General features: G+C 33.8%; 3 protein-coding genes and 1 pseudogene across 5 annotated transcripts; 2 read left to right on the top strand and 2 right to left on the bottom strand.

The window, feature by feature from the left end:
- The first annotated feature begins 9,668 nt into the window (after nucleotides 1-9,668).
- Nucleotides 9,669-11,744, top strand: LOC120086746 (putative UPF0481 protein At3g02645). Its single transcript, XM_039043533.1, is given in 2 exon segments — nucleotides 9,669-10,457; nucleotides 10,460-11,744. Coding segments are annotated over 2 exon segments (1,731 nt in total). The 5' UTR covers nucleotides 9,669-9,745; the 3' UTR covers nucleotides 11,479-11,744.
- Nucleotides 11,745-16,783: 5,039 nt separating this feature from the next.
- Nucleotides 16,784-28,835, top strand: LOC120084529 (annotated as a pseudogene).
- LOC120085988 (amino acid transporter AVT6E) lies at nucleotides 28,788-30,964 on the bottom strand. Its single transcript, XM_039042358.1, has one exon. The coding sequence runs from the start codon at nucleotides 30,658-30,660 to the stop codon at nucleotides 29,185-29,187; it is 1,476 nt and encodes a 491-aa protein (XP_038898286.1). The 5' UTR covers nucleotides 30,661-30,964; the 3' UTR covers nucleotides 28,788-29,184.
- Nucleotides 30,965-37,336: 6,372 nt separating this feature from the next.
- LOC120085488 (F-box/LRR-repeat protein 14) lies at nucleotides 37,337-45,976 on the bottom strand. 3 transcript variants are annotated; one of them, XM_039041476.1, is made up of 16 exons: nucleotides 45,808-45,975; nucleotides 44,833-45,132; nucleotides 44,595-44,723; nucleotides 44,272-44,479; nucleotides 44,013-44,159; nucleotides 42,943-43,017; nucleotides 42,498-42,569; nucleotides 42,086-42,157; nucleotides 41,768-41,839; nucleotides 41,566-41,637; nucleotides 40,955-41,026; nucleotides 40,036-40,107; nucleotides 39,306-39,449; nucleotides 39,145-39,216; nucleotides 38,578-38,724; nucleotides 37,337-37,956 (listed from the first exon to the last, which is right to left on the bottom strand). In XM_039041476.1, the coding sequence occupies exons 2-16, from the start codon at nucleotides 45,028-45,030 to the stop codon at nucleotides 37,772-37,774; spliced, it is 1,737 nt and encodes a 578-aa protein (XP_038897404.1). In that variant the 5' UTR covers nucleotides 45,031-45,132; nucleotides 45,808-45,975; the 3' UTR covers nucleotides 37,337-37,771. The 3 variants fall into 3 exon arrangements, with proteins under 3 accessions (XP_038897404.1, XP_038897405.1, XP_038897406.1); XM_039041477.1 differs by lacking the exon at nucleotides 40,955-41,026; XM_039041478.1 differs by lacking the exons at nucleotides 37,337-37,956; nucleotides 38,578-38,724 and adding an exon at nucleotides 38,731-38,903 and having other exon boundaries at nucleotides 45,808-45,976.
- Nucleotides 45,977-72,089: the final 26,113 nt, after the last annotated feature.

Here is a 72,089-nt window from a genome sequence, read left to right as displayed (position 1 = left end):
AATGTCCTTACTGATTAGTTAGATGCCCATTAGATTTTGTGTTTCCTTCGGGATTCACCAGTTTATGTTTTCTTCGGGATTCACCAGTTTGTGTTTTCTTCGGGATTCACCAGTTTGTGTCTCTTTCGGGATTCACCAGTTTGTGTCTCCTTCGGGATTCACTAGAGGTAGTGGGCATACTTAACTACAGTAGGATAGGACTCAGTCTCCTTCTTGTTTCATGTGCATATGTATCCTATGAGAACTAGAGTAGTTTATATATTTCACCAGAGGTAGGTATTTAGAGGACATAGATGCCTAGCCTGACCCCAGTGGTGAGATTACTTACTGAGTATTTTATACTCATTCTTTCTCATGTTGTTGTTTCAGGTGAGTAGGGACGCGCCGACAAATGACAAGCGGAATCCGTGATCGAGCCACTAGGACCAGTTTTTATACTTCCGACTTAGATTTCCTTCATGTTCTTGCTAAACTTTCAGTTTTGTTGTTTGAAACTTATTATTAAGAATTGTTTTTCATACTTATTTATTAACCTTTATGATTTATGGGTACCCTATTATTGTTTTTAATATTTGCATTTACTAAAAGACTTTTGAACTCCCCTTATCTATTTAGCATTTATTTCATCATCAAAGAGTGTCGTTTTAAGTTCCATGCATGTATGTATTTTAGTAACGACCTAACTTAAGTCCTAGGGGGTTGGGTCGTTACAATGGATCTCACGGTGTGAACTCTTAGGGACGTGAGAACTAAAAACGATATATCATATATATTGTTAATCTCCCACTGAAGTGTTCTAAGATTTTGGGTATACGTTTACTTAGGTATATTTCGGCTAATAAACGCCCTAAGTCTATGTTAGTTATCCAAATATAACACTTATATTTTGGATTAACCTACGATGTCTAGGTGATAAAATCATTTTATCACCTCACAGTGCTCACACAAGCTCATAAAATCAGTTAACAACGCTCAATTATTCGACCATAATCCCCGGATAGGAGGTGTTATGTAAACCGTCAACTTAAATATCTCTAGTCTTAGATAGGATTACATACTGGTTGAATTTGTAACCGTATTTTATAAGATAACAACCTATTTTAATTATTAAAACAAGTTGTTAACCTAAATGAGCATGCAACTTATCTTTATTATGGATTTTAATGTCTAATTCAATTTTATAACAACTTATAAAACAATAGACATGCTTTCCATCCATAACATTGTTCAAAGTCATTCAAACTTTAATATAACATGTATATTAAACTTTAGAAATCCTAAACATGCAAACTATATATTATAACCCTTTATAACATATATTAATGCATATAACATGCTTCCTATGGGGAGATTTTAAATCTTTATGGCATACAAAATACATATTTAATTTAAATATAACATACATTATATGCATAAATATTTAAACAACACTAATATGGTTCAACTTAGGCATCCTAAGAAAGCAAATTTAATTAAATATTACAAATAATAATTAAAACAGCTCCAATTTGAACCTTGACCGCTTGATCTGACCCGAACCAAACCCGAACCACCCGAATCGGCTCTCCAAGGCTCCAAATGAGGCTGAACCAGACCAGAGAGGGCTAAACCGGACTAGAAAAGAACTAAATCGGTTGATCTGGATTTACTTGCACGAACCGACTCACGAACGTTCGCGTCTTTTTAGGCTGGGATGAATAGCATTGCAACGTTGTCGAATTGGCTTCACTCGCACGAACTGGCTGATGAATGTGCACGTCTTTCTGGGCTAGGATGACCAACATTTCAATGCTCTGGGGTAGCATTGCAACGTTACCTGGCAGTAGCTTTGAATCCAGTTTTCTACTGCTGACTTTGCTTGCTACGAACTTCGATTATAGCCTAATTTAAATCTATTGACTCCAAAAAAATTATAAACTCTAGAGCACACATATAAGCTCATCAAACAAGAGCCAATTACAAATTTACCAACATAATCAAAGAGAAATCTAATGCCAAAGTTGAATTTCAACCATATCAATCAACCAAACATACATCTATAGAAATTCACCCATCAAACTCAAACTAACGTTAATTGAGTGCTTAAATCATGCTTTGATACCAATCGATGGAGTAAATAAGCATGCAGCGGAAGAAATTAGACTAAATAAACACTTTAATTACACTTAATTTGAGTTTAAAAGCATACATAAAAACTGTTTTCAAGAAAAAAGGGTTTCAAAAGACAATACCTTAGTAGATCTCTTCAACCATATCAATCAACCAAACATACATCTATCTCCCTATATGGTGTCAACCCTAGGGTCTCTAACATTAACCACACTAGCCAAAAGGCCCCAAGCACCCTGACTAACCATCCTCCTAGATTTCAAAGCTGAGACTACCTTAAGTGAAGCCTCAATCTTAGCTCCTTTAAACTTAAAGCTAGCTTCTACAGGTGGACTAAACACAACTTCTTTACGAAAACAATCTATGATGGCATGGTTGGCAACCAACCAAACCATACCTAAAATCACATCAAAATCTGTCATATCAAGGGCTAACAAAGTCACATATAAAATATGCTCTGTTATTACAAGTTATTGCTCCTTGTGTCACATGAATAACATCTCTAGAAGGAGTAGAATCTGACAATATCTAATGCACCGGCTCTAATTCTATACTAGCATGATTCACAAACACATACGATATGAACGAATGGGTCGAACCCAAGTCAAATAATACATAAGCATAATGCCCAAAATGGTAAGTGTACCTGTCACCACTAAATCTGACTTATCTGCCTCATGCTGAGTCATAGCATAAACTCGGCCCTGTTGTTGTTGTCGACTTGAACTCCTCTACTGAGAGTTCGAGAGCTGACTCTTACCATAACTAGAACTACCACTAGGCCATCAGTCGACCATATGTCCTACTTGCTTACATCTAAAGCAGGTCCTTATTCTAATTAGACATCATCTCCAATGACGCTCCCCACACAATTTGCACATAGGCCTATCCCTTTAAACTCCTCCTGAATTAGCAGCTTGTTGTTTGATGTGCCCTAGTGGTCTGTCTGTATTCTGAACCTTCTGCTGAGGCTCCGGTGCTTTTTTATCAGCTTTCCTCTTTTGAGTTCTATTATCAAGGACTTTAGGAACTCTAGCCCCGATGGACAACCTACTCGTGCTGTCGCACGGAACGTTGTTACATAGGTGGTAGGCTTAAATACTTGCACAATGCTTCGCACCCCATCTCGAAGCCCCTGAACCAATCTTTCAACTCTCTTCGTTTTAGTGGACACCAGATCGGAGGCGAAGCAAGACAGCTTGTTAAACTTCTTCTCATATTCTTCCACTATCATAGTTCTCTACTTTAGGTTCATAAACTCGACCTGTTTGTTATACCTCACGTGGGCAGAGAAGTATTTCTCATAGAATCGTTCTTTGAATTGGTCCTATGTTTCCTGGCCCCCAATAGCTTCTATCATCCTCCCTGCTGAGTGCCACCAATGCTTGGCATTATCGATGAGTACAAAGGTGGCATACTGCAATTTCTGCTCTTCTGGGCACTTCATATACTAAAAAATCCCTTCTACAGTAGACAACCATAACTCTACTTTAGTGGGGTCCTTTAAGGACTCGTTAAATATCAGGAGACCATATTTCTTGAAGTCTCGTAAATATCTGGCCTCTAGAGAAGGACCTGCCATAGCCTATTTTGGTGCCCGGTCTTGATTCTGAACTTGTGGTATCGGGGTTGGCGGGGGAGGCATCCATTGCAACTGTACATGTTGAGCTTTCTGCTCCGCCATAATGTCTTTTAGTTGTCATACCACAACCGTCATAACGAAATTTCCAATTGCTACAGTCATGGCAATGTACTTGATCGGGATCTCTAAGGGTTTTAGTTCTTGCAGGGGCACGGTCGTCTTTCGGGTCCCACTTCTTAATCTAACTCTTTGCCATGATGACTCAGAGAGGTCCATCGACGGTGAGAGGTCCTCATGTGCAGGTGAGTCCTACTCTTCTACGACATTCTTTCCTTGACCGGCCCTTGATCTCGTTCATAGTTCCATCTTCTAAAAGCCACATAATCAGCTTTATCAAAAGCTATAACCAGAAACTTGTCGAGTGCATCCATAATTTAGGTAACATTTGGTACATAAAATTCTAAGAATTTTTATTTAAAGGACATACCTGGTGATGACGAAGAATCTGTTTAGGGCCAATGGGACAATCTGGACTCACCTAGTAAGTCAGTCTACAGAACCTAAAACTTAGGCTCTGATACCAACTGTGACAACCCAAATTTCTATTGTACTTCTAGGATGCTACTACAATCATGCTTAGGCTTGACAATAAATTCCTTGAATAAAAATCTAACAAAAGAAATAAAACTAATAGTTCACTATATAAAATTCTCAAATAAAAATCTTGAAACACTGTTCGGGGTACCCCTAACCCAAATTTAGAATAAATATCAATTAAATAAGTTAAAAAATGAATAAATGAAATAACCATAAATTTTAAAATGCTAAACTCCTAAACCAGGCCCTATCAAAAGAAACCTAAATGTGAAAGTGATGACAGGTCCCAATGGTCGGGTCACGAATCCCTCCTGTCATTCTTCGATCTATCTTTACCTTTACCTGAAAAACACGAAGACATAAGGATGAATATATAAGTGACCCACCACTGGGCCTACTAGGTAAACTGTTAGTCTTCCTATCGATACTCAAGTGCACAAAACCCAGCATAGGCATAGGCATAGGCATAAGCATAAGGGGCAAACCCGAAGGCACGCATTCATAGGTTGTGACCCTAGAGGGACACGGTTATAAACATAGTGGTGATCCCAAGAGAGCACCGTACATATGCATAAGATGTAAGCTTGAAGGCTCACAACGTGCAATGTGCATAGCTCGGTAAGAATGCTAACAACCACTATCAGTCTAACATAGGCATAAGCATACATTCATAGTCATAAATCATGCTTAAGATTTCCAAACAGTCTCTAAATTCATCCATCAATCAAACATGCATCTATACATAATATCAAGATTTCAATGGTATAAACATAAGCTTCCACAATTCCAACTGGCCAACAAGCATGTCATAATATTCCAAGCGAACATAGAGACCAATACTTAACACATACTTGGGTTCGAAGGCGAACCGACAGTAGGTAACTTACCTCAATAATCTAGCGTAAGTAATTTAATCTCCCTTTTTAGCTTAAGACCGTAAGTCAACCCTATTGCTTAAACCAAAAATCAATTGAACCCATTAGGCTTAAATCCAAACATAAAATTATCTTAAACTTCCTTAAATCATCTACCCAATACGTAGTGTGACCCCCAAATACTTCTAAATGTCAAACAAAAAACCTTACCTTATGTGGCATTTAACTTTAAGGATCAAAACCCAAATTCCAACAACCAACATGGTTACCAAGAGATTTTCAAGGTCTTACTACTCACCCAAGTTTCTCTGAGTAACCTTAACTGCTCAACAGCAAGCCTACAATCTCCAAAACCCGAATCTAACGACAATCTCAAGGATTAAGCCATATGTTTATTGGGAAACAATCAAAGACAGATCTAAAAGTGCCCGAAATATTACCCCAAATGGCCAAATCTGATGAAAACTGACAACAATCTGACGACAGAAAGGCTGTAATCGACTACGTGGGCAGCCCGACAGTGGACAACAACTGAAGAAAAAAAAAAGATATGCAGTTGGAGTCGAGCGTGCACGAATAGAGGAGGGAAACACAAAAAGATAGAGGCGGCTCGGACGAACAGACAGCTCGACCGAACGAACCAACAGCTACGAACTATGAACTAGACCCGAATGACAATGTTGCTAGATTGGTCGAAGAAGAGGAGCACTGGCAAGGAATGACAACGAGGGCAAATGCGAGAAAAAGGAGAGAGGCCGGAGGAGAGGGGTGGGAGGTCTGCGTGCATGGTTGAAGGGTAAGAAGAAGAAAAAAAAAAATTTATTTTATTATTTGTTTTCCTTTGCATGCAAAACGAGATCAATTTATCCCTAACTTATAATCAATTACTCCCCAAAACAAACCCTAACCTTTCCCCCCCCCCCCCCCCCCCCCCCCCCCCCCCCCATTATTTCCTTATTAAATTAAAATAACCCAAAAAAAAATACACTAAATTCCAAATCTCCAAACCACTTATTGCATATTTTTAAACCCAAAATAAAATTAAAAAAAAAAGAATCTTCTAACAACAAATTCCTTAATTAACCCAAGATAAAACAAATTGAGTTTACCTTAAAATTTTGGAATGTCACACCCTATCTTACCAGGATCATCTTGGCTATATTCTCGAAGGACTTGGTGACAAATAATTCGTTTGTCACTTTCATTCAGAGTCGAATTGATCGCTCATCAATTGCTGGCGTTCGAAGCCTTCTTATTGCATATGACTCTCAGCTTGAAAAACATAAAGAAACAGATCAACTTAACCTCATTCAGGCCAATGTTGCTAACCTCTTTGTTCATTCCCCAAATCAACATCCACCATGGCAATAAGATAGCAAGTCCTTTGTTCGATCTCCTACACCTCAAATGGGATCTTCCTCTCTAGGTATTTTTCCCAAATCTCTTTCATTTTCCTTTAGTCCCATGGATCCTGGTTCTGCTCACCCATCACCTCGAAACCAAAAATGGCCAACCAATCAATCCTACACACCTTCGAATCATTCTCAATGTCAGATTTGCAATAAACTTGGCCACACTGCCCTGTCCTGCTATAGCCTTGATAATCCAAGGTACCGAACCTCAAATTCCCCTCAAGCTCACTTTGCTCAAACCTCCCCTGCTCCTAACCAACTCTTGACCTACATCAATCCCTCCCCTGCTCCAAAAACTACTCATCTAGACAAAGGTTGGTACATGGATTCAGAAGCTACCCATTATGACTCCTGACCTATCCAACATTCAGAATTCCTCTCCATACTATGGTGGTGAACAAGTTGTGATTGGAAATGGTAAGTATTTTCCTATTTTTCATGTTGGCTCCTTTGAATTTTTGTCTCCTATTTAAAAAAATTTTATTCATCTTAATTTTGTTCTTTATACACCCTCTCTTTCTTATAATCTCATTAGTATTAGTAGATTATGTTATGATAATCATGCTTACGTTGAATTCTATTATGATTCCTTTGTTGTGAAGGACCTTCGAACTCATAATGCTCTTCTTCAGGGAAGACTTGATGGTGATCTTTACAAATTGTCTCTCCCTTCCATTGCCACTTCTATACCACATTTTCACATCCGACCTACTGCCTTTCTTTCAACTTTCACAGGTATTTCTTTATTTGCACCGTCATTTAGGATATCCATCAATTCACATATCAAATCTATTTTGTCGAAAGGTAAATTGAAGTTTAAAAATAATGATGTCCTTCAATTTTGCAAGTCTTTGTCAAATGACCAAGAGTTATCATTTACCTTTCCCTACTTTTGTTTCTCGTGTCTCCTCTCCCTTTGAACTCGTTTATTCTTATGTATGGGGTCCTTCCCTTGTGAATTGAATCAATGGAGACAAGTATTTTCTCTTGATTTTTTATGCTTTCTCTCATTTCATATGGATCTACATACTTAAAACTAAATTTGAAGTTCTGTCTTCCTTTACTCACTTTCATGCCACGATTTCAAATCAATTCTCTACCACTATTAATTCTCTTCACCCCCCTCCCCTTTCTAACAAAGTATGAAATTCTTCATAGAATATCTTGTCTCTGCACTCCATAACAAAATGGCAATGTTGAAAGAAAAAATATCTCAATCTTTTGTTCTTTATAAATTTTGGTCCTTTGCATTTCAAACCATTGTTTATCTTATCATGGCACACCTACACTCACTATTGAAACCAAGTCTCCTTATGAAGCTCTTTATGACAAACTTCCTGACTATAATCTCCTTAAGGTTTTTGGTTGTACATATTTTCCTTTCCGTCGTCCCTTCCTTTAATAACAATAAACTTCAATTTTGATCTCATGAGTGTGTCTTCTTAGGATATACCTCTATTGACAAATAATATCTCTACCTTCACACTCAATCTGGTTGTACTTATGTCTCTAGGCATGTTATTTTCAATGAAATTTATTTTCCTTTTGCTACCCCTACCTCTTCCCCTCAGCCTTCGTTTCTCCCTCTTCCTTCTGTTGTCTCATTTCCTATTATTCTCAACACCCTTCCTTCTGCCCTCCTTCAAGTTCGGGTCCTACCATCACCTTTCACAAGGATGTTCACCACCATTCTCCATCAACCTCTTCTTCCATTTCCATCACCCTTGACACTCATAATCCAACCTCCAATCATCAACCTTTCCCCAATCCGCAACCAACCCTCAGTCTTGACACTCACAACCATGTCTCTAACGATCAACATTCCCTTTCACCCTCAGTATCCTCCTCTCCCTCCTCCCCCGCCTCCCTTCTGCCCCAACTTTCCCTCTCTTCATCACCTTCTTCTGCCTCTCCTTCCTCATCATCCAATCCACCTAGTCCTTCTGTCTCACCCCAAAACCCATCCATTCCCTCCCTTACGACTAATGCTCATCCTATGATTACACGATCTAAGATGGACATTTTCAAACCAAAGGCTTGGCTATCTGTCGCTACTAATTTGGACAAGTCTGAACCTTGATCCTATAAGGAAACTCTATTGCATCCAAAATGGCATCGTGTGATGTTTGATGAATACGAGGCTCTTCTTTGAAATCGAACTTGATTTTTAGTGCCTTTACTTCCTAATAGAAAACTCATTGGGAGTAAGTGGTGTTCTGACTTAAACTTAAGTAATCAAGTGAGGTTGATCGGTTTAAGGCTAGATTAGTTTCCCAAGGGTTTAGCTAAGAATATGGTGTTGATTATTTTGAAACCTTCAGTCCGGTTGTCAAGCCTACTACAATCCGTATTGTTTTGACTATTGCTTTGTCTAACAATTGGGTTATTAGACAACTTGATGTTCACAATGCATTTTTAAATGGGGATATCTCTGAAGAGGTGTATATCAAACAACCAACTGGTTTTAAATCAACAATATCCTAACTATGTGATTCTCCTCCATAAGGCACTTCATGGTCTCAAACAGAGCCCTTGTGTCAAATAGTGTCACCAAACAATTTCTTGAATAATTTGAAGAATTCTATCTTTTGTGTAGGACAACACTTATAAAAAACGTGTGATTCCTTGATTATGTGTTGGGGAAATTGTTTCCATTGGCATATGAAAGGGAAGTAGGTTATTGTCTCTTTTATTGATGAAGACAAAGAAACAAAAGACGATATAGCATGCATGATAAATATGTGAAATATATATTTTTTGTTATAACTTTCCTTACTTCAGCCTGAAAATTATTGAGCTTCCACATCCAAGTCGTTGGTTATCAGTAGCTTCTCTTTTTTCTCTACCGTCATTTCTGTCTTTTTATGACCTTTAATTGTTGTATGGGCTTAAAAAACCAGTACATTAAACCACGTTTTTTATGTTATTTCTTTCCCCTGCCTGAGCACACGAAAACTTCGTTGTCAAAATTCTAAGATGGTGGTAGGACTGTGTCTAACGTTTGGTTAAAAATCACTGAAGGATAGTTTCACAACACATTAGCCTTGACGAAAGTGAAATGAATTATTCATTAGTGATGATATTGATGGTTTGTAAGCTTATAAAACATCCAACATTCTAATTGCCCGGTACCAATTCATTGCAGAAATATTACTATCCCAGTACTCACCATGAGTTTCTCCAGCAAATCACGATTACATTCTCTTCCTGCTGGAAATTCTTGGGGATTAAACTCAGGCTTTGAGGAAAGATGGGTCAGTCAAATTCGTCAATCCTTTGATGAAGAAGAGCATGAGGAAGACATAGGAAATCCAGCATGCATATGCACTGTCCCTAAGTCTCTTATGGCCCATCCTGATTCCTATACTCCACAGGAAGTTGCAATTGGTCCATACCATCACTGGCGCCAAGAGCTGTATGTGATGGAGAGGTACAAGATTGCTGCAGCCAAAAAAGCTCAAAAACAGCTCCAAAGCCTCAAGTTTCACCATCTCGTTGAGAAATTGACCAAGTACGAGCGAAAGACCCGGGCGTACTACCACAAATACCTCAATTTCAACAGTGAAACATTTGCTTGGATGATGGCCATCGACGTCTCCTTCCTGCTGGAGGTCCTCCGAGTATATACCGTCAGTGAAGAAAAGAGTGTCTCAAGGGTTTCCTCAAAGTTGTCATGTTTGGTAATGGTAGATTATGAGGGAAGGATGTCAGCACATAATGCCATTCTGAGAGACATATTAATGCTTGAGAATCAGATACCTCTATTTCTTTTGAGAAAGATGTTGGAACTTCAATCTTCAGCTCTGGAACCAGCAGATCAGTTGTTGCTTTCTATGTTGCTGGGACTGTATGAAGATCTTTCTCCTTTCAAGGTGACAGAAGATTGGTGGAACTTCAAGTGTCAGTCTCGGAATGCTTTCATTTGGTTGATTTTCTGTACAGAATGATTACTCCAAAGTTGACTGACCCATTGGAGATATTGGAAAATAATCAAAATCAAAAGGAACCCGTCAAAGAAAATGTTGAAAACGCAAACGCCTTTAAGCACTTTTGCTGCTCCTTAAGTAGACTGGGAAGTGAAATTTGGAAGATTCTCTCAAAGTTTAACAAAGGTCCGGTACATTTATTTAGAAGAATAGTTTGTTCTAGACCCTTACAAGTGATCTTCAAACTGCCATGGACAATCATCTCTAAACTTCCTGGAATTGTGATTCTGATGAAGCCTCTCGAACACCTATTTTCACTGGGAAAAGGTGAAGAAGAAAATGATCTAGAAAAGGGGAGTTCAAGGAAAGTTGGGAAAGTTAAACTTCCTTTGTTGGAGGAAATAGCAATTCCTTCAGTGTCCGAGCTGACAAAATCGGGTGTTTGTTTCTCACCCATCGATGGAGGCGTCTCAGCTGTGGCCTTCAACTCAAAGGCAGCGATATTATACCTTACTACCATTAATCTCGATGTGAACTCTGAAGTAGTATTGAGAAACTTAGCAGCATATGAAGCTTCAAAACCATCAGGGCCTTTGGTTTTCACCCGTTTCATTGAACTAGTGAACGGCATCATCGATTCTGAGGAGGACGTGAGATTGCTGAAGGAAAAAGGAATCATTCTTAACCATTTGAATAGTGATGCAGAAGTCGCCGAGCTCTGGAACGGGATGAGCAAATCCATCAAGTTGACGAAAGTGCCATTCTTGGATAAGGTAATTGAAGATGTAAATAAGCATTACAGTAGTAGATGGAAGGTTAAAGCTGCAAAATTGCTACAAAAGTATGTGTTTGGTTCATGGCCACTGCTTGCACTTCTGGCTACCATTTTGCTCTTGGCCATGACTGCATTGCAAGCATTTTCCTCAGTTTATAGCTGCTCTCGGTTCTTCAATCATTTCAACACAGACGAGACCTAGCTTGCTGCCTTTCCTTATTAATCCTTAAGCAATAGGTAGTATTGTTAGCACTAATAATTAACTGTATAGCAATATTATAAAAAAATTATAAATATAACCAAATCTATTTGTGATAGATTTATTGTTGATGTCCTATTAGTGATATAGTCTATTATTGATGGACTTCTGGATTTAAATTTTGGTATATCTGCATCTTTTTATTTTTTGTTTACTTATTTTTGTATTGTGCTACATATGTTAATACTTTGGATCTTTGTCATATTTGTAACTATTCCTTTTCTTTTTTGGATTGTTGGACGTCAAATAAGAGAAAAAGAATTGTCTAATTTGTAGAGAGTATTGTTTGTTTGATGCTATCGATATCATTGACTTATATTACATCGATAATAATTCAATTTTGAGTTTAGATTCTATGGTTTGGTATTGATATGATGTATATCTCATAAAAGCAAGATTGGTTTAGATGTTTCAATATCCTATTTTGCAATTTTTTAATTAAAAAATTTATAATATAAGACCAAATTAATATTAAATGTAATGCAACCAAAGTTTTTTTTTTTTTTTTCCTTTTGCTTAATAGGTCCAAAAACTCTCTCTGAATGTCCATTTTCATGCTCTCCTTTTCACATTAACAGGCAGGAAGCTTTACTTTCAAGTAATAAAATTAGAGGGTGAAATTTCTAAGGTATAGTTGAATAAAATTAGATTAAAAATATACAAACTATTCATAAACTGTGGCAGGTTTAACTTTGCCCCTCTCTCTCTCCCTCTCTATTATTAACTTTGAAATTTGTTCCAAAAACATTAGAGAGTTAATTAAAATAAGATATAAATAATTTGACGAATAATATATTTAAATTAGAAGGTATATATGATATCATTTAAAATATCATTTACATAAATTGGTGTAGTAGAAAACGACGATGTTATGTACGATTATATGGAAGAGTAAAAGTTGTTGCATTTGTTTCATATCAAATGGTATTACTAAATAAAAAATACTCATGAACTTCGGTATCACCTAGGTTGTGTGCGATTGACTAGTTTTAAGTTCATTCAAGTGCAATGAGATCAAGGTTCTTGAAGCCATGACTACTTGCGAGAGTCTTGTCAGTATTCATTCTATCAATGTGGCTGATAGTTAGGTCGAGTCTAACTACTTGAAACTGGTCCAACTTCTTAATAATATTTTTTTTGGAACTATCTGAGATTTTCTTTTCATCAAGGAAGCTAGGTTGATTGTGCTCAAATTGAATTTTGTTTCTTTCTCCTATGTGATATAGCTAACGATTAACACATTGATTGAGCATGATTCGTCTCTTCTTCTATTTTTACTTTGAATGATTTGCGTTTCTTGTTTCTAAATATGTTGTTTTGTAGTTTTTTTTTTTAAAGAAAAATTCAATTACTCAACTTGTAATTATATTTAGTTTCTTTTTATTTTTTTTATCTTCCTCACCTACAAGTTGCAACCTTTGGTGCTGTCTTCTTCCCCATAAATTTTATTATGTGATAGATAAAATCATAGGATCATAATTGTAAAGAATAGGACAAAAAGGAAGGGGCTTTTGCTTTTTAGTTTTGTCAAGGAATAATAATTTTTAGCCTATGGGATATCTATTATGTCCATTTTAAGAGTTTCTCTTCACCTTTCTTCATCTCAAAGTATTTCTTTGCATATTTAATCTATTACATTTTAGTTGAAAATATGTGTTCTAATCAACTAGTTAAATTAAGTTAAAAAAAATATGAAAATAAAAACATAATCGATTGATTGATTTAACCTATAAAACTAAAAGATAATTGATTAAGAATTCCTCTAGATCTCTCTTTACCTAAGTATTTCTTTACATTCCGTAACATTTTTAGCATCTTTAATTTCCCTTCAATACATAAATTCATATATATATATATAATATAGTTGAAAATATATGTTTTAATTAAAAGGTTAAATTAAGTTCAAGAAAAATATGAAACTAAAAAGATAGTTTCATATCGTTGGTGGTCAGAGTATTGAATATATTGTATATTAGAATTATTTAATATTATGTTATTTAATTTATATTTATTGTTTACTTCCTATATGTACAAATTTATTGGGTCTTTTAGTATTTGTAATATTTAAAGTTGCTTTCAACCTAAATGTTTAGAGTACTATGCGTTGGGAGAATGATACATATAGCAAATTTTTTACACATCAACTAGAAATAGTATATAATATACAAATTCAAATGTAAGTTAGATAAATTAACAAAGCTTTAGATATGGAAATAATCAAAGATTTAAAAGAAAAAAAAAATCTCAAAACCTTTAGATAACCAAACATAGTTGAGGCACATTTCTGATAATCCTTGTCCTGAAGATAATTATTCGCTCTACACAAGCTATAAGTAGACTACATCAATTGTTTCAACAAGATACAACAACCAACTCTGGTAAAACTTCAACCTCAAACTACTCAAATCTGACAGAACTCTTGGATATTTGCTTTCAACTCAACTCAAGATCAAAATATAAAATAAATACAGAATTTGAAACATTTGTCAAATTTAATTTAATTGAGTTGTTACTTGACAAAAATCAAACATAACTTATTCGAATTGATGACGTTCGAAATTTAACTGTCATAAATTTGAAAATGTAACATCATCTTAATTTGAAGTTTCAATTCAAATTAAAAATTTCTAACAATGAATTTAATCTATACAATTAAATTCATTTATATATTTTAAATACTCACGAAAATCACTTTTTATATGAAAAACCCAACCAACCTCTATTACTTTTCTCTGTCTATTCTCTATTTTGTATCATTTGGTTGGTTTTCTTTTGGTAGACGGTTGTTTCCGTTATCAGTGTTTTGGTTTGTGATTTGTTTTCACTTCCTTTTCATTGCCACGTCATTCGAACGCCCATGCATATCTATTTTTCTTTTTTAAAATAAAATAAAATAAAATAAATGTCCATTAGAATGTACAAGGATTTTTTTATTACTCTTTTTTTATATTTCTTTATATCATGTTTAATTTTTTATTCTTAAATCAATTGGCGTAATATATTTTATTTATACATATCTATCGAATTTATATATATATATATATATATATATTCTAAATCCTTCTAGAATTGTATAATATTTGAGGTTGAAATCTCTACTCTCTCAAATAAAATAAAATACATGTATCATCTTTCTTTTATAAAGTTAATTTAATCATCGTTTGAATTCTTCAAAAAAAAAATGAACAAAAGAAAAATTACAAAAAACGCTTCCTAACTATTTCAAACTTTCAACTTTCAACTTAATCTGCAATCAAGTTTTTAATTATGAAAAACTAAGAGCGTGTTTGATTTAATTTAACAAGTTATTTTAGAAAAAAATTGAAGTATTTAACAACTACTCAAAATAAATTTTGAAACATTTTTAAAAGATATTTTAAACTTTTTTTTTATTAAAAATAGTTTAAATAAAAATGATTTTTTTAAAAATATTTTCTTCTTTAGTCAATCCAAATAAGCCTTAAGACATTGACTACTCCTAAAGTTACTGTCAAAATCTTTGAAGTATATAGGAGGGATATAAATTAACATTTTTTTGTTTAATTGTATAAGATTTATCAAATTTTTGTTTTCATTTATGTTGTGCTGCCACCTGATTTTTTAAAAAAAAATGAAAAAAAAAATTGTAAATTCATTTGTTTAATTGTAACAATTATTTATTTATTTATTTATTTACAAAGATATTGAATTAATGAGTGGAATTGGAGAACCGAACTTCTAAAGTTTATAGTACAAATACTTTAGCAATTGTAACCATTCCTATAGTCATAAATTAATGTTATGAGCATATAGTTTATTCATTTATTATTTTTTAAAAGAAATATTTTTAATTTTTAGTCAAATATTAAAAAATAAATACAATACTTCTAATTTACAAAATAGATTGAACATGTTGTCTAAAAAAAAGATTCAACCTGAATTATATAATTTAGTATTAATCTCGAAAAATTCAATCGTCAAATTTTTACGTTTTGCTTCCACTGTAATGTCTTTTACATTGGGCGTTCCAAATTCAAAACCAAGGGCAGTACAGCGACACTATGGGCAAGTATTCGAAAGACCAAAAAGCCCCTGGAACATTACCCACACATCACGCAAGAAGATAAGGACACATTAGGAAATATAAAACAAAGTTGAATTACCTAAAATACCCCTCAACTTTGTTCTTAGTCAAGAAAATATCCATATATTTTAAATAATTTCAATACCACTCCTAAATTTTCATCAACTTTTCAGAGCTATCTTGTAGTTAAAATTCATTAATTTTTTTTTTTAACGGAAATTGGCACATCTATTGTCTAGCAATGACCTTGAACAAAAAATTAGATCATCAAACTATCTTAGATCATCTTCACATCGTTTCAATTTTCAATTTATGTCTAAAATTATAAAAGATTTCTAACTCTTAGGGTAGCTATGAAACATTTATTAAATTTTAGGGGTAACGCTGGTATTTTTTTAAGTATATGATATGGATATTTTGAATATCCGACTTGACAATGTCATCTTTGCTTGTCTTGATGCTTTTAATAGTGAAACTATCCCTAAAAACCAACACGGGTCCTTTCAGTATACTTTATCTTCACTCACATGTATCCTATGAAAGTTCCCATGAGGATATTCAATATAGAATTATTTCAAGCTAACCACGTGTAACTTTGGAATTCCTATGATTAAGCAATTGGAAATGAAGGTATACTTTGTTGGTATAGGTAGTAATTCTTAATTCTTTTAATCCTTTTTTAACCGTATTTTTATATCCTCAAGATCCTCTCATTCGGATGTGATCTCGATTCGTTCATGTCCCCCTCCTAAACTCGAGATGTTACGGAATATAAGCGTTTTTTTAGATTTAAATACTATTTTGACCCTTGTACTTTTTATTTTTGTTCTTGAACTTTGGAAAACTAATCATTTTAATACCTTAAAAATAAAATATAAACAAAAATGAAGGAATTAAAATGATAATTTTTTGAAAATACGATAACTAAGATGAACCAAAGTTAAAAATATAATAGTTAAAATAAATATTTTAAAAGTACCGTTACTAAAATTAATCAAAACATAGTGACGAAGTAGTTTAATTTTTTTTTTAAAAAAAATAGTCTAAAAAGATATCTTAAATTACATATTTACCCTTCAGAGGAAGCTTAACTCCGACGGAAGGAGTTTCCATAAATAAAAACGCCGAAAAAGCGATCACTCAATTCTCACATGCAGATGTCAGTTACAACTTCCCCTGTCTCCAATGGCGAACAAGACCGCTTCCTCTTCCCGCCTCTGTCTCTGCGCTCCGACCACCCATCCCGGCTCTTTCCGCTGCAGCCTCCACCGCCGTCCATCGAAGGCCTCCGACAAAATGCCGCCGCAGCCGCGTGGAAGCCAATCGAAGGCGGCGGCGACGACGGATCATCTCGTTAAGGCGTTTCTGATGCAGATCGTAAAGCCGTCGAGTCACGATCTTCAGAGACGGAGGAATTTCCAGCCTAAACCTTCTCGATTTTGCAATGTCGTCGTCGATTTGGATCATCGCTTGGCTGTTTCTTGATCGTGAATCATCGCGTATGTATGTATGTGATTGATGATTTGAAATTCTTTGTGGATCATTTCTGTTTTCCCGAGGGAATTTTGTGTGTTGTGTACAGAGGAAAGCGAAATTCGAAGCATGATTAAGCGTTTTCTGTTTTGATGTTGGATTAATTTATGGAATTGCTAGGGAAAGGTAGATGAAGATGATAAAGAACGTAATTAGTATTTTTGTTGTGTTTAGGGCTTTGAACTGAAATTGTTTTGGTATATAATTGGATTGGCGGTCTGATCTTGTAAATAATGACAGAACTATAGTTTAGCGGTAATTGAGATACAATCTCTCCATTGGAGAAGGAATTAAACTTTTTAAAAAGAAATGATCTTATTACTCAATGTGTATGAATTATTTTCAATGATTTATTAAGATAAAAAAGATTAGTTTCGATTCAAATTATATCTCTGCCATCTAAAAGTTTCTCTTGATAATTACTGGGATGTTTATAGATGGAGACGGGATGATTTTTTCCATTTGCCTCCCTGTGAAATTTTAATTCTTGTTGAAAATTTCAGAAGTTATAAGGTCTAATTGAAAATTAAGTTTACAATTAATCGATGGTTTTTCTTGTTATATTATCTCCTTTTTAAACCTTTTTTTTTTAACAACTACAATAAAAATTTTAAAACTAAATTAAAGGAGTAACTTTTAAAGAACTTTGATTTTGTTTTTGAAGCTTTTCTTAGTATTTAAATGTGCATTTTAAGGTAAGTGAAAAACTTATTGAAAAATAGTGTGGAAAACAGGCAAAGTTTTTTAAAACAGAGAATAAAAGTAAAATGATTATTAAATGTGGTTTGGTTTTTTCAAGATTAAGTTTGTAGTTACTATTTCCGCCCATAATTTTGTTATGTTTTGTTATCTGAAATAAATTTTAAAATACTACGTATCAATAATTTTTTATAACGTTGTTTGATAATCATTTTGTTTTTTAACACTACTTTCACCTCCAAATTTCTTTCTTTCTTATCTACTTTTCACTAATGATTTAAAAAATCAAGCCAAATTTTGATAACTAAAAGAAGTAGCTTTTAAAAAGTTATTTTTGTTTTTAGAATTTGACTAGGAATTCAACTATTGTACTTAAGAAAAATGAAAATTATGGTAAGAAATGTGGATGATATATGCTTAATTTTCTAAAATAAAAACAAAAAAATCAAATGGTTATTAAACGGAGCCTTAGTTTTTTAAATTTAAGTTTACACAAACTATTTTCATTTATTGGTTTTTAAGTTTTGTTGTCTACATTTCAGCAGTATTTTCAAACTTCAAGTTAAGTTTTGAAAACTAAAAAATAATTTTAAAACTTTATTTTTGTTTTCGAATTTATTTGAGAATTTAAATATGTACATATAAAATATGAAAATCATGATTAAAATAGCATAAGAAATAAGCATAATTATTAAAAACAAAAAATTGAATGGTATTGTGAACTTAAGAAGCAAACGGGAACACAAATATCAATTAAATATAATTTTGAAATAAATATAATAATATAATAAAATAAATAAATACTAAAATAAATTAAACATAATATATATAAAAAAAATAAAATAGCAAAATATAAAATAAGAAATTTCTCTAACTCCAAAACCTTGGCAAGTATGAGGTGGATTATATGGACATTAATAATGTGTAATGTAGATATATGGACGACATTTTGGGAATGCAGGGCATGACATATGGTCAATGAACACTAAGTATGAGCATCTAATGAGCATCTATTATCATAATATTTATAATATTCCCCCTTAGATGTCTTATATATATATATATATATGTAATATGTCACTTTAAAACCTTACTAGGAAAAAACCAATGGAAAAAAAATCCTAGTGGAGGAAAAAGAGTATATATTTCATATGATTTATACTCCTAAAAAATATATTTACTCTCCCTCATGTAAACACATCACTTGAGATCTCTAAGTCGCCACATTCCAATGTTGTGCACCCGTTTTTCAAATGTTGCGGTAGATAATATCTTTGTAAATAAGTCTTGTCAAGTTATCTTTCGAACAATTTTTTTTGTATAGTGATGTCACCATTTTCTTCAAAATCATGTGTAGAAAAGCTTTGATGAAATATGTTTTGTTTTATTTCTCTTAATATATCCTCCTTTAATTTAGAATATGTATGTTGTGTTGTCTTCGTCTAATATCGTTGGAAGATTTTTACTAGAAGAAAAACCACATGTTCTACGAATGTGTTGAGTCATTAATCTTAACCATAGACATTCTCGACTAGCCTCGTGAATTGCAAGAATTTCAGCATGATTTGAGGAAGTGTCTGCTATGGTTTGTTTCACCGATCGCCATGATATAGCAGTTCTTCCATGTGAATAGATAACCGGACTGAAAACTAGTTTTATGTGGATTTGATAAATATCCAGATTCTGCATAACCAACTAGATCAAAATTTGATTTATTTGAATAAAACAAACTTATATCAATTGTTCCTTGGAGATAATGGAGTATATGCTTAACTCCATTCCAATGTCTATTTGTGAAGAAAAACTATATCTTGCTAATAAATTTACTGAAATGCAATATCTGGTCTGGTATTTTTAGTATGATATATAAATGCACCAATTGCACTAAGATATGGTATTTCAGAACCAAGAAGTTCTTCATTATCATCTCGAGGTCGTAATATATCTTGTAAATTTATTGAAAATGTAATATCTAGTCTTGTATTTTTAGCATGATACATAAGTGCACCAATTGCACTAAGATATGGTATTTCAGAACCAAAAAGTTCTTCATTATCATCTCAAGGTCGGAATATATCTTTCCTCACATATAATGAACGAACTTCCATTAGAATGTTCAATGGATGTGCTTTGTCTATATAAAATATTTTCAAAAATTTTCCTGTATGAGTTGACTGATGAACAAATATCCCATATGCTGAATGCTCAATATGTAAATCAAGAAAATATTTTATTATTTTGAAATCTTTCATCCCAAATTCTTTCTTAAGATATTCTATTGCCTTTGAAAGTTCTTCATGAGTTCCAATTATATTTAAATTATCAACATATGCAATCATAATAACAAATCCTGATTGTGAGTTCTTTATAAAAATACATGGACATATTAGATTGTTTTGTTATCCTTGTTCCAATAAATATCCACTCAAGCGATTGTACCACATTCGTCCTGATTGTTTCAATTCATATAATGATCTCTGTAATGTTATTGAATACAATTCCCGAGAATTTGATTTATATGTTTCAGATACCTTAAATCTTCTGGAGTCTCATGTAAATATCATTATCAAGAGATCCATATAAATATGTTGTGACTACATCCATATCTATATCCATAAGATACATGTCCAGATTTTCATACACAGTCAGACCAATTAAATATCTTAGTGTAATTGCTTCACCACTGAGAATATGTCTCCTCATAATCAATATCAGGTCTTTGTGAAAAACCTTGTATAAGTAGTCTTGCTTTATATCTTGTGACCTCATTATTTTCATTTCTTTTCCTTAAAAATATCTATTTGTATCCCACAAGTTTAACACCGATGTTAGGACTATTGGTCCAAAAACCCTGACGTTTTGAAAGTGAGTTTAATTCTGCCTCAATTGCTTTTTCCACTGAAACCAATCTTTTCTATGTCGACATTCTTCAGCAGATTTTGGTTCAGGATCCTCACTTTCAAATATAATATCAAGAACAATACTATACGCAAAAATGTTGTCAATAACTACATGAGTTCAGTTCCATTTTTTTTCCTGTCATGACATAGTTTATTGAGATCTCATCATTATCGTTAGGTATTTTACCTTCCTCGCTAGTCATGTCATGAATTTCTTCAAGGTTATTTACATCATCAACCAAGTCTTCTTGACTATTAATTATTTTTCTTTGTCGATGAATTTTATCTTTAGAATCCATTGGTCTAGGCGTGTTCCAGACTCATTAGTGTCAACTTGTTGTGTTTAGATATCAATTTTCGATGAAACATTTGCAGCTAATATATGTGACTTAGTTACTTTCTTTGCATCTATAAATGTATCTGGTAATTTATTTTCTATATATTATAAATGAATTATCTTGTGAACTTCAAGTTCACATTGATCTATATGGGGATCTAAATGAGATAATAATGATGCATTCCATGTAATTTATTTTTTCAACTTTTTAATTCTTCCCCTTAGTGTTAAAAAAATCTCATTAAAATGACATTCAACAAATTGTGCAATAAATACATCACTCATTAGAGGTTCAAGATATTTAATAATTGATGGAAAATCATATCCAATATATAGTCCTAACCTCCTTTGAGGACTCATCTTAGTACGTTGTGGTGGAGTAATTGGAACATATACTACACATCCAAAAATTCTCAGATGCAAAATATTTGGCTCATGGCCATAAGCTAATTGTAATGGTGAGTACTTATGATAAGATACTAACCTAATGCGTATAAGTGACGTTGCATGCAAAATAGCATGTCCCCATACAGATGTAGGAAGCTTAGCTCTCATAAATAATGGTCTAGTAATTAACTGCAAACGTTTTATGAATGATTCTGCTAAACCATTTTGTTATAAACATGAGCTACAGGATGTTCAACACTTATCTCATTTGACATACAATAATTATCAAAAGTTTGGGATGTAAATTCACAAGTATGGTCTTAATTGTATAATCAGGAAATTGTGCTCTTAACTTAATTATTTGAGCAATAATCTTGCAAATGCAAGATTTCAGCTGGATAATAAGTACATCATCTGCTGGATGCGTCTATTAAACCATAAAATATCTAAATGACTCGGTGGGTTAATAGGTCCACATATATCACCATGAATTTGTCCTAAAAATGCAAGTGATTCAATCCTCACTTTTGTTGGTGATGGTCTAATTATCAATTTTCCTTGAGAGCAAGCATCACATGATAATTCATTAGATTGAAGAATCGTCTGGCTCTTCAATGGATGTCCATTTGAATTCTCAATAATTTTTCTCATCATTATAGATCCTACATGACCCAATCGATCATGATTGTAAATATGTCTGGATTCATGTACTTCAGGTTTATTGTTGCATATGCTTCAATTACTCGTATATGAGTATAATAAAATCCTGAAGACAAAGTAGACATCTCTTCCAATATACATTTTTCATATGAGACAGTAGATATAATATAAGGATACTCTATATTATTCTTTCTATCAGTCTCAATATGATAACTATTGCAGCGTATATCTTTAAAACTAAGTAGATTTCTCTTTGATTGACTAGAGAACAATGCATTGTCAATTGTAAATTTTGTTTCTCTAAGCAAACAATATTTGTTTTTCCAAATCCTTCAATCAAGTTTGTAGAACTCGATATTGTATTGACTTTTGCTTCCAGCATTGTCAGTTTGGAAAAATATTTTCTACTTGTAAGTATTTTATGTGTAGATAAATTGTCTGCCAAACATAGATCTTCTTTACCCATTTTTTAGTCACTCAACATATGAAAATGATTCGAGTTTCTTCATTAAAAGAAAATAATTATAAAAAGAAAAACAACATTTAGAATACATAAAGGCTAACATCTACTAAAAGAAGAAAAAAAAACATGGAGATGAATAAAAAAAGACATTAAATCTAGATATTTTCAAAGTCAAATGAAACACTTGATGTTCTATCAATTATGTCGATTTTCTCTTCAGGAGATTCAAAGAAGTCCTCCACATTCAAATTTATCATATGGGATGGGTCAAATATGTCATTATCCTAGTATACAAAATTTGCTTCCACATTTTTATCTTTTTCCTTTAGATCCAGCTTGAAAGAGATCAACTAAGTATTTTGACGTACGACATGTATGTGACTAATGCCCTATCATTCCGTATTGGAAGCATTTATTTTCAACACTTTTGAACTCTTATCTCATGGAGCTTTTCCTTTGTGATTATCATTTTGTGTGGTTCTTTTGAAATTTGAATGATTACAACCACCACCACGAAAATAATAATTATTTCTTCCTCTACCATGGTCACGACCTCAACCACGATTATTATTAACATTCACAACATTCACTTCAAGAAATGTTGTTGTTCCAGCTGGTCTCGATTCACGATTTTTCATCAATAACTCGTTATTTCATTTAGCCATGAGAAGACAAAATAAAATATAATATTAAAATAAATTAAACCTGATATATAAATAAACAAAATAAAATAAATTAGAAAAATATAAAATAAGAAATTTCTCTAAATTTTCCACTTTCTCAAATTTTCATGAAATTTGTTCAATGTGTGCCTTCCAAAACCCACAAAATGCCACTATTTATAAACAATTTGGCAAGTAGGGAACGCCTTGAAAAATAAGGCATGATACATGATTAATAGACACTAAACATGCTCATCTAATGGACATCTATTATCTTAATATTTATAATAAATGATTATTTATAAAATTTACTTTTAAAAAGAAAAAGTGAAATGATTATCAAAATGAAAATTTTACTTTTTTTTTTCTCAATATTATCTAGTCCATTAACTTGGGAAGGATCCCTCCGTTGATATTCGCAGACATACTATTTTTAACAATCGGATTGCTCCATTCCCTTGCATCTTTTCCTTTGAATTTTCCCCTTCCTCTTTTTTTCATTTCATATATAATTTTATTTTTAAATATAATTAATTAACTAATTGACATTCATTTAAAAAAAAATCAATATTTTCTGGAAAGAAATTTAACAAATTTAATATAATTATTTTTTTTACGAATCAATAATAATCTATTAAAATATTTACTTAATTTTTTTTACAATTAAAAATAGAGAAATTATTTCAAATGATAAATTTGTTGAAAATATTTACAAGATATATCAAAATTTTAGAACCATCAATGATAGACGCTGATAGACACTAATAGATTTCTATCAGTGTCTATCAATATCACTGATAGATACTGATAGAATCTAACAGTGGCTATCAACGTCTATTATTGATAGTTCTAAAATTTGCTATATTTTGTAAATATTTTTTGTTTATTTTTCTATATTTAAAAATAGCTCTTAAAAAGGTAATGTAATTACTTATTTATATAAATTATTAATTAATTACTTAAATATATTTAATTAGAACACTTGAATTTGAGAAATTCTTTATTGCGCCGCCTCAAGTAGCCGAAATTTTTGAAAATGGCATAGATGATCCAAAATAAAAGGCATAGATGATCCAAAATAAAAGGCACAAATGAAAAATGGATACCATTTTGAAAAACAATGAAATTTGGCCTTCTATTTATGTCATCACTGTGTAAAATTACCGCTTTAACCCTAAATGCATTATTCATCTATTTTCTTTGTTTTGCAGCATTTTTTATTTTTTTATTTTTTCCAAGTTTCTTCTTCCTTTTTCCCTTTTTTCTGTGATTCTTTTTTTTTTTTTTTTTGCGTTTTTCTTTCTGCATTTTCTTTCTTTCTTTTTCTTTTGTTCATTTTTGTTCATTTCTTCTTTTTTCCCCTTTCTTTGTGTTTCATTCCCCCCCCCCTCCCCGCCCCCTTTTTATGTTAATTTGAATCGAGAATGTAACATAGAGTATATAACATTCGAGTAGCATGTAGCTAGTATATAACATAGATCATATAACATAAAGCATAGAGCATAAAGCATAGAGCATTAAATATCGAGGATCAAGGATTGAGTATCGAATATCAAGTATCAAGAAGACTTATAAATCACAACAAGCAGATGAGTTTTAGAGTCAAATGAGTAAATTCACAAGATACTGATATAAGCAAAATGTCAATTTTCATTCAATTTTAGAAAGTACCAATTTTTCATTTGGTCCCAAAAAATAGTCATCCGTACAAAAAAAGCCAAAATATAAGACTCAAATGAAATTTGACCTCACTTTTAAAAACAAATAAAAAAGAGCTTTTGGCTTACATCATCCATTCATGAAATTACCATTTTAATAGACTTCTTCCTTCTCATTCTTCCTTCCTCGTTTTCCCTTTTTATTCTTTCTTTTTTCTTTTGTTCTTTTTACGTTCTTCCTCCGCTAGCTTCTTCTTCTTCCTCCACCCACTTCTTCTTCTTTCTCCTGCCTTCTTTTTTTCTTCTTTCTTCTACCTTTTTTTCTTCTTCTTCTGTGTGTTTTTTTCTAACTTATTCCATTCTTCTTCTTTTCTCATCTCAAATCAAAGATTGGAACTAGATCAAATAGCGAGGGAAGAAAGAAGCGAGATCCAAATAGGAGAGAAAAAAGCTAGGGTAAGATTCAAATGAGGGAAAAAATTATAAAATTAATGGGGAAGAATTCAAATGAAAGAAAAAACAAAAAAATTTATGAGAAAAAAAACTAAAGGAAAAAGTGAGAGGAAGAATTTAAATGAAGAAAAAACTTAAAAAGGAAAAAACTAAAAAATTGACTATGAAGAAGTTAAGAGGAAAAAACTAGAGGAAGAAGTAAGAGAAAAAAAAGGAGAAAATTGGAAAAAAAAATTAAAGAAAAAAATGAAGAAGAACAGCGTAAATCGCCTGATCTCGAACGCGTATTAGGATTAAAATGGTATTTTTACACGTGAAATAGAAGACCAAATTTAGAAGTGATACCAAATTTCGAGTCAACACCTAAATCAGAGACTATGCGTACAAGGAACCCGACGAGACGAAAATCGGGAGAAGTAAGTTGCTTCGTTCTCCAAATTTCTTGTGGTGAGGGTTACAACGCCGCCCGCTATGTTCGATTATACGGCCTCTTCTTTTTCACATTCGTCGTATCTCCACTCTCCCCCTCCCAACACAGGACAATCCCAAATCAATCCTTTTTCAACGCAACAAAACGATCCTTCAACTCACCTGGAACTCGATGATTTCTGGGTATGCCCAGAACGGACTTCTACGCCAAGCAAAAGCTCTTTTCGATGCTTTTCGTGGGAAGAATGTGAGAACTTGGACGATTATGCTGGCGGGGTATGCGAGACATGGGCTTATACATGAGGCTCGGATTGTTTTTGAGTCCATGCTGGAGCGCAATGTAGTTTCTTGGAATGCGTTGACTGGTAGGTATATACGAATTGGTGATTTGAGGACTGCGCGGAAACTGTTCGACGAAATGCCCGAGAGGAATGTTGTCATTCTCGAATGGTTGTTGAGGCTTGCGAGCATTTTGATCGTATGGAGGAGCGGAATTCTGTATCGTGGATGGTTATGATATCTGGGTATGTTGAGATTGGTGAGTGTCGAGAAGCTTGGCCTGTGTTTTCTTGGATGTTGAGGAATGGGGCGAGGCCTAATCAGGATACATTTGTGGTTGCTTTCTCAACGGTTACTTGGTTGGATAATTTGGTGTTGCTTGAGAGTTTGAGAACAATGGCTGTAAAGACTGGTTATGAGAATGATGTTCTTGCGGGGACAGCAATTCTTAATGCTTATACGAGGAATGGAAGTCTAGAGCCTGCATTTTGTTTTTTTTGAAACAATGCCGGAGAGGAATGAATATTCATGGACCTCCATGATCTCAGCTTTCTCTCAGTGTAATAGATTAAACGACGCCATTGCATTGTATGAGAGAACTTCTCAGAAACGTGTTGCTATTCAAACGGTGATTGTTACTGCCTTTGGTCAGAAGGGAATGATTGGTGATGCCAGGAATATGTTTGAGGAGATTGTGAATCCCAATGTTGTTGCTTGGAATGCTATGGTTGCTGCCGATGCGCACAATGGAATGCTTGAAGAAGCAAAGGATACTTTCGAGAATGCCTGTGCGGAATGCTGTTTCTTGGGCAGCCATGATCGATGAACTTGTACAAAATGGTCAAAGCATTGAAGCTTTGGAGTTGTTTGTTGAACTCCATCGATCAGGAACTGTACCAAATCATTCAAGCTTCACTAGTGCCCTCTTTGCTTGTTCAAATGTTGGATTTGTAAAGGTTGGTAGACGGATACATTCTTTCTCCATCAAAATGAGGTGTCAGTTTAATTTATTTGTGGGAAATGGACTAATATCAATGTATGCAAAATGTAATGGCATAAATGATGTTTTTCTGTTATTTAACACGATGAAAAGTAAAGATACTGTATCTTGGAACTCTCTCATCAGTGGGTTTGTGGAGAACTACATGTTGGATGATGCACAGAAGACTTTTGAAAGGATGCCAGAACGTGATGTTGTGTCTTGGACTATCATTAGTTCAGCTTAAGAACAAGCCAAGTGTGAGAATGTTGAGTTCAAATTGTTTCTTGACATTCTCTCTGGGGACAAAGCCAAACAAATCGACAATTTCCTCCCTCCTTTCTGCCTGTGCATCCCTTGCACTACCAAGCTTGGGGAACAAATTCATGCGTTGACATACAAAGTTGGGCTCAATTCTTATCTATTTGTCTGTAATGCTCCGATAACAATGTATTTCAAATGTGGCAGTCTTGAAGGCATTTCTGTGTTCGAAGAGATGATCATTCGAGTCACGGTTACTTGGAATGCAGTAATAGTTGGCTGTGCACAGAATGGACTAGGAGAAGAGGCTATTGAGATTTTCAAACAAATGGAAGCTGCAGGAATTTTTCCCTATGAAATCACAATCGTTGGTGTTCTGTGTGCCTGTAGCCATGCCGGATTAATAGATCAGGGCTAGAAGTATTTTAGTTCCATGAATCATCATGGAATTACCCTCTCAAAGCATTATACATGTATGGTTGATCTTCTTGGCAGGGCTGGAAATCTTTCTGATGCTGAAGCTCTCATCGAAACCATTCTGGTTAATCAGGATTGTGTGATATGGGAGGCATTTCTTGGTGCTTGTAGGATCCATAGTAATTTAGAACTTCCAGAAAAAGTTGCAGGAAGGCTACTTAACATGGAACTGAAAGACCTGGAACATATGTTATATTATCTAATGTCTATGCATGTAAAGGTCTCTGGGAGAAGGTTTCGGAAATCCGAACACGATGAAAAACAAGGGAGTTGCAAAAGAACCAGGAGTCACTTGGATTCAGATCAAGTGCAGGGTACACTATTTTCTTACCAATGACTATTCTTATGATGACCTTGAAGAGATTCATTTGTGCTTGAAGGCGTTGTTAAAACGTCTCATCACGGCAGGTTATGTGCCAGATACAAATTGTGTGCTTCATGATGTGGAAGAACAAAAATGAATTGAACTTATGTACCATAGTGAGCAGCTTGCCATTGCTTACGGGATCTTGCACACGTCAAACAAGATGCCAATTCGAATCATGAAGAATCTTTGGATTTGTGGAGATTGTCACACCTTCATGAAAATTCTCTCGAGTCACACAAAAGATAATCATAAGAAATGGGAATAGGTTCCACCATTTTGTTGATGGTTTATGTAGCTGCAGGGATTACTAGTGAGCTAGCTGTATAAAAGATGGAAATTCAAATTTAACTAGTGGCTTCAAACTTTTTCTTTTATATCATTCTTATAATTAACCCGGGCATTGGCAATGAGTTGGTCGACAGATTAATGGATGTTTCAACTCTATGGAACAATCCTCTGTTTTATCCATCAAGAACTCAAATAATCACACCTATGATAAAGTTTTCAAGACACAGACTGAGAACACCACCACCACATAGAGGAATCGAGCATTTTTATTTTCAATGTAACGTCCTTTCTGTACTGATAGAGATCAGTCAAGGACAAGTTATATGTTTCAAGATTGTAAACATACATTTCAAATTGTTTGATCAGAATGAGTTTGCATTGAATAAAAGTAAATTTACCTTCTAAGAGCTGATACTTTCACTTCTGCAAAATTGCAGTTGCAAAACAATATCAAAATTTTAAGTTACATAGTATTTTGTTCGAGAAAATTTTGACTCCTTCACTAATTTATCCATGCAATATTCAAATGATAGGGTACATCACTCTCTCAGTAATGGTTGCAAATCTCTCGAGCAATGCTGCAAAACAAAACTATCCTTTTCCATACCTCGAGCAATGCCATTTGTGTACGAGTTCCTGAACGATGCAGTCGTGGTAGCAAATAGAGCACCAAATAAATCTAGCTCTGGAAGATCAATTAACATGAATTGACAAGTCTTATGCAAAAATATAAACACTTAAAAAGAATGGTTACTCAGGACCGATTGCTTAAGCTGTAGATATTACCAATCAATCCAACAATACCAACAATGATAGCCAGCCCTAACATCAACCATGATAAGAGCTTTTCTGTTGCGTTCAAGCTCCCCTGCCCACTCTTCTTGCTTAGTTTTAATGCAATAACTGATGGAAATATGAATCCCAGAGAGACTGCTGTTGTTGCCCCTGTAAATTTAAAGGCCGTCCAAATGTTGGGAATCATGGTTGAACCAATATAGATCAGTGCCAATAACACAACTGTCAAGGTCAGAGACCTCTTCCTACTCTCTAAAAGTGGTGCCGACCCCTCGAATACCAAGTTATCGACAGTTTGGCGTAAAGAGAAATGGATAACTGGAAAAACAAGAACTAAATGAAGAATATATCCAATTCGAACAATGTAATTCAACGCGGAGCTGAATCGAATTCCTAGATCCCTGTCAAAATTCGTCAGCACATCGGACTCGGTATCATTTCCAAAAAGTAAATAACCAGATATGGCAGTCAAAGCATAAACCACAATACATATCACGGTTGTGATCCTCCCCACTGTATTCATCTTCTGTGGAGACCTTGTTTCAAGCTCGTTATATATAGGCGGCACGTTGAAATGACAGACATAAGCATTGGTCATTATTGGAACCACCACAAGGAGGTCTAAAATCGCCTTTTTGGATCCGAAATCAGGACTCATTCTTGGAGGCTCAATCTTTCCTTCTACAAGCTTAATCAAAGCAATAGCACAAGCAACTATAACAAAGATGACGGCGAGAGCAACCGAAGCAGCAGAAGTCAAACTCAAGGAATCAATCTTGTTTAGAGCACAAAGGGGTGCTAGAAAAACCACCAACACAACCAAAATCAAAAGCTTTCTGTGATCCCAAAATCCATGCCCCAACCACTGATCAAAAACCCCAATATGACGAACAGAACCAGACATAACATCACCCATAATAATCAAATAAACAACCAAAACACCAGCATTGTTCACAATTATACAGATTTCAGTCAGAACCTTCATAGATCTCCCAAATGCACACTGAACAACCTCTCCATACGACAAAGATTTAGAAATAACCAAAAATCTCACTAACAATTCAACACTAAATTCAGATAAAATACCAATCAAAACTATCAAAACAAACCCCAAAACAACTCCAAGAACTTTCATGGTGGCAGGTAAAGCCATAATCCCAGCTCCAATAATCGAGGTCGTGAGATTAAAAACAGCCCCTGAAATCCTCGACTCACCTCGAGGCTCCCCAGTGATAAGCGGATGGCTATCAACATCAAAATCCAAATCATTGAAGAGATCATCCTTATCATCCGTATACCCATTCAATGTTTTGGATCCAACCAAACCTTCCTCATTATGGGGATAATTTGAATGTTTTGGATCAGCCGATCTGGGGTTTTGAATATCAATCTGGGATTGCAATTCAACATATCTAGTTTTACTATCCATTTCCATTCATAGAAGTTAGGAATTTATGCAATAATACAGATCAAGAAGCAAAATAACAATGGCATTGACCAACCCCAGAAAGAAAAATAAGAACCTACTCCAAAAATAATGGAATTGAAAGTTGTTCTTCTCTCTTCTTTCTCCGATCAAAAATCAAACGGAAAAAAGAACCTAAATCTCAGGGTCAACGGTCTTACCGTCGTCTTTGTTATCGTCGTTGATTAATCAAATTTGAAGAACGAGGAAAATGGGAGTTGAATGTCGATTCCTTCTTCTTCAGGGCTTCAAAAAATAAATAAAAAAGATTCAATATTTATACAATCTGAATTAGACTGAAATCTGGGATCCATTTATTTTAGTCCATAAAGCCAATCCATTGGGCCCATCTGGGGAACGACGTGGCATTATCTTATTGGGAGTCGGTTCTTAATTAGATATGGTTCAATGATGGAATTGAGCGTACCAAATCCGACCTCATTGCTCGAGTTATGATTTAAGATTCCATTTTATTGTTTTGAGTTATTTATCATATTTTTTTTATTAGTAACTTTTTTTTTCCTGTAATAACTCAGCTTATTAAGATGAGATACACGATGTTAGCCTTTTTTTTCTAATTGTTGAAGTTCAGGTGACAATTTTTTTTTTTTTTGAGTTGGTAATAAATCAAGGTTTAGTATAGAAAATAGTTTTAAAATTTTTTAGTAGTTTCTTATTTGCTACTCTATGTTAAATTTTTCAAGTTTTCTTTAATCTGTTGAAAATTCTCGATCAAGTTTTCTTCAATGGATTAAATATTCTCGATTAAGTCGTTTCTTTAATTTTTTTTTTTAAATAAAAGAACAAAAAGTTAATGTAACTTTTATTTTAACAATTTGGACATAAACATGACACTTAAAGGTAGGGGTGTTCAAAAAACCTGACGATCCAAAAAAATCGATCAATCCATGCAGGTTGGGTTGGGTTATCCACTCATTTGGTTGGATTGGATTCAAATAAATGAAAATTTTATAGGTTGGATTGGTTCATAGGTTCACCTAATATAACTTAAATCAACCTAAACCAACTCGAATTTATTATTAACTTTAAAATATATTTTTTTATTACTTATAATACAATTATTTATACATATATTGATTTTAATTTTATTTAATTTCAATATTTTTTTAATAATGTATTCTTCAACAATTCTTAAAAGTAGTTTCTTTGCACTATAAAAAGAAAATTTTCACAATATAAATTGAAATTGAGTTATTAATCTTAATTCAATATATGAAAATAATTAAATTAGAGTTTCTTTTTAGAACAAATTTTTAAATAAAAATGACCCACCTGAACCAATCCAACCCAAATATTTCTTGGTTGGGTTGAGTTGAGTTCATTTTTTAATAAGGATTATTTAAGTTGAAAAAATTTACAACTCGAACAATTGGGTTGGGTCTAAAAAGTCTTTCAACACAACCCAACCCAACTCATGAACACCCCTACTTAGGGGTATTTGGAATGAGAAAATGAGATGAGAAATAAAAAGGAATATCGAAAATTCGAGTGGATAGTTGAGATGTGAACTCATCTTATTGTTTGGGTGGCCAACTTTATACATCACCAACATTTTATACTATGTCCACCGACAGTGCATTCGACCTTCATCACCACTGATGCAACTTCGGCGACCACCTCCGAAACCAACTTCGACGGCAACTTCGATGACCACATTCAACGGCTAACTCCGACGACCTCTGACGGTAGCTACTTCACCAACGCCGACGATCATAATTTTAAATTATGACTACTACAAATTTGAGTTTTGTTGACACGAGAGTTTTTTGTTTTGTTGACGCTCATGACAAAAAAACGTTAATGAAACCTTAATTTGAAGCTTAAAAATAACTATTAATTTTAAAAATATATAAAACATCAACAAACGTTTATATTGAAGTTGACGCATAAAATTGTCAATAAAACACCTTTGTTGACACAAAAGTACATAAGTTCCGTCAAGTGTTGAATTCTCTCTATTTTTTTATTAGTTCATAGTATATTATAGTCATTCTTTATAGTAATTTAACATTAATAAAATCACTTTTATCATGTAAGAAATCAAACAAACTTGTATGTAAAACACTTTTGAGAAAAAATTATCAAACACACGAGTATTTTTATCTTAAAAAAAAAATTTAATAAAAAATATTAAAATAAGATCAGTTCACTTGTAATTAAACAATTTGACTCGAGATCGTATTTTCGTATACAGATGAAAAAAAAAAAAAAAAAAAAAAAAAAAAATTGAAGTGCATGATCCGAGGTAAACTCTAAACCCCATTTCCCAAAACTTCCAACATATATATGTGTGCTTAAAAAACAATACAATAAAGTGCAATTTAGTTTATAAAAGACATATGTAGAATTATTGAATAAAAAAGTTTCCAAACAATAATAATCATCATAAAAATAGATTATATATATATATATAAGGATATTGAATACCTGACATATGAACTCTAACACCCCAAACACTTAAAACATGGACATATAAACCCCACACATAAAAACTTCGTAGACATATAAATTCGACTCAGCACGTCAAACAGTCTTTCGATATATTGCCCAGAAAATGTTCAATGATTTTTTTCATGAAATTTGATTTCCAAAAGAAAAAGAAAAAGAAAAATTGTTCTTTTATATTGAATATGAGTTTATTTGCTTTTAGGGCCGTTAATTTTTTGAGATATAGATAACCGGAATGTTTAGATGCTCAAAATTATAGATGTTTAAAATTACATATTTTTGATATCCTCAAATAATCATATTTGTTTTATAAGAATATTTGTGTAGATATCTGAGAAGACTTGGATAACTGTGTTTATTTCGTACGATTTCTTCTCAGGAATGTTCTAAATTTATATAATATTCTAAGGATGCTCTTATGACTAATCATTAACTTATAATAATTTAATATAATATAAACTTATATAACATATTTATTTTGTTAATTTAAATTTCTCTTTAATTTAAATTAATATATTTTATTATTTNTTATTTATTATTTTTATAGATAAAATAATATATATTAATTAAATATTTTTATAAAATAAATATTAATTTGAATTTAAATATCTTTCTAAAAAAACAAAAACAACTACAGTATAACCAAAGGATAAAATATATGGTTGAATATATTTATTTTAATTATAAAATAAAATGAAAAATGGTGATACAAGTGTATATGAAAAAAAAAAAAAAAAAAAAAGGTAAAAGGGTAAAAAGTAGATGCCCTCGAGAATTCAAAAAATCTCATGTTTCGAGAGGGTACCCAAAATCCGCCCTCTATAAGAGCTACCTAAAATGTCAGAAATCTTTAGATATCAAAACATCTTACCAGTAATATAAATAACAACCTCGTAAAAATCTTAGATTCCTACGAAACATGGTCCTTTAGAGAACTGCTATTCTATTTTTTTAAGATAAATATACTATGATCATTAAATTTAAATCTCACATTTATATGTGTTTCCATAACTTCTTGTTATTAAAGATGAAATTTTGCTTGCGGCTGCAAATGATTTTTTTGAAAATGAAAATATATTGGGCTTTCTTTAAATATTTTGTTCTGAAAAAAAAAAAAGATTTAGATTCTACCAAGTAATCATAGCATAATTCAAACTCAATAGTTAATGGTTATATTATCAAACTCTCTTTGCAAAAGCTGAATTTGTAAAGGTTAAAAAATTTAACCTTCCTAACCCACATATTGTTTTTCTAAATAATAATATTATTATGTAAAACCTCCAATTGTTTACACATATAAAAGAAATGGTAAAAAAGGAAATATGCTGAAAGAATTGGTTATAACGGGATTGATAGGGAATAATTCTGATATGGAGGAATTAGTGGAGGATGAAAACGGTTAGGAGGTCCTTGCAAAGGCCTATAAAAAGACAGCTTGAAGTCACCTGAAGGCATGTCATTTTTTGAAGATAAATAAGAACTAGAGAGCCCTTTAGGAGAGAATTCTCAGGTCTCTCGAATTATGCTGGGATTATTAGTTGTTGCTCTGTTTTCTTTGGTTTTTCATCTTTGTCTCTGAAATTCATTTTTCTTTAAGTGTTCAAGGTCTTTGTTCTTATATTTTCTGGGATTTTGATGAAACAATATCAATAGAAACAATCCTTTCATTTCATCAATTATCTTTGTCTTTGCGCTATAATTGCTGTGTACAGGACAGGGGCTTGACAAATTGATAAATTGGTATCAAAGCCCAAACAACCCTATAGTGGACAAGAGCTATGACTCAAAAACTATTGGAAGAAAGAATGGAGACAAGCGAAAAAGAGATCTCTGGGCTGAAGGAAATCCTGATGGGTTTATGCAAGAATGTTGAGAAGTTGGCTGAAGAAGTTAGGGAGAACAATACCTCGAGGAAGAAGGAGGAATCCGTGGTTGTAGAAGGAAGCAACCTCGAAAGGAAAAGCTGAGGAAGCTGAGTCTTCTCAATCCATGGGGGCGAGCAACAATGACAAAGGTAAGTATAAACGATTAGAAATTCCCTTGTTTACCAGAGAAACCCCAGAGTCCTAGGTGTATCGTGCACAACATTACTTTGAGATTCATGAGTTGTCTGATGCGGAGAAGGTGAAGGTTGTTGTGGTAAGCTTTGCTCCCAATGAAGTGGACTAGTTCAGGTGGAGTAACAACCGGAAGGCGATCACCACTTAGGAAGAGCTGAAGAAGTGACTGTTTGAACACTATAGAGCCCTCGAGGAAGGAAGCTTGGGCGCCCAACGGTTGAAAATCAGGCAAAATGGCACTTATGCTGATTATGTGAAGAAGTTTGTTACCTATTCAGCACCCCTTCCGGAGTTGCCGAAAAATGTGTTGAAGGATTTGTTCATGAACGGACTCGAACCCGCCCTATAAGAAAAAGTGATAAGTAGAAATCCTCAAACACTAGACGAATGTATGTGCAAGCACAGTTGGTAAATGATCGCAACATGGCCCTAAGAATTGCGTTGACGAATCTGGGAGTAACCGAGCCCAGCAAAAGGGATGCCTAAAGCGGAAGAAAAGAGCCCAACACAGCGGAAAAGGGTTTTATTAAAACGAACGACTCCTCCGTAATGAAACAGGTGTCTCTACCGGTGAAAAACATTCCTACAAAGAAAGACCCCCCATCTGAAAAAGCTATCTAACTTGGAATTTCGAGAAAGTTGGACAAGAGTCTTTGTTTTCGTTGCAATGAGAAATACTCCCCAGGACATCGATGTAAAATGAAGGAGAATAGGCAGTTGATGTTTTTCATAGCCAATGAAGAAGAAGAGCCTGAACGAGAGGAGACCGTGGAAGAAGAAGAAAAATCAGGGTTAAACTAGATAGAAACCATTGCGAATGCGGAGCTTGCTCTGAAACCAGTGCTTGGCTTTTCAACCAAGGGAACCATGAAGCTGAAAGGGACAATCTATGATCAGATGGTCACAGTGCCGATCGACTCAGGAGCCACACACAACTTCATCCACCAAGACACGGTAAGAAAGCTTAATCTACCTCTGAAATAAGAGACCAAGTTCGGGGTGGTTATTGGGAATGGGACTTCTATTCAAGGTAAGGGAATCTGTAAGAATGTCGAACTGAAGTTTCCGGGGCTGGAAGTCAGAGCGGACTTCTTGGCAATCGAGTTGGGCCAGATGGATGTGGTTTTGGGAATGCCTTGGCTATGCACCACTGGTTTTATGGGTATTCACTGGCCCTCACTGATCAGGTCTTTTTGGTCAGGTGATTCTCAGGTGGTACTTCGGGGAGATCCCTCCCTCATTAAAGAAGAGGTCTCTTTCAAAAGCACTATCCAAAATATGGGAGGAAGAAGATATGAGATTCCTCATTGAGTTCCAGCATCTTGAGATCGAAGGAGATCAACCAAGTAGCAAGAAGGAAAACAGATCAAGCAGCTACCCGTGATGATTCAAGCATTATTAGAGCAAAGCAGGGAAGTCTTCAACATCCCCTCAACTCTACCCTCGAAGCGTGCCATTGATCATCGAGTCCTAACCATGAAGGGACAAAATCCTATCAATGTTCGACCCTATAGATATGGACACGCACAGAGAAAGAGGAAATAGAAAAGCTGGTTAGTGAAATGCTACAAGCAAGGATCATCCAACCCAATTATTTACACATATAAAAGAAAGGGTAAAAAGGAAAATATGTTGAAAGAATTGGTTACAACCGAATTGGCAGAGAATAATTCTAATAATTCTAATATGGGAAATTAGTGGAAGATGAAAACAATTAGGAGATCCTTGCAAAGGCCTATAAAAAAGATAACTTGAGATCACGACATGCCATTTTTTGAAGATAAATAAGAGCTAGAAAACCTTTTAGGAGAATTCCCAGATCTGTGCTAGGATTATTAGTTGTTACTATGTTTTTTTCGGTTTTTCATCTTGTCTCTGAAGTTCATTTTTCTCCAAGTGTTCAAGGTCTTCGTTCTTATGTTTTCTGGGATTTGGATGAATCAATATCAATAGAAACAATCTTTTTATTTCATCAATTGTCTGTCTTTGCACTATAATTGCTGTGAACAGGACAGGGGCTTGACATATTAATATTATTATTTAAAAAATATGGGAACATAAGCACAAGAAAAACAAGATTTCCAAAGCTAATAAGACAGCAAAATTGACAAGATCACTTCTCTGTACAATCATATGATAATAAATTATAATAAGATGGAAATTCATAAAGTGGAAGAACATCCATTTCCAGTTTCGTACATGAACGGTTCATATAACCCAATAACTTAAAAACTGCATTATTCACATTCTCCACTACCTTAGCAGAGAAGGAAGATATATTTACAGAAGTTTCATAAGTTTCATCCCTTTTTTTTGTACCACTTTTTCTGCCATGGCTTGCAAGCTTCTACCATTCTTATCCAATTTTTCCAATGAACTAGATTGAAAAGAAAGCTTTTTAGACTCCACTTAAAAGCACTTGGTCTTTGAAAGCTCATGGCCTGAAATAAATCCAAAACTATGCACAATTTGATAAGAACTTGTTGCCTGGATACCATTATTTACAACTCTGCCTTTGTGGCAGGTTGGATCACAGGACATCTTCTTCACAGCTACTCAGGGCGGAAGCTCACCAGATTCGGGAGGTCGGTAGATTGAAGCTTTTTTATATCACTTGCCGAAACCCGGCAAGCCTCCAGCGTCAACTGCTTTAGATTCTTCAGAGTTTTCAGGTGCCTCAGTCCCGCAGAGGTGATTCTCGAATTTGAAATGTTTAAAGAGACCAACCCCGTTAAACCTGTGGATATACATTGGAGTAGAGACATTAGAACATGTATAGATAGATTTCAACTATCTTCCTTGAGCAGCAATACACAGATTTTGTAGATTAAATGTAGATGAAACCAATCCCTTACAAAAGAGAATGCATTGTGTTCATCAAATTTTAAGATGCAACAGACGAGATTGCACAACAAAAATAATTAAATTGAAGAAGGCGCATGAATGAAGAAGCATGGACACATGTTCGGACATGTATTCAACATGTATCGGACACTTATTAGTGTAAGAGATGTGTTAGATACTAGTTGTACAAAGTCAAAATAGAACCTTGAAACATATACAAAATAGACACATATATCACAAAAAAAAATAATAATAATTTCATACTGAAATACATCAAACTAATTTTTTAAGCATATAACTGCATAAACTCATCGACTTCAAATTTCATTCTTACTTCAAAGTGATATATATCTTAAACAATGTATGTTTTAATAAACATGTCCTTGTTGTGTCTGTGTCCTAAATTTTTAAAAAGTAACGTATCACCGTGTCCATGCCGTATCCATATCCGTGCTTCTAAGTGCATAAATAGACAACAAAGATGTGAGACTGTTTATGAATTTAGATGAGGTACCTGAAATTAGTTCCAAGGTTTTATCAGTAAGATTGCCATTTTGTGATAGATTGAGCACCATCAAGGAAGACAGGTCTTTAATGTTCCTCACACCTGCATCAGTCAGTCCTCCACCACATATTTCCAGGGACTGTAGGTTCTTGAAGTCTGGTCATAAAAAAATATGAAAAAGGGAATGAGAAGTGGATACCTTGTACATCTAAAACGTATGAGCCTGTTTGGAATGACTTCCAATCTGTTTAAAAACATTTTTTTCCAGTTAAAAAACTCATTCCACGCTGCCCCTAAATCTTGTCTTTAAATGGTAATTCATCCATAAGAACTACCTTCAATGAAGTAAAGATATAGCCTGTTAGTCAAAAGGGATGTATAAATGGCTTTTGGTTCCTCAAGGTACAAGTTCATTTTCAAACTTCTACTATCCTCGCTCATTTGAATAAGAGATTATCACATATAAAGTAATCCATTAACCAAAACTTATGAACAATTCAGGAATTTGTGATTTCCATTATCACGAAATATATTTTTCATTCACTAACAGCGCTTGTACTGTGAATATGCACATACTTCGCAAATAGTTTGTTCCGGAGTCTGTAATACGAGCTCCGAAAAGATCTAGATGAGTCAATCCTACTAAACCTGCAAAAGAGGAATATAAAAAGGCCAATCATAAAAGATGAACCCCAAGAGAATTCAAAGATCAGAGCATTTCTCTAAAGAATATGTACTAGTTAGGGAAGCAAGTCCAGTGTCTGTAACTTGGCGAGTATCCAAATTAAGCGATTTAAGAGATGAGAGTCCAGACAGCTTTTTTAAGCCAACGTCAGTCACTACGGTGAATGAGAGATTTAATTTCTCCAGATTAAGCAAACCTACAACATAACAGACTGAAGGTTGTAAAAACCAAACTTACAAGGCTTAGATGATACTAAAAAGTCAAAACAAAAGAAAGGAAAATCATCATTACTACTAAACCATTAAAATAGGCATATAACTAATTTTGAAACACAACTTGCCAAGGTAAACAACATTTTCAACATTTATAACTTGCATAGATTGATGCAGAAGACATCATATTCATGGGCTTTTATTCAATCAATTTAAATGGGAAGACATGAATATAACATTCTCTTCTACTTTTCCTTTGACATCCAAAAACCTATAATTTTTCCTTTTTGTCGATAGGATCAAACAGTACATCAGCGGTCAACTCTCTATTCTATCATTTCTCAAATTCGTAAACAGAATACAAGATGATTTTAAACTAATTAAATATTATAACGACCGTTGCATGAGATCTACTAGTTTCATTCAAATTGAAGTGGTCACATATTAAATAAGTATAAATATCCATGAATAAGGTAAACTTTTATTAGAGCTAGGAAATTAATCCCTTCTCCCAAAATGTGTGTCTTGTGTGTGCGCACGAGTGTTGCCAAGGAAGTGCTGATGTCTAACCAGATAGATGACGTAGACCATTGCTTCCAACATCAGTGTCAGACAATTCCAAACATTTCAAACGGTGGAGAGCTGAAACAAATTAAATTGGTAGAAAGTTTTAGCAATCAATTAGGAAAAAAATTACAATAGACAAAAGGAGCCATAGGACACATAAAGGACAGAACTACGACCAGATAAATGTGTGGTTAAAGGTAAGGTACAAGGCTACATGAAGTTTAAGCACACTATAAAATTACGTACAAAGCTTACAGGTTTTTGATGAGGTATTACAGTTAAATCAATGATGTAGGATGAATGCTAATCTATATAATTTAGTTATATTAGTTTAGTTGTTAATTTTAAATATATTTTTTTTAACAGGAAAAAGAACTTTCCATTGAAATGATGAAAAGAGATTAATGCTCAAGATACAAATATATAAAATTAAGACAACACACAACAAAGTGTAAGATCCATGCAGAGAACTAAAACAATCCAAATAAAATAAGAGAATATGAAACTCAAGACGAACTTACAATTAATAAACCATGGAAGAGACTAAATCATGAGCAAAGTTTATAAATGATCATTTATTACGAAGTCCGCCCAAGAAGTCTGCACCTATATTAGTGAATCTTTTAAATGAGTGATGAGTGCATGAGTATTATGCAAACAGGGACTGCTAAAAGTGACAGTTTTTATGGCAACTCTCTTTTTTCTACAAGGGGTTCTGACATAACATGTTGGTAAGATAAACTGCAAATATTGGACTGGTAGTAATAATTCCATCAGTGACCTGCAAACTTTAGGTCAGGAATTTGGATCTAAAGGGATATTAAGGAAGAGCAAACTTCAGTTGATGTAACATGGTTAAACATGAATAAAGAGTAAAAAGCAATGCAACAAAATCAAAGAGAGATGTCGTTTAAATGTAAACCTTTCAAGTTAACCAGCCCATCATCCTCAATCCTGCATGAATCCAGGTTCAAGCTCTCCAAATTTGTTAGACCTGTTTTGTTGCAGAAATAAGAAATATATATATGCGTGTTTAATTACATTTATAAAGACAGCTTCAAAGCAAAAGGACTCATATTTCAGGAGATTGTTATGCAATGTATTGGTAAATATTGTATAAGCTTTATGGACTTGGCATTTTTTAGAATCAATAACTCTCATTGAGAAAAAAAAATGAAAGAATACAAGGCATAAAAAAAACAAGCCCACCAAAACACCCCTACTAAAGGAAGGGGTTCCAACTAAGTAAAATGTTACCAAGTGAATAATTACAAAAAAAAAGTTTCGAAACTGAAGCCCAAAAGGATACATGAAACAAGGACCAAACCTCACTAGGGTCCCTATCCCTACCTCTAAACACTCTATTATTCCTCTCCCCAAACATCCCAAAGCACCGCACACACCCCAGCAAACCACAAAAAACGGCCTCTCTCTGAAGGGCGGATGGATGGGTAGATAGCTTCATTGATATTAAGGAAATACAGAATAAGGTATTAAAAGGGATTCAAAAAGAATTTCAGATAGTGAACACACCTTTCAAGTGAACCAAACATTCATCTGTAATGTCATTGAACCCCAAGTTCAATATCTTCAAAGCCCCAAGGCCTGTGAAAAAAGTAGCCATCATAAGTTCAATATTTTCACAGCATGTGCGTGTGAGAAGGAGAAAGTCAGAGGAAGAATACTAAAAAGAACAAAGGCAAGCAATTTCATGAGAGATTCTTGTAGAACTTACTAGAAAATCCCTCACTTCCATCATCAGTTATATGACATCTGCTAAGGTTCAAATATTGAAGGGCACCAAGAGCTGACCAAAAGGGCACCAAAAAGTTTAAGTATGGTATGAAGAACTGTATAAAATATAAATACGTATTGTGGTTTTTCTTCTGATTTTGAAAAGAAATTTACAGAGGAAGAATATAGTGTTTACGATTGACCTGTATTTTATTGAATAGTGTGTCGTGAATACTTGAAAAATAGACTAATTCACACAAATTTTACAAGTTAAATTACTAGCACCTCAAAAAGGATAGACAGCATCGAGAATAATAACCTGAGAGAGTGTTCAAACAAGCAGCTGTAACTGGACAACCCTCTAAGTTCAATAGCGAAAGTTTGTGAAGTCCTGTAATGCAAAGATAATATAATTCACACCATTATTTATGGTACCAAAATCAGGAAACCAAGCAAAACAAAGGTAATGGATAACTTGCTATATAAAACATTGGGGGATCAGATCAATGAATAATTTCCGTTAGGAAATAGTTAATATGCCATGATATAAATCAGAGGGAATAACATGAGATAAGAATATGTCAAAACTAAAAGAATTCAGCTAAAGCGAGTCTCCAGCTCAGTTAGCTTCCCTTCCAGCCCTCAAAAATACAGCTTGAAACTCTGCAAAAAGAAAAACGCCCTTCTATTTGGCATTTGATTGCAAATAAATAGGCAATGGTAACTCCTACCTTTCAAGTAGGCAATACCAGCATCTGTGACCTTACTGCATGAAATTTGCAATCCTTTCAAATTTGTTAGCCCTGTAGAGCAAAAGAAATAACCGTTTATAAAACAAAAATGCGTAAATGAAGAGGCTGTCAGATGATTTTAATCATAAAGCAAACACCACATTAAAAAATATATATATATTTTAAATGTCTCTATAAACTGAAAAAGAATTAACATATAAGAAAAAATAGCAATCAAACAAAAAAAAGAACATCAATATCAAGATATATTAAAAGAAGAAAACCTACGTTTAACCAAGTAGCGAAGAGGATTCATAACAAAAGCCGTTTATGCAAATCACTCAATAGTATTTTTCTTGTATGACCAAGAAATAGAACCATACACACACAAATCTACTACACGTAATAGAGAGTAAACTAGTAAATCCTGAGAGAATATAATTACCGGAGAGAGGCTTTATATCAGAATCTGTGATGCAATTACACCATTTGATATTAAGAGATTCCAACTTCGTTAATCCTGAGAAAGTGTAAATATTGAAATTAAAAGGCAGTTATTCATTTTATTTATTAAAAAAACTCACAAATTTGAAAATTGATTTCTCGACATTTTTTCAAGCTTAATTCACATTACTTCAAAACTAACACGCATAACTAAACAAAAATAGTCAAAAGCAGATCTTTTGCATATTCAAAACAGGAGGTGCAATTTTCAAATATGTTTTCAAAAAAAGATTGTACATTTTCTAAAGAAGAAATCAAGTATAAAAGAGGCCGTAAAAACATTTAGCATGCTGAACAACGAGAAGAACAGCTTACCTCAAGTAACTAAAACAGCCCCACTTCACCAACTTAGATAATATAGCACACTTAAACGTAAGCCCCCAATTAGGCATAATCAGATACAAGCAAGCCCCCAACAATATCTAAATTTATCTCTTCCACAGATAATTCAAAAAACTCAAACCAAAGGCTCGCTGCGAGGCAAGGCACTAACTTTTAGCCTCAAGAGTTGCACCTTCGTTTAATCATAAGAGACTTGCGCCTTTGTGAAAAGGCACCGAGGTTTAAAATCTCTATGCCTCATCTACTGGTTAGATAAATAATAGTGATTTGCCTCCTCAAAAATATAAAGGTTTGAGTTGTGAAATTTTGAACTATTACTACTTTATAGTAATTTTAAGAACATTGAAAATAAAAATTTATAGTATAAATCACTTATATTAATGATAATACTAGTGATGTTGAAAATGTCTTTTTAGAATTTTTGATCAAGTGAAAATTGTGGGGGTTAATTTTTTTCACACTTTTAGCAAAACTTGGTCGTACCAATTTAGGATTTGTAAAATGTTTTCTTATTCAATTTGAGGCTTATATCTTATATTGCCTTGATGCTTATGCCTCACCTCTTCCAGAGGAAAAGTCTCAAGGTCGTTTTTAGCCTTTTAAAGCATTGCAACTATTGTCAGGGTAATATTCTATCCAGAAAAGAATACTTTAAAAAGTAGAAACTACCTTGGAGATGAATAAGTCCCCCATGAATGCCAGGACATTTCTCTAAGTCCAATCTGATCAAGTTTACAAGATGAGCAAAAACATTCATCCCTTGAGCAGTAATTTCATTGTTTTTCCTAAAACTCAAACTTGTCAACCTTGAGAAGCCTGAAAGATTTGCCCATCATGGTTATATTAAAGCCAAAAAGAGTCCCTCAGAGAGATCCTCCTCTCAGTTGCACGAAAATGAGGACCAAATTGAAAATAATTCGATATATACCTCCAATATGTGCCAGCCCTCGATCTGATATATGTTCACAGAAGTTTAAATTTAAGGATTGGAGATTTGAGCAATTCCTGAGGTGCATCAATCCACCATCAGTTACATCCGAGCCAGAAAGATCCACAGAAAGTACAGAGGATCCTTGCGAGGAGATGACATCAATCCAAGCATCGTTCACCCCTGGACATTCTCCAAAATGAAGATCCTGAAAGTATATAAAAATATCCCATGAATTATATCAATTCAACTGGTTCGAAAGAAATGTTGAAAATACTAACTAGGATTGATGCCAATGGATGAAACAGTGTACTTTCAGTTACCTGGAGCGCACAATCTCGAAAAGCTTGGATCGAAATATCAGTTAGAAGCTGAGAATACACCAATTCATTAAGGATCAGCTGACTAATATCCCTTGGGAGCATACCAAAACTATCATATTGATCTATATCCTATCATCAGAAGGAAAACAAAGAAATTAGCCATGATATACAAAAACAACGACCACACGAACACCAGCAAACACTCATGCCACACAAGGAGGTACTGAAAGTTCAGTACCTTGCATATTCTCCGGATGCATAGGTCCATAAGGGAAGGGCATTTCCCTCTTTGAGGATCAATGTCTACAAAAGGTCGAGAAAATGAAGTTGTCAGCCATTTGGAACTTCCACTTTTGCAGTATTTTCCAGATGCTCCTCTAGGCGAACTATCTTCATTATCTAGCTGGTCTCTCTTCCTAGAACAAGCTCCCCCCATTGAGAAGGTATCCCGTAATCAATTTATGTCATAAAAACTTCGGCAGTACACTATTGTAACTCATGCAATAACCAAAAATTAACATATGCATGTTACTTCACCCTGCCAAAATAGAGCATAGCAGGATTAAGTTCATTAATCTCAATAACACATCTCTACATGAAAAGCATAACTATAAAGCAAATACAATACATTGCAACTTGAAGAATTATAGTAAGGCTAGTCCCCACAAAATATGCTTATGCTCATCTGATGTTTCTAAACATGATTTCTTATTGTCAACAAATAATGGATTGTTCTATAGGCAAAAGTAACAAGAGTTCCAAAATAACAAAACCAACTTCTTCAAGTCCCCATTTCTAACTGAAATTCATTAAGGGGAAAATTAAAACAAAAATATCATATGCACAATCTCACTCAGCGACAAGAGTGAAGAAGGGAAAGACTCAAAACTTAAAGAAAAAATCGATAACAAATAAACCATTCATAGATGGAAGTAAAACCCCTGATCGCACCACTTAAATTCCAAACTCCCTCGTTTTTAGAGAGAATTTTCACTTTCAACATAATATAAGGAAAAGACAAAAAAACGATCAAACGACTGAACAGCATCATCAAGCTCCTAAAAATCACTTTTCCCTTTCACCAACAATCAAAAACCCTCCAACCCACCAAAGAAAAACAAAAACTTTCTAAAGAGAAAACAAAAATGATCATCAGAAAAGGAAAAGGGAACAAAATCATCTCCAATAAAAAGGACCAGAACAATAATCATACCTCAACATGATCAGATTGAATACATTAACTGAAAAGGAAAAGAAAGAAAAAAAAAATGATTCCCAGAAGAAGAATTGATGAAAAAAATATATATATTTATGAAAAGCAGTCTTTAGCGCAAGTGGGTTTTTCTCATTTTTCTTCTTTGGGAGTAGGAAGCTACAAGAGGAAGAGTGAAGAAGGGGCGGGGAAGAAAAAAAAAAGAGCGAGGTGTCATGTACCCGAACCAAAGACCGAAGCAACCGATTTTTGACACGTGTAGTTTTGGGAGAGGCGGTGGCTCGGTGTTAGGTGTGCTTCGGTTGATGAGATAAGAAAGCCGGGGAGTGGGACCCACTTCGGAAATTAGGGACTTCTTTTTAGAGAGAAAAGAGAGATAGAGAAAAAGAAAAATTTATGGCTCTTTGGTTAGATTTTATTTTAGGTTTTCAAATTTACCGAATTAAGTTAACATATATTTGGCATATAATTCGAATTCTGCTTCTAAAAACTGTTTTCGAATCTGAAAGTAGTATTTTTATGTTTTTATTGTATCAAAAATTTAAATTTTAAATTTTAAAATATATATTTATATTAAATAATATTAAAAATATTTAGCATGTTACAAACTCAATTCAATTTTTTTAAAAAATATATATATATATATTATGTTATATATTATAGATTAAGTTAGATTCCAAATGGTTTAGGATAAAGTTAAAAGTGAGTCCATATGATTTTAAAATTTAGATTTTAGTTCTTATAATTTGATAAAACTTCACATATAATCCCTATGGTCGGTTAAATCCTTTTAAATAATCTCTACCATGAGGACTACTTGTGAAGTTTTTATCAAATCACAGGGAATAAATTCAAACTAATCACAAGCCCTAAATTTTAATTTCTAACCATAGAGACAATTTATCCTATAAATTATATATTATTACAAAATAATAATTTTACAGTTTTTTCTAATATAAAACATGTTCATAAATAAATTAATAATAGTTTATTATCAACTACTATTCAATGGGTAGCTGCAACTAGTTTGCAATTATTTAAATTATAATTTAATTTATGAATTCTGCTATTAAACACATATCTAAAAAATATGAAATACAATTTTGTTTTCATTTAATCTCTTATTTTCAAATTTCAGTTTTCAGATTCTCTCCAAAATAGACCTCTATCTTTTCTTTTCAGATTCTCTCCAAAATAGACCCTTATCTTTTCTTCTTCTTCTTTTTCGTTTCATAATTATGAAATGTCTCTCTATATAGTATTTTTTTATTTTTTGTTTATCTTAATTCCTTTTATGTTTTAAATATCTATCTAAGATTTTTATATTTTCCAAAAGAGATTGATAGGACCATTTCACCATTTCTTTTAAATATTTTATGATATATTTTAGTACATATAATTACAATGATAATAAATCGAATTTCTACCGTAAAAGGAGTTACTGTTGAGTTAAACCCACCTGATAAATATGGTTATATATATATATATAAAGTTATGTTGTGTATATTTATATGAGATTTTTGCAAAATAAACTAAAATGGTAAGTTTAAAAATCATTGAGTTTGTTCCAAAAAACAAAGTTTAAAAATTAAAGAATAAAATTAAAAATACTAAAATACATTAATTTGGGATCTAACGAATCGGTTGGGTCATGTCTCCTCCTCGTTTTGTCCTCGTGTGTGTAATAGGGGTCATTCACTATATAGCCTATTTTGTTGTTGGTTTTACAAAGTGTTGGTCTTTTTTACTCTTCCATTTCGGAAGATACTAGGTGTAACTGGACTTCCGACTTCTCGAATCGATTTCTAGATATTATTTTTGGTGTCTTGTCAGATCCTTTGTCTAATATTTTATGAATGCCTCTTCGAAAAATAATGGACAAAAACTATTGCTCTCCTAAATTGCTACTTTATTTCTTTCTCTTTTTTTTCTAATTAAACTTATATAAACTCTATACCCAAATTTCTTACTTCATACTTTTCTAAAAATCAAATAAAATTTTATAAAGTATAAATAGCTTGTTTTTAAAAATTAAATTTAAAATTTGAATGTGTTTTTAAGAAAGACTTTTTTTATTACAATAAATATAAAAATTAAGAATCCAACTTCGACATTTAGAATAGATTTTTCTATTAATTATCATCGAATTAAATTCACTTATTTATTATAAAATAAATTCACTTATTTAAAAAAAAAAAAAAACTAATAAAGCAAGATAGTTATGAAAAGATGTTTGAAAATATAGGTATTAAAATAGACTTTAAATAAAATAGGAATAAGTATTATTATTATTATTATTATTTTGCATATTAGGGGTTTGGATTTATTGGAGTGAGACTTTATCCATAACAGTGAGGGCCCACTGAGGTGGCTTCTGCAGATTGGACACGCAACGTTATTGGGTTATTTGATTAATTTACTGATTTAATTATGGTTTATCATAATCTATGGAGAAATTATAAGATAGTGGAAGATATTTTTTTAAAAAAGTTATGATCCCCTGCGGTCGAGCCTGTTGTAGAATATGTGTTTCCTTTTGTTTGTTTTGGCTTGGAATTGGGTTAATAACTGCGTCAAGTAAAGTATCTAATTTATACTTGTTTCGAATTTTTAAAACTATAAAAGAAACAATACTTTTATAATATATATATATATATAAACAACTTCAAATTATTTTATTTCATAGATTTTTTAATTTTAAAATTTATTATTTGGTTTGATGAATGCTTATTTGAAAGGATAAGAGAGTGAATTTAAAAAATAAAAAATAAAGATAAAGAGAGTAAGGTTGAATTAGTAATTGACATTGAAATGGTATGAAATTTGCGATTTTATTATGAATTGTTTTAAAAAGTTTAAAGGCAAATAATTTTATTTTAAAAGGTAACTTATGAAATTCCATTTTTCTCTCTCTATTTTGAAGTTGGTACAATTTTAATCTAATTACCTTTAATAAATCTCAAAATTTAGTTTGAAACTGGTTATATAATAATAACATTTTTTATACAATAAATTATGATAGGTTAATATATTTTCAAATTTATAATGAGAGTGGTATTAAATGATAAAGAGTTTTTAAAGAAATCAACAACAAACTAGATGTAGGGATTAAATTTTAGATTTATCATAATACATTGATTAAAATTGAACACTTGAATGTATAGATACTAAAATTGAACTAAGTGTCCATGTAAAAATAGTATTTTTAATCTATAAAAAAAAAAAAAAAAACTTCATTGCTGACCTTTAATTAGGTAGATTTTCTTTAAGAAAAATTTTATTTTAATTTAATTTAAGAATTTTTTAATGAAAATAAAATTTTAGATACACTAATAGATACTAATGAATTTTTTTTTATTTTATAATATGTAGAGTGAAGAGTTGAACATCCAACCTCAAAATTAATAATACAAATTTTTTGTGACCTGAACTATTATGTTATTATTGGTAATTTTATGAATATTTTAATATTGAGCATAGAACAAATATTCATATTTCTTATTTTTTGCATATAGATAATTTATTTATAATATGTCTTTTATCAATAAAGTCGAAAATTAGAAACTTCATTAATTATAGAAAGTTTAATTGTATGATATTTTTCTTTTAGTAGAATATCTTTTTTAAATCTTATACCAATAAAATTAAAAAAAAATCGTCAAAACGATCAAAACTGAATTGGCATATAAGTAACAACGAGATATCTAATTCGAATATTTTTATCCCAATTGTACTTTAAAAAAAGCTAGAAAATTAATGGAATTTGGTTGTTTTCATAGTTTTCAGTGTATAAAAGTGGAAAATGACATTTTTGACCTTTAGAAGGACGTCATATTCAAATGGTACTATTACGTGAATAATAAAGTAGATAATTTAAATTGCGAAAACGACATCGTCCAATCACATTGGTTTGTCTTGGTCCCACTAATTATCATATCAGGATTGACAAAAGAAAATCCATATGCACTACTAGGGTATACAAATACTAGAGTATAAATATATCACGGATTTTAATTAGGTGACGTTTGGGGTAAGGAATTGATTATTATAATCTTCAATTATCGTAGTTGAATTATAATAGTTTGTATTTTGAGTATAGATTATTTTAATTTGGATTATAATAGTATGTGTTTGATGTGTAAACAATTCTAGTTTGAGAAGAAAATAGTAAATAATGTAACAAAGAATAAAAAGTTGATGAATGTAAAATAGTAATTACCATAGCAAATGGTGGTTTTGAAATAATGTTGACTGTAGCTAACTAAAGACAGCAAAATAATATTTACTGTAGTAAGAAGTGGTTATTATAGTCTTATGATAACTTTTGTTCTAAACGCCCTCTAACAATTTTATTTTAGTACATAAAAGATTTTAAAAAAATTAATGAAGTAGTCTTTTATATTGCCCCGATAATTGTAAATATTTAAAGAGTAAAACAAAATAGAAATTGATTGAGATTTAAGAGGTAAATGAATTTACCAAATATACATCAATCATTAGATTGTGGTGTTTCATATCTATGACTTAGATCATACCCATACATGAAATGATGTGCTATTTCGACCTGAATAGTTGTAACACGACAAAAGACGTGACTTTTCGTTCTATATATCTTTATTGACATTAGATTGTGGTGTTTCATATATATATATGGTCTAGGTTAAGCTCATACACAAAAAGATACATCACTTCAACTTAGATAGTTGTAACAAATGACAAAATTATTAAAAGATGTAAGGACAAGTTCTCCTGTTGTATTCCTTTTATCTATAGTATAATAGCCATAGGTATATAGTATAGATTATAACATTGGTCTCCTTTTTTATATATATTTGTTTAAATTTTGTTTATTAGTTTTCAAAAGTCATCTTACTAAAACCCTGTTCAATCAAGGACAACTATGTTTGAAATTAATTTAAAAGCGTTAAAGAAACCGTGGAAGGATCTTAACTGCATTTTATATTTGACCAAACTCATTATGAATGAATCTAGTAAAATCACATTTTGAACACACGTTCATTCACGATAAGCATTTTGTGTTTGAAAAAATTGATTGTGTGAACTTTTGCCTAAATTATTAAGTGAATATATTCCATGACAGTTTGAGTTTTAGGTTTAAAATGTTATATGACACACTTCGACTAATCTGGCTTACCTGATCAAACAGTCATGATGAAGAAATGCGAAACCATAATAACATGTCATTGACTTATACATAACGGTCTGCCAACTTGTAGTTGGTAGAAATTTCTTGTTCAACCATTGCGAATATTATTTATCTACAAAATATGGATTTAAATTGAAATCATATAAATTTCTAAATAACTATATTAAAATTCAAAGATTAAAAAATATGCAAAAAGTAAAATAATATGTTTATTTTTAGTCAATATTGTTAAATTATTTACTCACTTTTCTTCGGACAATGATTATTATGTTAATTATCTAAAGACTATGTCTCGTTGTTTCGTGTGTAAAAATGAAATTTACCAATATGTTAGGAATATTTTTTTTTTCCTTTTTTTGTGTGTTATGTTGGGCATAGTTTGATATATTACATTTGTTATCAATATTGTTTTAAGAAAAATGATCTTTTTAGTTCAATAAGAACTCTAGAGCTACATTAATTTGTGCTTATTTAACCATGTTGAAATTAAATAAAGACAAAGCTAATGGTTCAATTTTGCTAAACAAATGGAACTCTGGGTTTAATTTGTTACTAGTAAAACCAAATTGGAATAGTTCGAAAAAACTAAATATGTATTTTAACTAAAAACATCAAACATTTGTTTTGTTCTCCAGCCGTACCTATCTTGAGAAAAACATAATTTATTAAAGAGATGATCGATAATAATTTAAATAAAAACACAGCAAAATAGATCTTTTGTTATTTGCTTCTTTCTTTTTCTTTTACAAGATGTTGTGCCGTTTTAATAAAAAAAAAATTGGGTTGTATATTTCTTTCTTTTCCTTTTACAAGGTGTAATGTCATTTTAATAAAGAAATTGACTGTATAAAATTATACCATTTTTATAAGGTATAATACCGTTATTTGCTTCTTTCTTATTTTTTTTTCTTTTTTAATTAGCATCAAAATATTTCTTTTAAAATTTCACTCTACTCAAACTTTCTTTTAGTATACCACGGGAAAACAAACGGGAAGTTTTTATTTATCTTTTAATGGTTTCGTTTTCCAGCTTTTGATTTGTTGTGTGTTATCTATTTCTTACCATTCAATTAAGATTGGGTTAGTTAGCTACAACCTAATTTGGAGGAAATAATCTTTTTTTTTGTTAGCATTAATAAATTTGGGTATTTTTTAAAAAGAGAATCTAATCTATCAAAGATGAGGGTATTTATGATATTGACAAATTATTACTTAATTAATTATTTAATCATTTTGTTATTTTTCAAAACCTAAAATCAGTTTGTCATATCTTCAAATGAAACTTTAAAAATTGTCATTTCTCTTATTAGCCATTGGAAAAATTGCACAAAAAATTCATTTTAAAGGCCCAAAATGGCAAGTGACTCAAATTTTGAAAAAAATGTCAAATGACCATTTGCTGATATCATGATCTCTAATCTTACAATATTGTCCTTGCTTCTTTATTTTTTTTCTTTTTTCTTTTCTTTTTTTCCTTCTTCCTTTTCCTTTTTCTCTCTCGGCGCGTCATCTCTTCTTCTCCGATCTTTTTCCTCTGCACATTTTCTTCTTTCTCCAGCATGACAAGTCTACATGAGCAGCTCCGATTCGACCAACTCCAATTAATAACAGTAAGAGCGAGAGAGAAGAGTGATTTGTGGGTGAGGAAAGGAAGAGCGATAACGACGAGAGAGATGAAGGAACCGATGAAGGTCCTTGAGCGGAAATGGGGATCGATCCCGAATCCTAATTTTTACATAACGTACAATTTTACAGAATGAAACAAAATATCATGCATTAAAACAAAAAGAATACAACATGCTAATATCAATTGAGAAAAGAGAAAAAGGGATAAGAATCATTTACCTTTGAAGAACCCTTCTTCAAAAATCCTTCTCCAAAGTCGTCACATACAAAACGAACAAAATGTCCAAATGAATACCACCATGAATGAGTCCTTCGTATTCTCTGGAATGAAAATCACAGTAGTTTTGTGGGCTCTGTGATTTTGGTGAGGGAAAGATTATTGAGAGAAGAGAGGAGAGATTGGGAAAATATTTTTTCTTAGAACTATTCCGTATCTACTTCCTCCTATCAAAACCAAGAAGAAGATTAAAAACCAATCCCAAACAAAACTCCTACTCGGTACGTGGGTTGAGAGAGAATAGGGGAGGAAACTTATTTCTCTCCCATTAATTTAAATAAAATAAAAATTAGTTTAATTTTAATTTGTATTAAGGAAGAGAGCAACTACGAGCGATGAAAGCGGAAGATTGAATATGAATAAAAGAAGAATCTGTAGAAATTCTCATAGGTGAAGCAAATCAAACCCATTTTCAGACAAAGCGAAGAAGCCAACGAGCTCGATGAGAGAGTATATTTCTTTTCATAAGTGAAGGAAGTGGAAAGCTCTTTTCTGACTTTGATTTGCAGATCGAACAAAATAGACGAAAAAGAAGGGGTTACATTCATTTCATTTTTTTTGTGATCAGACAATGACAAAACGACCAATTAAAGGGAGAGCATTAAGTTACTTACGTGGCTGTATGCTTTCAGGCATCTTTTGCTATGAGTCCCGCATGAAAAGGGTCTCCACTCTCCTCGTGTGATTCCTTTACTACCACAATAGCTCGACTCTCGAAGACCCCTCTTATCCTATCTATAACATGATGCTTCTGTATCTCTGGTCTCATATCAGCATGAGTCAAGGTTAGGAGCACATATTTCCTACACTGGCGCGGATGATTGCCCCTAAGGCACCGATGGACCAACGCCTTCGTCTATCACCCGAATTTCTTGATTCACGGCGTCGATCGAGTATTTGCACTTTCGATTTCGTGACATTCATCTATTTGGGCTTCTATTGAATCGAGAAATAGGTTTGATTGTCCATCTTTTTGATATAATAGTAAGGCATCCTCCGGATAATTCAAATCAAATCAATTGGATGGATGAAGTGTGCAAAGTCAATCGTGCACCTGTCGTGTGACACGTTGGTCCTAAGCAATGTCTTGCGCGAAGCGACCCACCTAGAAAAGCTCGCCTTTATGTTTTGGCTCTACCATAAGGGAAAGTAGATAGACGACTCCTTTTACTCCTATTTCAAGCTTCAGGTTCGAAATCTCTCGTCTTTCAATCTGAAATAGATTGACGGAAGTCTTTGGCTAACCATTTCTACTTCTCAAAAAAAGAATACCAAGACAGCTATTCAAACGCTTAACACATGCAATTCGTCTTATATGAATGTTGGAGTCCAAGCGAAAGCTAGATTCGTTTTTTGACTTCTTTCAAAGAAAGAGCATGGAATGAAGAAAAGAAGAGAGGAGGAAAGTGATTCACTGGTGGAGTTTGTCTCTTGAAAATGGTTTTCTTTCTGTACTCTCTTGTTGGTCTTTTTCTCGATTTTCTTTCATGGTATCCGAGCCAACAAGAGAATTAGGGTGCTGAAACAATAACTCAAAACCAACTTGCTTAGAAAACAGTTCCTATCTGCGCATGCAGTTTTTCTGAGGTTGGGTTTTGAGATGAGAGTAGGATACACACGTCGAAGAAATCTGTTGTCTAGAGAGAGTGGAGTGATCTCAAAGAGTTTTCGATTTTCATATTTCAAACGTCGACTTTGATATTTATAGAAATATATATATCGTATGTTTTTTTTTCAGTATATATAATCCAATGTTCAGTGAGATGACTTTCCTACTGACGGAATCGCTTGAATTAGTTGAAGGAAAGGAGGTGGCTGGTCTCACTGGAGAGGAGAGTTTTGACAGCGAGGGAGGCAGGGGTACGTGCGTCTTCAAGTGAGCGAATAGCCAGTCCCATGCAAGTTTCTCAATCGGTTTCCTTTATCCTGTTGCAGAAATATGCAAAAAAGAAAGGCTTCTATTCTTGTGAATTAGAAAGCACTAAAAAAACTTGTGCATAGAACTTGCTATCTTTTTCTTTCTTTTTTCAAAGTCAAATAAGAAATGAATGATAGTTGGTTGAATGAAACGGAAACCTTCTTTTTTCCCATCGGAATACGGATGAGATCAAAAAGGCCATCATTGGAGCAAACAATGCAATAGCTTCGGTTAGAGCAAAGCCCAAAATGGCATAACCAAATGATTGTTTAGCCAATGATGGATTTCGCGCCACGGATATTGATGCTAATCCATTAGTTCTAGCTCAAAGTTTGCCCTTAGTTGTCTCGAAGTTAGCTGCTTGGTATGAGTAGCTTGGCTTGCTGTCAGCATCTCTTACTGGACATCTTGCTTGAAGCTCTGTTTCCGTGTCGATGACTTTTTTGGAATTCCGAGATAATATTATATATATATAATAACTAATTTAGTATAAATATATATACATAACTATATGTTATATCACATGTAACTTATAACCTATATTTTCTATATGGTATCAAATATAATATAACCTATAGTTTCAATTCTCTCACCAACGACATTTAATATAAATCTCATTTATATTAAATTTAATTATATGAATTCAATTCATATAATTAATATTTGAATCATATTCAAATATTTATTTCCTCTCAAATACGCTTTATTTTATAATGTATCAAATATATTATAGTAATTATATTATATATAATTAAATTGAATTAACTATATCACATATAATTAATTCCCTCAATTACTTTGAATAATTCAATTAATCCAAAATTGATTCTCATTTAATTCTGTTGAGCTACAGAGGGGACCTCATGGACCTGTAGATTGAAGCTCTAATGGTACTTGAATAATTAATTAAACTTTTTAATTAATTTATTCAACATCCATTAACTGTCAAGCACTCCACTAAAGACCGACAACTGCACTATTCGCACTACAAATATATTTCTGTGTCCATTGGATATAACCAGTCAACAGTGCGATGACCTTCACAAATTGCTCGTAAGTACAACTAGGCCAAAATTACCGTTTTACACTTGTAGTTACATCTAACTCCTTAAATACCACTGATCCCTCTAATGAACAAAAAATCATAATCCAAACATGACTAAACCCCTCTCAAGCCAGGAGAGGGTGTGACACCACATCGTTCAAGCCTCAAAAGCAATCCTTAAGAGAGTAATTTATCTACTTACCTCAACCTCGGGGAAGAAGTGAATTCCGTCTTGTGTAGTTGTGTTCCCAGCGCCCCAATCAAACGAATCCCCAAAATGGTAGACTTGTTGAGTCGACGATCTGGCCACTCCCACCCATATAAATCAAAGGACCGCCTTCATAGACATAAGTTCATAACTCACTCAGGATTCAGGTCATGTTACTTTTGGTTATCCTGGTGAAATGTAAGTCTCTATTATGAACGGCGTTATATAATGAGATTAGTCATTTTGTGGTCCAGTCTTATATAAACTTCTTTGTATAGAATACCCCCACTCACATGTCTTCACATGAATAATCAAGATCATATCATTTGTAGCAGTTTACAATAATTGTAACATCTACAAAGCGGGTTGTACTTATAGTGTCACCAGGATAAGATATCCAACCTTATCCATCTACTACAAACCATTTAGGTTATCACTTAAACATGATCCATCTGTATGTCTCTACGTATATGTTTAAGCTACAAAATAATCTTAGATGTTAGTTTATTGGTTTGTGGGTTTATTACTAGTAAAAGTTAAATAAAAATCTCATATTTTATTAAATAAATAAAATTTTTGTACAATACAATTACAAACTACAGGACCCTACGAGATTTAGGGTATCAACCTCAACAATCTCCTACTTATTCTAAAGCTAGTGGAGTGTATGATATATAAGTCATACTAATATACAAATACACAAATCAATAAACTAGGGCATAAAACGCACCCAGTACAAAATCTCCCACTTGCTCTAGACTAAATGTGGCCTGTCTCGTAGACCCATACTCTGCAGGTGACCCTCAAACACCTTAGCTGTGGGGCCTTTGTAAATGGATCAACAACATTGTGCTCCGAAACTATCTACGTGACGATCACATCCCCTCGATGCACAATCTCTCGGATTAGATGATACTTTCGCTCTATGTGCTTTTCGCGTTTGTGACTCTAAGGCTCTCGGGAATTAGTCACAACACCACTATTATCATAATAAAGGGTAATGGGCTTTGACATGTCTAGAACCAGAATTTCCCGAGCCACACAGCTTCTTTAGTAGCTTCATAAGCCATTATGTACTTAGCCTCCATGGTGGAGTCAACAATACACCCCTGCTTGGTGCTCCTCTAGACTACTGTCCCTTCGTAAAGAGTAAACACTGATCCCGATGTGGATTTCCTAGAATTCTTATCAGTATGAAAATTAAAGTCCGTGTATCCTGTAAAGATCAAATCCTTAGAACCATACACGAGCATGTAGTCCCTCGTTCTCCGTTAGATACTTGAGGATGTTCTTAATGACAGTCCAGTGATCAAATCTTGGATTAGACTAATATCTACTGACTATCCCTACCGCATAGCAGATGTCAGGTTTAGTACATAACATCCCATACATCAAGCTGCCAATAGCCGATGCATAGGGGATCCGTCCTATTTTCTCAACTTCTTGAGGTGTCTTAGGACACTGTTCCTTAGGCAATATAACCCTCTGAAAGGTAGTAAACATCTGTTGGAGTTCTGCATTGAAATCTTGACAAGCATTTTGTCAATGTACGATTTCTAAGACAGGGTTAACGTTTTGTTCTTTCGATCTCTAAAGATCTGAATGCCCAGAACAAACTACGCCTCTCCCAAATATTTCATTTGGAATTGGGTCACTAGCCAATTCTTAATTTCAGTTAGTAAACCTACATCATTTCCAATGAGTAAGATATTGTTTACATACAACACTAGAAAAGCTACTGAACTGTTGATAATTCTCTTGTAAACACAAGGCTCATCAACATTTTGATCAAGGCCATAAGATTTGATCGTAGTATCATCTTATATTCTAGGATCGAGAAGCTTGCTTCAATCCATAGATGGACCGATTAAGCTTGTAAAACTTTTGCTCTTGACCTTGGGTTATGAATCTCTCAGGCTACCCCATATAAATGGTCTCCTCAAGATTGCCACTCAGAAAGGTAGTCTTGATGTCCATTTACCAGATCTCATAATCAAAATATGAGGAAATGGACAAGAGAATCTGGATAGACTCCAACATGGCAACAAGTGAGAAAGTCTCCTCATAATCGACCACCTGAACCTGGGTATAACCCTTTGCCACAAGTCTAGCCTTGAAGGTTTGCACCTTCCTATCAGCACCCCGTTATCTCTTGTAGATCCATTTGCAACCTATAGGTTTTATCCCATCAGGTTGATCTACGAGATCCCAAACAAAATTGAAGTATATAGACTCCATTTTGAGATCTATAGTTTTGATCCACTCATCTTTGTTAACATCCTCCATTGCCTTCTTGTAAGACAATGGATCTTCAACATCTCCGTCAGCTTCCGTAGCTAGGATTTTGTTGGGAATGTCTTAAAACTCGCAGTTTGTATTGTTTAAACATATTCTATTATTTTGCAATAAAAGTATTATTGAAAATTTATTCAATAAAAGTGTTATTGAAATTGCATTTTGTTATAAAATCCAATAAACAAATCCAACTTATGTTTACCTAATACATCATAAGTCTGAAACTATTGAAAAGTTCAAAGAATACAAGACTGAGTTGAGAACCTATTAGGTAAAAGGATTAAAACACTTCGATCAGATCGGGATGGCGAGTATATAGATTTACAATTTCAAAACTATTTAGTAGAACATAGAATTCAATCCCAACTCACTGCACCTAGAACACCACAATAGAATGGTGTAGCAAAATGAGAAATCGAACCTTATTAGACATGGTTCGTTCAATGATGAGTTATGCCCAGTTACCTCAGTCCTTTTGAGAGTATGCAGTACAAGCTGCCATATATATTCTGAACATGGTTCCCTCAAAAAGTGTTTTAGAAACACCATATGAGTTATAAAGAGGACGTAAAGGTAGTTTATCTCACTTCAGAATTTGCGGATGCCCGACACACGTGTTGGTGCAAAACCCTAAGAAATTGGAACACGTTAAAAAATATGCCTATTTGTAAGATACCCTAAAGAAACAAAAGGTGGTATATTTTATGATTCTTAAGAAGATAAAGTATTTGTATTGAAAAATGCTACATTCTTGGAGGAAGATCACATAAGTAATCATCAACCTCACAGTAAACTAGTATTAGATGAAATGTCTAGAGAATCTACAGATAAATCAACACAAGTTGTTGATCAAACTGGTCCTTCAACAAAAGTTGTTGGTCCATCACATCCTTCTCATGAATTGAGAAAGCCTCGACGTAGTGGGAGGGTTGCTCAATAGCTTTACCACTACATGGGTTTAACGGAAACTCAAGTTGTCATACCTGATGATGACTTAGAGGATCCATTAACCTTTAAATAGGCAATGGACGATGTAGATAAAGACCAATGGATCAAAGCCATGGACCTAGAAATGGAGTTAATGTACTACAATTCTGTCTGGGAGCTTGTAGATCAACCAGATGGGGTAAAACCTATTGGTTGCAAATGAATCTATAAGAGAAAGCGAGACCCAACTAGTAAGGTGCAAACCTGCAAAGCCAGACTTGTGGCAAAAAGTTTTACCCAAAGAAAGGGGGTAGACTATGAAGAAACCTTCTCTTCTGTTGCCATGATTAAATCTATTAGAATACTTTTATCCATTGCTGCTTTCTATGATTATGAAATATGGAAAATGGATGTCAAGGCAACCTTTTTGAATGGTCATCTTGATGAAAGTATTTATATGTCTCAACCAGAAGAGTTTATCGAACGGGTCAGGAGCAAAAAGTTTGTAAGCTTAAGAGATCTATTTATAGGCTAAAACAAGCATCTTAATCCTGGAATATGAAATTTGACACTGCGACCAAATCTTATGGCTTTGAACAAAACGTTGATGAACCTTGTGTTTACAAGAAGATAATCAACAAATCTGTAGCTTTTCTGGTACTTTATGTTGATGATATCCTACTCATTGGAAATGAGATAGGATTCCTTACTGACGTCAAGAGATGGTTAACATCACAAATTCAAATGAAAGATATAGGAGATGCTCAGTATGTTCTTGGAATTCAAATAGTTCAAAATTGCAATAACATAATGCTAGCACTATCTCAAGTATTTTATATTGACAAAATATTGTCGAGATATAATATGCAAATTCCAAAAAGGGTATGTTGCCTTTTAAACACGAAATTCATTTGTCTAAGGAACAGTGCCCTAAGACACCTCAAGAAGTTGAGAAAATGAAAATGATTCCTTATGCATCAATAGTCGGGAGCTTGATGTACGCTATGTTAAGTACACGTCTCGACATATGTTTTGTAGTCGGAATAGTCAGCAGGTTTCAGTCTAACCTTGGACATAGCTATTGGACTGCTGTTAAGAACATTCTCAAGTATCTTCGGAGAACGAGGGACTATATGCTCGTGTATGATCCTAAGGATTTGATTCTTACTGGATACACTGATTCTGATTTTTAAACTGATGTAGATTCTAGGAAATCTACTTCAGGATCAATATTGACTTTCAACAAAGGATCTATAGTGTGAAGGAGCATCAAATAGAGTTACATTGCTGACTTTACAAAGGAAGCTAAATACATAGCTGCATGTGAAGCAACTAAAGAAGCAATATGACTCAGAAAATTCCTAACTGGTTTGGAAGTTGTTCTAAATATGCATCTGCCGATCACCCTATATTATGATAACAGTGGAGCAATTGCCAACTCAAAGGTACCTAGAAGCCATAAACACAAAAAACACATCGAGCGAAAGTATCATCTCATCAGGGAGATAGTACACCGAGGAGACGTGATAGTCACGAAAATAACCTATGAAGATAATCTTGCTAATCCATTTATGAAGGCCCTCACGGCTAAAGTATTCGAGGGTCACCTAGTAGGCTAGGACTACGAGCTTCATACATCTAGGGAAAGTGGGAGGATGTCAAGGGTACGTAGATGCGCTAGTTTATTGTGTTTCTCTCTCTCTCTTTCTCAACATCTTATACTTGTATATATTTAAATCCCACTGGAGTTTTAGTCCAAGTGGGAGATTGTTGGGAATGTCCTAAAACTCGCAGTTCGTATTGTTTAAACATATTATATTATTTCGCAATAAAAGTATTATTGAAATTTTATTCAATAGAAGTGTTATTGAAATTGCATTTTTTTTTATAGAATCCAATAAACGAACCCATGCATATAATATGAATAATTTAACTTTATGTAGAGACATAAAAGAGGATCAAGTTTTAGTTTATAGCTAAAAAGGTCTATAAGTATATGGATGAGATTGGGTACCTCATCTTGGGAACACTATGGATGTGACCCACATTGTATATTGATACAAACAATGTGATCCAGAAATCGTTCATGTAAGGACATGTGAGTGGAGGTATCTTATGCAAAAGACGTTTGCATAAGACTAGACCACGAAATAGTCACTTTTCTTTATAACAACTGTTTACTTTTAATGCTGACTATTTCAAATTGATGACCTAAGGTAACTTGATTTTAATCCTGAGCTAACTATGAAATCCTATTTATTTTGGATTATCCTTTGATCTACATAGGTGAGAGTAGTTCAACATCACTACTCAGTAAGCCTCCCATTTTGGGGGTAAAACTAAAGGAACTCTTATCAAAGAGCACCTCTGAGTGGAAGCAAGATCGTTCAAAACTCATTGTGATAGAAATATCGCATTCACAATCAAACATACAAGCTATGCATTTAACAACAAATTACGGCATGCTTTGAACCTTAAACAACAAAGGGACGAGAGACATACCAGTTGAAGAAATTTTCTTCGCTTTGAACTCTCGCTTTCGTCAATCCATAAATCTTGATGTCAATAAGATCTTTAAGACTATTGTCCACCAAATCACGCTGTCGTCTACCACCGAACAGACTCCTCACGAATAAGGCAACAATGGAGGACACAACCACTCGAAAACCTCGATATTCTTGGAGTGAGAATCCAGAAGGTGTGGGCTCTGTTGGATTTGGTAAAGGGAAAGAGGAAGGAATGATCGTTTATCACGACCAAGCAAGTGGGAGATATCTGAAGTCTATCGTATAGAAGGGTGCTTGATCGTTTAGTAAAAAGTGCACGATCGTGTAGTAAAAGGGGCTTGATTATTTAGACAATCGTTTAGTAAAATTCTCGGACGCGCGATCGCTTAGAAAAGCTACACGATCATTTAGGTAAGACTATGCGATCGTTTAGGAAAAGCGCAAGTGTACATGATTGTTTAGTAAACTTTGAGCTATTGTGTATGCTCTCGTTTGCTAGGTGATGGGTAATGTACTAATTCGGTGAGTGATTATCTGATCTCTTTGCAAAATGAAAACTATTTTCATTTTATCCTTTAGTTACGAAAACTAATTGCAACCTCCCACTATCTCATTCGGGTACAGAGAAAAAACCACCAACAATTATCTTATAATTGTCTAATTAAAAAAATAAATATAATCATATTATATTTATAACCGATGGTTTAATATCACCTCATCTGCAACATATAAACCATAGTCCTTTTCTCCTCCACTAGATATAAATCATATTTATATCATTTTCCTCTAATTAATGTATCTCATACATCATGTCAACCATATCATATATAATTGACCAGTTGAATCATATCATATATAATCGAACTCCCTCTTGTCAATTTGAATACTTCAAATTGACCCAAAAACTAATTCTCAACTTGAATCCATTCAGCTACCAAGGGGACCTTATGGACCTATGGCTCGAAGCTCCAATGGTACGTGAATAGCTGCTTAAAATCTTTAGCCACGAGATCTACCATCTGTTAACTGCCAAGTATTCCATTAAAGACTACAGTTGCACTCTTTTCACCACAGATATATTTCTGTTTCCATCGGATATAACCAATCAACAATACGATAACCCTTCACAGATGCTCGTAAGTACAGTTGGGCCAATTTAACATTCTGCCCCTGTACTTACATCTAACTTCTTAAGTACCATTGATCCCTCTAATGAACAATACAACATAGTCCTACTATGTGTGGACACCTCTCGAGCCATGAGAAGGTGTGTGGCGCCACATCATTCAAGCCTCTGGAATCAACCCTTAAGGGAGCAATCTATCTACTTACCCCTACTTTGGGGAAGAACTGAATTCCATCTTGTGTAGCTGAGTTCCCAGCTCCCAAATCAGACGAACCCTCAAAGTGGTGGGTTTGAGTCGGCGATCTGGCCACTCGCACCCATGCAAATCAAAGGATCGCCCTCAAAGGTAGAAGTTCCTAACTCACTAAAGATTAAGGTCATGTTACCTATGGTCATCCTAGTGAAGTAAAGTCTCTGTCATGACGACATTATATAACGAGACTATAAAACTTCGTGGTCCAGTCTTATACAACTCCTTTGTATAGGACGCCCCCGCTTGCATGTCTCCGCATGAATAATTAGGATCAGACCATTTGTAGCAAGTCATAACACTTGTAACTATTCTACAAAGAGGGCCGTATCTGTAGCTTTATCAGGATAAGGTTTCCCTCATATATTCATATACTACAGACCATTTTGGTTTAAGGCATGATCCACCTGTATGTCTCCACATACATGCTTAAGTTACAATGACAACCAGAGATCTTAGTTTATTGGTTTGTGGTAAAGCAATTAAAACATCTAATGTTTCATAGACAAAAGTGAAGAAAAATATCATATGTTATTACATCACAAGCGTTTGTTCAATACAATGTTTACAAACTACAGGACACAATGAAAGTTTAGGGCATCAACCTCAACAAAAACCAGATAGATAGTTGAAGACATAGTCATGCTAGAAGGAATTCACTCCTACCCGTCTTAGGGTTAGCATATAGGTTGTTCATTTAAGTACTGATTCCTGGACTTGAACAAATGGGTCCCGGCCTCCCATGACAGAGAGGGATATGATTTATTAGTTAGACTATAAACCAATTATTTGATAGAGGATCAACGAAGACTTAAGGAGTAAGATGTATTTAAAGGAGTAAAACGGTAATTTTGACCTAGTTGTAAATACGAACGACTTGTGAAGGATCAACTTACAGATTATGGTTAAATCAAGTGGACAGAAATATATCTACAGTGAGGAGAGTGCAACTACTGAGTTATAGTGGTATGTCTCAGTAATTAACGAATATTGATTAATTCGGTTTAACGAGTTGGTCAATTAATCTCAAATTGTTGGATCTCATGATCTATAGGTTCATAAGGTCCCTCTACTAGCTTGTAAAAGATCAAACATTGGATTAGAATATTGAGTGAATTTGAAATATTCAAATTCAATTTCAGGGTTTGGATAATTATTTTCGATATAATTAAATTTTTAATTTTTTTTTGAAATTAAACGTATTTGTAGAGTTTAGTATATTTGAATAATGATTTAAATATTAATTACATGGATATGGATTCATGTTTGAATTAGGTATTTTATTAATTTAATATTTGATATTAAATTATTATTAATTAAATTAATTTTAAATTTAAAAGAAATTCAATTTTCAAAAATTGAATTTAAATTATGTTTAATTTAGTTTTGAATTAAATATAATTAATTGGAAATTAATATTTTTAGTGGAATTATCCCAAATTTTGAGTTTGGGTGGATTTTTCCATAAATTAAACATCTAGCCCAGTTTATTAGTGCCATTTGAAGTGTCAAATGGCTGAATGACTTAGTGCTTGTATGTTTTAGTTGAATAAATACTTCAATTTTTTGAGGTTGAAATGATGCAATATGTTTTTGAGAAAATTCTGCTGAAAGTTTCTTCACTCTAAAACCCTCTCCAAACCACTTAAATTTTCCTCTCAATTTGGAGTTCCACTACTCAATCCAAGGATGAGATTAGTAGAGAAGATACTCTTGGTGGTCTGCTGAAGAAATTGAAGGTCAATTTCATGAAGCTTGCAAGGAATTAGTGGAATTCTACAAAGGTTGTAAAACTGAAACTCTTTTATTTGAAACTTTGGTTTCTTAGCATGATTGTTACTCAAATTAATGTAATTAGAGTGCTTAATGATTATGTTAGCTTCCGTGATTTCATATATTATCTATCAAATTTTCGTTAAACCTATGTAACGGACAGGTGAGTTCGCAACCCTCTCACTACGTCAAGATTCCCTCAACACTTGAGGTGGACATGACCTACTAGATTAACCAATTTCAACAACTCTTATTGAGGTGTTGGGTTCTTCAACAACCCTTGTTGAAGGTTCAACAGTTTCTTTAGAAAGTTCATTCAACACAATCTTACTGCGAGGCTTATGCTCCCTAATGTGGTCCTCTTCTAGAAATGTAGCATTGATCGACATGAATACTTTATTTTCTTTAGGATCGTAAAAGTAACCACCTCTCGTTCCTTTAGGGTAGCCTACAAATAGGCACAATTTTGAACGAGGTTCCAGTTTCTTAGGATTTTTCTCAAACACATCTACTGGGCAATCACAAATCTTGAAATGGCGTAGACTACCTTTACGACCATTCCATAATTCTAAAGGTGTTCTGGTAACACTCTTGGATAGAACACAGTTCAAAATATATGCTGCAGTCTATACTGCATAACCCCAAAAAGATTCCAGTAAGGGTGCATAATTCATCATAAACCGAATCATGTCCAACATGGTTCTATTTTTCCTTTCTGATACACCATTCTGCCGAGGTGTACCAAGTGCTGAGAGTTGAGTTACAATTTCATTTTCTATCAAATAGTTATAGAATGTAAGATCTAAAAACTCTCCACCTCAATCAAATCAAAATGTTTTAATTGTTTTATTTAATGCATTTTCAACTTCAGCCTTAAACTCTTTGAACTTTTCAAAAGTTTTAGATTTCTGTTGCATTAAATAAACATACCCATATCTTGAATAATCATCAGTAAAAGTGATGAAATATTCAAACCCTTCTCTTGCTTTAACATTCATTGGACCACGGAGGTCTGAATGTAAAAGCTCTAAGGGTTCTTTAGCCCTATGATCTTTTCTAGTAAAAGATCTTTTAGTCATTTTGCCTTCAAGGTATGACTCACACGTTAGTAAAGAATTTTTTTCTAACTCACTTAGAAGTCCATTCTTGACCAATCTCTCAATCTTATTGAGATTGATGTGTCCAAATCTTAGGTGCCAAAGACAGGCATTTTCTTTAGGAGGAATTTAAGTATTTTATTTTGAGTTACCAAAGTTTTAAAAATTTCAGTATTAAGGAGACTTTAGTTGCTAACGGTCTTAGCACATACAAATTATCTTCAAGATTAGCACAATAAATCAATACTCCATTCTTGTAAATAAACACTTTCTTTACTTGAGAATTAAGAAAATAATATTATTCAAGAAGATGTTTCACAAAAATCAAGTTTATTTTCAAACCTGGAACTACATATATATTATCTAATAAAATATAAGATTTCTTTAAGCAGAGCCTAAGCCCTCCCATTGCCATAACTGGGACGATGTGCCCAGTTCCAACATGAATCATCATCTCTCTAGTTTCCAGTTGCTGTTAGGAACTAATTCCCTGAAATGAAGAACAAATATGGTTAGTAGCGCCTGAATCAATTATCCAAGCAGAATCATTATTCTCCATTAAACAGGTTTCCAATACAAGTAAATAATATTTACCTTGCTTGACCTTCTTCTTTTCTACCAAGTATTTGGGATAGTTTCTCTTCCAATGTCCCTCGTGGTTGCAATGGAAACAGATTCCCTTTGCAGCCTTGTCCTTCTTGCCCTTTTGGACAGCAGCTGGTGGGTTAACTTTCCCCTTTTCACCTTTCTTCTTCTTCAACTTTTTGGTGACGGAAGAAGAAGGCACTGATAACTTGTAGAAATACAAGTTATTTATACCACCTTATATAGATATTGCGGCCAAAAGTTAGTAATTATGCGCCAATTGTATGAAAATTAACCTAGTATGACAATAATTATAAATATTTGCAATTACACTCACTAATGCAAAAAAGATGGAGGACAAGCCAAACTTTACTCTGTTTTGTAGGAGACCAAGTCACCGCTTGCGCTCAAGGCTCATGAGAAACTAATCAATGCATCTCTGTCACATTGCGCCCGTCGATCAACCATGAAGAGACGATTATCGAAGTAACGACACAATGTGACAGTCGGTCCAGAGCTACGCTTCGAACGCATGCGGTAATAAAAACAAACACCGCATGCGAACCCATGATCGAAAGATGCAACTGAGCAACGCGAGAGTGGAGGATTGAGACACGTATACAACTAATGGTTGTGCAAAATGTTTGCAATTACACCCACTAATGCAAAAAAGATGGAGGACAAGCCAAACTTTACTCAGTTTTGTAGGAGACCAAGTCACCGCTTGCGCTCAAGGCTCATGAGAGAACAATCACAGCATTCTCTGTCACATTGCGCCCGTCGATCAACCATGAAGAGACGATTATTGAAGTAACGACACAATGACACAGTCGGTCCAGAGCTACGCTTCGACCGTATGCCGTTAATAAAAACACACCGCATGCGAACCCATGATCGAAAGATGCAACTGAGCAACGCGAGAGTGGAGGATTGAGACACGTGAACAACTAACGGTTGTGCAAATTGATGGTCTGATTGATAACAGAAGGAATAATATCCTTCATCTGCGGAATTACCATAACCATCACGTGGGACCACAAGGCCGAGTCAAAGGATCTGTTTCTATAAATACCCTAGTGATTTCAGATAAAAGTATGCTATTGGATACTGGGGCTAAGTGCTGTAAGATTTTAGGGAGAAAAGGCTGAGCTGGGTGCTAAAGAGAGAAATTCGGGAAGAGAACGAGATAAGGCCGAGAGGTAAATCTCAGATCTGACCTGTCAATACCTGATCGAAGCTCTGTGCAGAGACCCCTACTACCGGTGGAGCAAGCCTGAGAGGGAAGCTCTTCCTGCCATCGAAACCATCCGATCCGGCAAGCAGATCTCCATCGAATCTATGCCAAGACATTGGTAGTGGATTGTATTTTTTCTATCTCTCTTTCATTGTATTCCATATTTTCTTTATCTCTTCATTCACATATCATGTATCAAACACTTAGTAGAAATATTAAATGTTTCGATAGATTTCGTTTACCATTTTCTGTCTATTTCCGTTCACCCATTAATCACTCTCTTCATGATGTTTTCTTAATCCCTTGATGAGAAATATGAATCACCAAGAACTTAATATGTATTAAAGTTATAAAATATGTTTAGCTAAAGCATGCTAGACGGCATCTTCACCTGTGAGAGCAGAAGTGAAGATGTCATTCTGATCTATCGAGAGAAGGTCAGAAGAGTGTGTTAACTAAAGTGAGTAGTACTTCCAGACATGGAAGCAACCTTGCGTTCATTACATTAGACTCTGTTTCACCACAGACATGTGGGAAACGCGGTCGATCACTAAGAGGTATACGCCAAGAGAAGAGCGGAACAGTATTTGTACTTTCAATTCAATTAAGAACTTGCGTTGTTTACTTATCTTTCTCTTTCTAATCTGTTCACAAGGCTTGTCGTTGCATCCCACGTCTTTGCACAACTTTCACAGCCAGTCTTAATCCTAGTATCTTGCATATAAAGCCTGTATCTTGTAACATCTAGCTTAGGTTTATTGTATTTTTATGTCTTATCGCATCTTTACCGCTTTCCTTTATTTTACTGCAATTTACATACTGTACACACCTTTTATAAAGAATTAAAAACCTATTCGCATATACCATGAACATACCGCAATAACCGGCACCACTTCCCCGTGTTTAACCTCGGATCACACTGAGAAATTTGCGATGGAATTACACTTGGTTCCATTGTAAGGAAACTTGTGACAACACAGGGCATACTACCTGAGCAATCCCTAATTAATGCATAAATAGTAGTAGTATCGCATCATTGTGAGCATTTAATATCATACATACTGAACGCGTTACAAGTTTATGGCACCATTGCCGGGAAAACTGGTTAACGGTTTAATGTTTGAGTGTGTTTGTGGTATTTGCAGGACAGATCTCTTTGTACTAGCTGTTTATCGCGAAGAGCAGTCTGACGGCTTATGAGTACTGGAGCGATCGAGAAATTCTAAGCTGACCTAGAGATCAGGTGTATTTTTCGCGCAGGAGCACATCAGGACTAGATTAAGCACCGAAACTTCAAGATCTATGGTTGTGGAGGATGCAAGGTGCAACACATTCCCTATAATTGGTGTGATTTCTGAAAGAAGTAGATCAGCTTTCTTCCCGTATACACTGCAGGATGAGGCAAGGAGGTGAACAATGTGGCTGAGGACATTGGGTGGGCAAGTAGGATTAATCACTTACAGAGGATGAGATTGCAGTAATTCTGAGAACTTCTTTCAATCAGCATCCCTATCTATGTTTACTTGCTTTCTTTACAGTTTTCTTTTACTGCTTTCTAAATCATGTAATTTACTGTTTTATAGAAGTAGCATTTAATGCTTTCTGTAATTCTTTTCAATCTAATTTTTCATGTCATGTTTAATTCCTTTAATTTGTATACATTAGTAGTGCTGTTCTTTAATTTCTGTGAATGATTGGATGCAACATTAGACACCGTAAAGTCTTTTTGACTTGCGTTTTGATGAATTAAAAAGAAAAATTGGTATGTAACGCGATGATGGGTGCACTGTGTGTTAACAAGAGACACCTTGTATCCATTACACCCAAATGCATTGTGTTGAGGGGTGTGTTGCGCATGTATGTGTTCTTTGCTCGTCCTTAGTGAAAAGGCACTATGTTGAGGTAGTGATGTGCTAGTAGAAATACCGTGCGCCCGATCCTCTAGAAATGCATTGAATTAAGGGGTGTGTTGCGGGAGTGCATGCATTGTTGCCTGTCCTCAACAAAAATGTATTTGCGTTAATAGAAGTGCGGTATTAATTTTAGCATGCACCCATCTGAATCAAATTAAAAAAGATGACATCTCCATTCTTTGATTCTTTGTACAGGCAACAATTGTGTATTGCATTAATTGTTCATTATTTGCATACTTTGTTAATATTCAATACAAATGAGTATATATTCACTCCTTTTTGCCTTTGCCTTTTTTTCTTTTATCATCCTTTGACAATATTTGCGATGTTCTTAATCCTTTACTTTTGCGTTATTCATTGCGGTGCTATGATGTATAATATGTTTATACTTAGAAACATTTCCCATACTTTGTAAATTCTGACTAATGCTTAGTTAATTCTTAGTTTAGCAGTACTTTACCTTTTATCTTTGAAAGTTCTGCTTAAACATTCTTTTTGAAATTTTTATTCTAAGTGTTTGTCTAGTCCATCCAAACAATGCAATGAGAACCTTGCTCATCTTTAAATTTGGGGGTGGGGAAGGTCTGAGCAGATAAGATCAAGAATATGCGATCTTCAAGAAAATGCGTTCATTTCCAAAAAAAAAAAATTACAAAACTCCAATGTCAGCACAAGGAAAAATTTCAAAACTGTTCCCAACCTGATAAGAGTTGAATTGTGAAAGGAGCCTGCTCGTAGTTGGATGTTCGTATGACACCCATAGGAGCAAGCCAAAACGAAGGTGGGTTTCAAAGAACGACGTTGCATAAACAAAAAAGAAAAAAAAAGAATGCAAGGGAAAACTCCTCTAATTATCATGAGTTAAATTTAGAACTGGCACACTACCGTAGTTGGATGTTCGCATGACACCCGTGGGGACAAGCCAAAACGAAGAGTGTAACCATGACCAACTTTCTCTAAGTGAATAAATGACGTAAAGTGTTGCTCACCGCATATAGATACATTAAGTTGTTTTGATAAAGAAGAGATAAACTTTCTATTTTGAAAACTCGAAAAATGTCTTTGAGCAGAATTTTATTACATCGAAGAATAAAGTAAGGCTTGCTAAGAATTAGCAAGGATAGAAGGAAAGTGCGATGTCAAGTAATGTGCCTAAGTGTAACATTCGGAGCAACAAATCATCGCAGAAATATAGGATAGAAATGGAGCATGATTACCTTAGTAGAAGATGTACTTGAAGACAAGCATATAACTAAATTTGGGGGTGTGATAACTTGTAGAAATACAAGTTATTTATGCCACCTTATATAGATATTGCGGCCAAAAGTTAGTAATTATGCGCCAATTGTATGAAAATTAACCTAGTATGACAATAATTATAAATGTTTGCAATTACACCCACTAACGCCAAAAAGATGGAGGACAAGAAAACTTTACTCTGTTTTGTAGGAGACCAAGTCACCGCTTGCGCTCAAGGCTCATGAAAAACTAATCAACGCATCTCTGTCACATTGCGCCCGTCGATCAACCATGAAGAAACGATTATTGAAGTAACGGCGCAATGCGATAGTCGGTCCAGAGCTACGCTTCGACCGCATGCGGTATAAAAACAAACACCGCATGCGAACCCATGATCGAAAGATGCAACTGAGCAACGCGAGAGCGGAGGATTGAGACACGTGTACAACTAACGGTTGTGCAAAATTGATGGTTTGATTGTATAACAGAAGGAATAATATCCTTCTATCTGCGGAATTACCATAACCATCACGTGGGGACCATAAGGCTGGAGTCAAAGGATCTACTCCTATAAATACCCCAATGATTTTTAAGAAAAGTATGCTATTGGATACTGAGCTAAGTGCTGTAAGATATTAGAGAGAAAATGCTGAGCTGAGTGCTGAAGAGAAGAAATCCGGGAAGTGAACGAGATAAGGCCGAGAGGTAAATCTCAGATCCGACCTGTCATATACCCGATCGAAGCTCTGTGCAGAGACCCCTACTACCGGTGGAGCAAGCCTGAGAGGGAAGCTCTTCCTGCCATCGAAATGATCCGATCCGGCAAGCAAATCTCCATCGAATCTGTGCCAAGACATTGGCACCGGATTGTATCTGTTCTATCTCTCTTTCATTGTATTCCATATTTTCTTTATCTCTTCATTCACATATCATGTATCAAACACTTAGTAGAAATATTAAATGTTTCAATAGATTTCATTTACCATTTTCTGTCTATTTTCGTTCATCCATTAGTCACTTTCTTCATGATGTTTTCTTAATCCCTTGATGAGCAATATGAATCACCAAGAACTTAATATGTATTAAAGTTATAAA

Source organism: Benincasa hispida, chromosome 9 (genome assembly GCF_009727055.1).
Source record: "Benincasa hispida cultivar B227 chromosome 9, ASM972705v1, whole genome shotgun sequence".
NCBI classification, from domain to species: domain Eukaryota; kingdom Viridiplantae; phylum Streptophyta; class Magnoliopsida; order Cucurbitales; family Cucurbitaceae; genus Benincasa; species Benincasa hispida.
Note: the sequence above shows the minus strand (reverse complement) of the source record. Positions and strands in the feature narration are given on the sequence as shown.

Coding starts and splice junctions, on each gene's coding strand:
- LOC120085488 (XM_039041476.1), bottom strand. CDS start 45,030: ATGGGGGGAGCTTGTTCTAGGAAGAGAGACCAGCTAGATAATGAAGAT. Junction 44,480..44,594: donor TTCGAGATTGTGCGCTCCAG/GTAACTGAAAGT, acceptor ATATACTTTCAG/GATCTTCATTTTGGAGAATG. Junction 41,840..42,085: donor TTGTTTGAACACTCTCTCAG/GTTATTATTCTC, acceptor CCTTTTGGTCAG/CTCTTGGTGCCCTTCAATAT.
- LOC120085988 (XM_039042358.1), bottom strand. CDS start 30,660: ATGGAAATGGATAGTAAAACTAGATATGTTGAATTGCAATCCCAGATT.